This window comes from Psittacula echo, assembly GCF_963264785.1.
Source record: "Psittacula echo genome assembly, chromosome: 2".
NCBI classification, from domain to species: domain Eukaryota; kingdom Metazoa; phylum Chordata; class Aves; order Psittaciformes; family Psittacidae; genus Psittacula; species Psittacula echo.
Genome location: NC_137737.1, coordinates 61,269,423 through 61,341,511, shown reverse-complemented (window position 1 = coordinate 61,341,511; position 72,089 = coordinate 61,269,423). Strand labels below are relative to the sequence as shown.

Sequence of the window (72,089 nt, the reverse complement as noted above, 5' to 3'; positions counted from 1 at the left end):
GCACTAACAGGACCTGAAAGAGATGCATGATGCTCTCCAGGATATAGAAATTATTGTCAGTACTTTCCTTTTTCTTTTTCTTTTTGCTTCTGCAGTTAAGAATAATTCAGGTCTTAAGCAATTCCTTACACTTCATGAAACTGTTGTGCCGCAGCATCTAGAAAGCTATTCTTGTAGGTGAAATTTCAGAACTTGAACATTTCCATGTCCAAAAGCACTTGCTGAAAAGCAAAGGGTGACAGGAAAAACTTTAAAAAAATTATCATATATAAAATAAAAACTTTAATCTGCTCTACCCAGATTCCCATGTCACATTTCAAATACTGAACCTGCAAATAAATTCGTTGTTTTAATCATAAGATAGAAAATATACAATCAATTAATTGTTGGAATCAAAATCTATACTTACTCTTACTTGGGGAATTTTTATTTTTGTCCCCACAATACTAAATTTGGATGAATATCAGATACCAGTGTTTTACACTGGTTTCTGATGCTTAAATTATCAATCAAAGTAGGATAACTCTTCCATCAGTTTTCCTGTCAGTGGAAAATCTGGTTGTGTCTCCCTCCTAGAATTACAGAATAGTTAGGGTTGAAAAGGACCTTAAGATCATCTAGTTCCAACCTCCCTGCCATAGGCAGGGACACCTCCCACTAAACCTTGTCACCCAAGGCTCTGTCCAACCCAGCCTTGAACATCACCAGGGATGGAGCATTCCCAACTTCCTTGGGCAACCCACTCCAGTGCCTCAACACCCTCACAGTAAAGAACTTCTTCCTTATATCTAACCTAAACTTCCTCTGTTTAAGTTTTAACCCATTACCCCTTGTCATATCACTACCCTAGTAAGGAGTCCCTCTCCAGCATTCTTATAGGCCCCCTTCAGATACTGGAAGGCTGCTATGAGGTCTCCACGCAGCCTTCTCTTCTCCAGGCTGAACAGCCCCAACTTTCTCAGCCTATCTTCATCTGAGAGGAGCTCCAGCCCCCTGATCATCCTTGTGGCCCTCCTCTGGACTTGTTCCAACAGTTCTATGTCCTTTTATGTTGAGGACACCAGAACTGCACACAATACTCCAAGTGAGGTCTCACGATAGCAGAGTAGAGGGGCAGGATCACCTCCTTCGACCTGCTGGTCATGCTCCTTTTGATGCAGCCCAGGATACAGTTGGCTTTCTGGGCTGCGAGCACACACTGCTGGCTCGTGTTAAGTTTCTCATCAACCAATACCCCCACGTCCTTCTCCACGGGACTGCTCTGAATCTCTTCTCTGTCCAATCTGTATCTGTGCCTGGGATTGCCCCGATCCAGGGGTAGGACCTTGCCCTTGACATGGTTAAACTTCATCAGGTTGGCATGAGCCCACCTCACAAGCGTGTCAAGGTCCCTCTGGATGGCATTCCTTTCCTCCAGTGTATCAACTGAACCACACAGCTTGGTGTCATAAAGTTATAGAATAGAGCACACTTGTTGAGGTCACACTCAATCCCACTGTCCATGTCACCGACAAAGATGTTGAACAAGACCAGTTCCAATACCGATCCCTGAGGGACACCACTCGTTACTGTTTTCTTCATTATTGAAAGTCTCAATCAGTTAACCAAAACCATTACACTTTGTCTGAAACTAGCGAGCAAAAATTTTCTAGACAAATTAAGATCTGCACATACAGTTGCCTTGTTCTTCCACTGGGCAATGTGGAAGCACCATGAAATAGAAAGAGTATTGTCAGGACTAGGGCCATTGCAGACTAGGCAAAATTCTCAAAAGTGAGAATTACAGGTAGCCCTAGTGTTTTCTTCTACCTTGTGCATAAAGTGACTCTGGAGAGAGCATGGCTACAATGGCTTTTAATTGTTTTCGGCTGTTAAACAAGAATAACACACAGATACATATAAGACATCTGGGTCATATCTCAGAAGTAGGTATTCAGGATCCCAATAAACTTCTAGTTTCATTTAAATAAGAGGAGAATCTAAATTACCTTTTTGAAGCTAAATTACCTTTTACCTTCTCTTTCTGCAGGAAATAGATCCTGTGCTGGCAGAGGAATCACTTGTAGGGGATTCATGCACTTTCTACTCAAAAGGAAACTGTGCCTTCAGTAAACCTTTTATTTTCAATTTAGAAAAATAATAGCAAAAATATTCATACAGTTTAATGAGCACACATCCTGAAGACAGGTCCAGTATCCTGGGAAAAAAAAGCTGTTCCATTGCTTGTCCCCACTGCCCTAAAACATTTCATGTGCACTACCACCATTACATTGGCAACCTCACTGAGATTTGGGAGCAGGGGCTGTACTAAGCTGGCAGAAAAACTAATTCAACAAAACACGTAGTTTCCCAAAGACTTAGCACCTGAAGACTCAGAGCAAGATCAGTCAGGTAGAAGGTAAGGACAGGAACTGACACCCAGGTGCAGCAGATGGGCAAGACATGATAGTCAGCACTTAGTTTGGCCTCAATTGCTGTGAAATCAAAGCCTAGAAATGAGATTTTCTAGCAGTACTATTCTGTCCATGCTCTTTCATGTGAGCTCAGTAAACTGGCAGAGTTATTCTGTCCATTTCTGCTGCACTAGTTTTCTACCAAGTAACTAAGAACATTTGGCTTACTGCATGTAAGTTGAGAACCAGGGTTGGGAACAGGAATTTGCATGGATGTTCAGCCAGAAGCAGCAGGAGAAGCAGGGAAAGATTGCTTGCTTTCTTTATTTTGGTCACTTCTGAATGCCACAAGAAGCTCTTCATTCTATAAAAGTCTTACCCCACATGTGAGACAAAATGAAGAAAACAACACAAAATATATTCAGATTTAAGCAGAATCTTCCAAACTAGTACTCCATCTTGCACTGCGTATTTATGAAATGAATAAATGCAGTAAAATGGGTAACAGATTTTCAGTTGTTTCTTTTGCCCAGTAAATCTACTCACTGTCTTTAACAAGTACACTGTCTTTAACAAGATTTCACCCAGAATTTACTCAAATGACTAGTAGTTTATCACCAGCAGTAAATACTCCATTTTGTATCTTTCTTTCCTTAACTTAATTTGCAGGCACAGTTTACCATGTGTACTCTTTTCCTGTACACAGTGAAATACTGATTCTGGTAGGTATAGTGATCACAGCTGATCTGTAGTTTGACCTTACCCCTAATTATACTTCCAATTTCAGAGAGTTTTAGTTATGACTTGCCTACTGGATTAGCATTAACTGCTGTGAAATCAATTTGTTAATTTAAAAATGGCATTTATATTTAAAAATCAGAGTATTGTGGGTTTGATGCTGGAGATTTAGGTAAATTTTATTCCTTTAACAGTCATATCTCTTTCTATGACAGAATTCTGACAGCTTTAAGCCAGTAGTAAAATGCTCAAAAGTGAGATCCATGAAAGCATGTGTACTAAGTATGAAGCTATCCAGGCCTGAGAATCTAGGCCACAGAGGCTTTTATAGCCTGGGGTATGGGAAACCTACTATGATTGATTCAGTTCAGACAAAGATGCAGTAAAGATTCAGACTTCTCTGCAGTAAAGTTAAAATTGATTTTGCTACCACCCAAAGGATGAAGACACACATAAAAGTTAAGCTTGCTATAAGAAAGACTGTAAGAAATACAAGGGATAGAAACACAACAGGATAGAGAACTGGGCTGAGAGGGTCAGTAGAGGGATGGAGGAATCGTCCAACAATTGGTGCTTCTGACAGTCGCTTCTTTCCTCAGTCAACAGTAGCACCAGCCAACCCTTCCCTCAATAGTAGCACCCAGACTGCCAGAGACAAAGCAGACAGTGAGGTCTCGGTGTTCTCTTCCAGTCCACTCCCTGTGGGTACCTTGGTATCTAAAGTAGACCCTGAAATCGGGGACTTGAACCTCGGTGATCCCAGCCCATGATGTTGGCTGTTCTTTGATGTTTTTCAGCTATCTCTTAACCAGAACCACGCTCGAACTGAAAAGCTTCAGGAAGAGACAATTTTGTGTATTTAACCAACCAACCAAACAAACAGAAAAATAACCCAACAAAACCCAAAACTAAACCAACCCCCAAAAAACCCAAAAGCCAAAAAAAAAAAAAAAACCCCAAAAAAAGCAGAACTTCTAAAAAAAGTATTTTTGCAAATGATAATTTGAAAAAGTGACTGATTTTTAACAAAAAATGTTGAGCTGAAATGCTTCTGACCAGTTGTCTTTGTGGTAATAATAAAGTTTAATAATAAAAGCAGTATCTGTCTCAGGAATGTGACTATTTGCAGAGAGGACAGAAGATGTGGGAAGCCTGAGAGCCTGAGAAAGTTTTCTAAAGGTCAAACTTCACCTCCCCAGAAAACAGTCCTTCTCAAAAAGGTAATGAGTACCTCATTCAGGCTGAATGCTAAAGAAAATTATCAGGTTTTCTCAGCTCTTTTTATATTTTAAACTTTGTTGTAAGTCCCACTTTGTTTTAGTCTAAATTAGAAGTTGTGCCCAACTAACGTGCTTTGTTGATTTTGAAAGAGATTGATTTCATGGGTCACACCTTCACAGTTCACTATCACAGTATGTAGTCTATGACAGAAAAAAGAAAGATCTCTAAGAAATCCAGTAAGTTATAGCAGATGGATGTGCTCCTATTAAAGGCTGTTCTTCCCAAGCTCACACTCCGGCACAGGAGCAAAGCAGAGTGTGAGCACTGCTTGCCTGCAGATAAAGTTTCTTTCACTAGAGCTAATGCCTCACATTTCCTTGACATGAATATTAAAGGTATAGGAATTTACTTACCATTATGCAGATATAAATACTGGCTCCTTTGCATAAACACAATATGTGCAGCTATACTAAATATGGCAACAGTGCACTGAGTACAGCAGTTTTATTTCCTTGCTCAGTATAATGTATTACCCATGTATAAATCATACACATTCAGTATACATATCTATAATAAAACGCATAATTTATTACAATAACCATATATTGTATTATGCTATGTCATGTAATTAATAATTAAGTTAACCATATTAAATAGTTATACATATGCAGTCATACCTGTGTATACTATGTATTAATTAAAGGCATTTGCAATCAGAAAAATCCAGGCCTGTAAGTCAGAATTATTCATTCAAGAAATGCAATGATTAAATCACAGGCATGTGAGATAGAAGAAAAGTGATTCTTATAGATTAGTGCTTCCTGTTCATCTCCAGAATCAATATGTTATAGCTGAAGTTCTGATAGAGCATCCAGTTATTCTGTCACTTCTTAGTGGCTTGATGTTTTTTTCTGGATCTGAATTTCTAGGACAAACCTCAACAGGAGAACCAGATACTGCTTCTTAACTCAGTAGCAATCTTTATATTCTAAAGGAATCTGAGCACAAATCTACTTTTAAAGTTTTGCAAGAAGAAAATCCTCGTAAACAGATTGATGCTATTATTCAATAGCTATTCAGCGTTTTAGCAGATTAGACTAGATAAGCTAGAGCTCAAGAATGAGAGAGCTCTCAATGCCTTATATCAGACCTTGTTCCTTTGCAAAGCGTTGAACTAGGAAAGTTAACATGGGGTATGGCAGTAATAGCTTGAAAGTCTGGGAAAACACGTAGAGACAACTCTACCTAAAGACAACATTGGGGTTTTATTACTTGTGTGCCCACACGTTCAGAATCTTCACTGTTTGGCATGAGAGAGGGTGACGAGGCATTTCCAAACAGGCTTCATCTCCATGCACGAATAAAAACTTCCAAGGAACATAGTACCATCAAGCAGGTGTGTGAACAGGACACTGGCCAAGAAATCATGCTGTGACTACTGCCATCTTGACTATGACATCACTGGTTACTAAGCAGATTTGAGTCTTCTGACAAGCCTAATGTAGCTATCATGGCGGTCAGGTCAAGATTTTCTCTCTACTGTTGCATTCTTGTCCCTCAGAGCTGTTTTTGTAATACCCCAGAAGTATTTGAAAGCATGGCTATTACAGAGATATGAAGGTTGATCTTAAGGGCACCCACACGAATGCTGCTTTGATACACTTTAGATAAAGCTTAAATAAATTGCTGAAAGCTATTTAACAGCCCACAGCAAGGCAGGAATCAAGTATTCTAAAAGTAGGAAAGATCTGGCTCAAGCATGTCAGGCACATTTTCTTAATTTCTTTTTGTGAAAATCCTTAGTATTATGTTGAACAGATCTGGAAAAAAAAAATCACGCAATAAGCTCTGTACAAACATCCAAACTAAGTGTCCACATTTTATTTCAGTAACTAAAAAAACCCAACAATGCAACATACTTAATCACTTCAGTAAATGCTTGCTGAGCGCTCCAGCCTCCCAGTTAACAGATGTGGATGATTAAAAAGAGGAAAACAACAGAGCATCCATACACACTACATACTACGCTATTACTAACTAAAGAAAAACACTGACTTTAATGGTAGAAGAACAAACCTAACTTAGGGAAGAAAAAATTTGTATTTACAGTCTAAAGAACTATGTTTTCCACCGAGTGAACCCCACAGGCATCTTCAGAGAAGTGAAACCTGGCTCACCTCCAATTTATGAATCTAATTGCCTTCAGAAAGTTCTCAAATTCAGCCAAGCATGTGGAGAAGGCTTTACACTGGACAAGAGTCCAAGTATTTGAACTATTGCAACAGCTGCAAAGCAGGTTTGCAGGCAATCCCATGCTATCCAAATTCTATTTTGTCTCAAAATATAGAAACAGCACTAAGTACTTTGAAGGTGGCATTACCCCATTTAGCTTTAAGGGGCACATGCCATCAGCCAGGTGCCTGGGCTTTGAGTGCATCAAGGCCACCTTAATGACTTTGAGCAGCCTTGTATGGAACCTCCACCCATACCTTCTGCCCATAAGCCCAGGATGACTATCATAACCCCAGTCTAGGGTATTACTCTGCCTGAATTGTGCTGTAGGTGTGCCTGTTTGAAGTCCTGGCGCTTGAATGAGGTTTGAACCTATGCTTTTATGCAGCTTGTCTACTGGGTGGGCCCATTGGATGTGCATTGTACCCTTGTTCTCAGTCCTGTTTCTGGCCCCATTTTCTGCTGTCTGTGGGTGGAGCCTGGATCTGATGGGTTTCTTTACTCTGTTGGGGGTCTCCAATAGACTCTGTCCTCACCACCCTGCGTTGTGTGCTATGTTCGAAGTCTGTGGGATTGCACCCTCCTTGGTAACAGTTCTTGTGCTGTGATTACCATCTACTCCCAGCTCAATTTGCCCCTGAAAGAAGAACTATATTCTATTCCCTGTTTTTTTCCAAGAGCCAATAGGCTGACAATTGCTCATGTAGTGTATCATGTAGGTCTGTATTCAATACAGGAGTAACTAGGGGACATGTGTTCTTTCTCAGTATGTCTGCTCTGAGATAGGTGTAATTCTTTTGAAAATTGAGGGGAAAGGTTTCCTTGACAGAGTTCTTTGTCTCTTATCTCTTCCCTTGCTCTCTGTTGTCTCTCTCTGGGTTCATATGCAAGCACAAATATGCCTTTTTGATTTCATGAAGTGCCTGGGACAGAGAAAGGTTATACAGAATCTTCTTTGTTTCAGATGCAGAAACTAATGTATCCAGGGACCAAGTGATTTGTTGGCATGATGCAGCTAAAAACTGGCTGCATCTCACGAGGAACAGAACTCGCTAAAGTAGGGGCGCTCAGAAGTTCCCAAACTGTGCTGTATGACCTGTATGCTGACTTCCAGGAAGAGCACAGCTGTGGTTCTGCCTACTTATCTGCTGCTTTCTTGCTTTTCTACAATGCACACATTGATACCTTCACATAGGCAGGCATTAGCAAACACTGACAAGATAGGTGCTGATGCCTTCACGGTGAGATAGAAGTAGCTAGAGGCACAATTTTCTGGTCCACACAGACTGGAGTAGTACCAATACTGCCCCATGTACCTTCACCCTTGAATGAAACCCACTAAGATGAAGGAAAGAAACTACCCCAAAATAGCCTCTAGTGGAAGTTATTGTCCAAAGGGGTACAGGGATAGAGTATAGAGGTTATTGGATACAGGGGAAAGTGAATTTTGTGTTCATGTGAAACTCATGAGATGTTTATAGGAAAGGAACAAAGGTGGGAAAAGTCAGGGACCAATATGGATTGGGGAGGACCAAGTGTGGCAAAATAGAGGGAAACATGGATAAGAGGTCACATGTGTAAATAGGTGGCTGCACGGTATGCTTGTCTCATTGAGCTATCACTGTACTTTTTCCTAACTTATTACATCCTGTTCCTAGCCATTTTCTCTGTGGATGTGCTTGATTATGTGTTTGAATACTAACAAACTTCAAAACAAACACTATTTCCATCTGTCATGATCTGTGGGGATCAGCTGTTTTAATAGTTCTATTGGGCATATATGCTCAGTCTTGCTGTGGCAGGCCTTGGGAACCTGGAGCTGCAGCAGGTTTGCATCTGACAGGCTAAGACAGCAGGAATCCCCCCACTTTCTGAGGCCTGCTGAAGTTAGTTGTCTTCTAGCATCCTCCTGAGAAAAAGATAGGAAAAATATCCTGGGGGGGGATGGAGGGTGGGGTATTGGGGTATTGAGTTTGGGGGCTGGGGGTGGGTTTTTTGGGGATTTTTTTCTGTTCCAAGCCAGAGACTGTTGCTCATCTTCTCATTTTTTCAAACAAAGCATTAGCAGAAAGCTAATTCTTCTGGGACAAGTTTACCAATTCTGCTTCTAGTTCATAGTTTCTTCAGAAAAGAGTAACCCCTGATGTGGATAATGAAATTCAGATTTCTGGTGTAAAAAGCTTCAGAATATCTGCATCTGATTCTTGGTTTCCTTGCTAAAGGAGCCATCAGTTGACACAAATCTTTTATTCTGTTTTAGAGTTAGATTACATTTCCCAAAGGTTCAGTGATTTAGCTATATGAAAACTTGCCATAACTTACAGTTCAGTTTCAGAAGCACTGCTCTGTATTATATTTAATATGCAATCTACAAATAAGAATTGGATGTTAGAACCATAAATTGGCAGCAGGTTAAAGCTGAAAAGAAGGCTTACAGAAAAGCAAATGCTGTTTTGGTTCCCATGGCACCATCCCAATATTTGTTTTATATTCCTGAGAGAAAAGAGGAAAGCAGAACAAATGTAAAACCTCCCACACAAATTCTCAAAGTAATAATATTATTCACCCTAAGATTCCAGCCTTGCTGTCAGGCTGCTTTTTTCTGTCAAGTTTCTAAATGCTTTTATTGAGGAAAGATAATAATAATAATTATCCAAAATTTAAGTCAGAGAGCTTTTATTCAAACAGATTAACTGTATACTCTTATTGAAAAGTCTTGTACAGTAATTCATCTAATTTGCACAGTATGATTGCAGCAATCAGAGACTCATCTATATGCTTGTGTAAATGATTTATTTGCTTAATCATCACCTTTATGGGAAAATTCTTGCTTTGCCTCAGTATTTATTCATACAAATGATCTCAGTATTTATTTCCACAAACAAATACTTGTGCAGATTTTTTGTTCTGCACCTTCCAATGATGTACTTCTGATCTGTTCCCTTACCCTTTGTCTTATCAGTCCTTGTCGCGGAATGGACTCAGTCGGAGATCAATGTGATCAGACAAAGCCATTTATTCTAGAAAACTAACTCTTTATATACTATTTCTTAAAGTTGTTTGCACTAACTTGGCACATTGTGATTGGATACATATCTGTGAGGCCCTCAACAACTAACATATAATTGGTTAAGCACAGGTGTGAGAACCTGACCTTCAAAGTTTTCCAACAGTCCTCAATTTAGCAACTCAGTAAATTCCAGCTCCTTCTTATCTTGCTGGGATTCTCACTCCCAGTGCCTCGCTCCCATCCTGCTTCACCTTTTGCTGTCCCTTAGTTCATGTCGAACTCCACGTAGGCACTTGCTGATCTGGGCACATGGCCGTTCCTTGCCAGCAAATCATCCACAAGTCCTGGTGTCTGCTTTAAGTAATTCCTTGGGCTGAGCGAGAACCTTCCTAGAATGCTCAAGAAATTATCTTTTTATTTCTTGTTGCTTGATGGTTTTAAGATTTCAGTTCAGCCATGTTTACACACCTGTGAGGAGAGGAAACGTTACCAAAGTTCCTTTCATCATATTTTATTTATAAATATGTTTTCAAGGCTGTGGACCTTTGTTTTCCTAGAAACTAATTATTAAATTGGCACTTAAAAGGTGGTACCATTAGTAAACACTAAAAAAAGGCCATACAGCTTATCTAATAGTGTCAGAAGGGATGTTCAGTGAGGTAGTTCAAGAAACAGAAAGCAACAAACCCAATACAATTAAGTCAATAGTCAGAAACACACTTTAGCTTCTCTGTGCACAGATGTTTATTTCACCAGATCTGATTGTCTCTAGTAGCAACCTATAGCCAGTTCTTTGCAGTCTGAGGAAGATGAGTCCACAGACTCTACCTGAATATGTCAGCCGAAGGGTAAACCTTCACTACATTAATATATTCATTAATTCAGGCGTTGTGTGAGTATTTGCCAAAGCAATACGAAGTTAGTTTTTAGGAGTATTTAATGTATATTTACAGACTAAACAGAGTCTAAACGCAAGGCTACAGAAAACCCCCAGCTTTATATCAGTGATTGCCAGAATTAAGTTCAGTTTCAAAGTATGTTCTATATTTCATTCAGCCAGTAGAATTGATAAGATAATCTTACAGCCATCAGATCCAGGCCCTGCTTTCTTAGACAAATTTTGTCCCCTACACAGCTTTTTTCTGAGTGGGAAACATTTGCTGGGACACTGCTCCCCTTTAGATGCATTTACACTTACGGTGGCTGTGCAGCAAGCGTGCTGAAAATACCAGCGTTTAGAGTGAGTTTAATTAAAATGTTTGACAAAGCAATCTGGTTACTTCACAGAAATGTTGTCCTTCCAAGGTTAGTTTTTACTCTGAAAAGGAAAAAAATTTCTGGAATCAAAATCTCTTACTGGACATCTGTAGAGATTGCCAGCACAAGAGGTTGCCAATGAACACCTTGCTCAGGTGCTCTACCTCTACCAGCAAAACTGAGAAAAGCCTAAGCACCTTCAAGTGGCCACCTCTTTTGGTAGTCCAACTGAGAGAGTCGAAGTATGGTGCTGTATAAATGAGCTATTAATGGCTCTTCTTTCCTTTTTGTGATTCTGTTTTCTTAGTGACCGTGACTGAAAAGCTGCAGCGGACAAGTGCAGGGAAGCTTCAATCTACCCCTGGCTTTCAAATCTTTTCTATTGACCAAGTCTGATCCCAAAGCCTTCTGAAATCAAAAGAAGACCTAACACTTATAGTGACATCAAGGGCACTTACAGTGACATTAAGGGTCTTTCAAACAGGCTAAAGAATCAAACAATAGTTTGCTTCAAAGGTCATTCCATACAACCCCGCTGCAATGAGCAGGGACAACACTCTCATGACCAATGATCTATTAAAAAAAAAAAAAAAAAAAAAAGAAAGAAAAAATCCTACTCTTTGAAGTATGTAAGGAAATGGATTATATATATATAATTTTTTTTTTGGTAGCCAGTAAGTCTCTAACAGAATGAAATACACATAAAGGCAAGAGCTACTGTATCTGGTGCATTTGTATCTATTTGGAATTGTTAGCTCAGTTTTACATTGAAACATGGCAAGCTCCTGTCTATATGCAAAGACATCAGAAAAAAAGGGATTCTGCAGTTCTGTTCACTGCAAATGGTAAAAATCAGACAGGCCTATAAGCGAGTGGCTTAGATTTGTGTTTTGCCCTGCTTTACACATGGTTCCAAAGCTGTGGTGCTCACATCATGGTTTGACATGAGGCACACATATTTGCAGACGGGTTTAAGATGATGCTGAGCTCTATTCAAGCAAGAAATTGCCAGCACACAGTCCTTCAAGCAGAATTTGCTGTGACAGCCCTGAACCAGAGTGAAAAACACAGCATGTGCCTCCAGGTCCTTTTGAATGGAAGCACAGCTGTGTAGTTTTAGGATAAGGGCCTTCCCTGGTAGCAGTGATTTTTTGACTGCTTCACATCCAGATTGCTAAGTACTGAGTACCAGCCTAGCGTTATTCCTAGAAGATTGCCAACTGGAGTAAGGCAACAGCCTTATTTAATGATTAATGATTACGTTAGATGGATTAATTTGAAGATCACTCTATCAGCAAAAATCCTTAAAGACATTTCCATGACAGCTTTTTTGTTTCTTCTTCCAAGAGTTCTACAAATCATCAGCATAAATGAGGAGATGACAAACTGCCGAAAGAAATAAGAACGGTTGGCTGGGGATGGAAAATTAAAGCATGTTTGCAATCAGAGAATATGCAGCACCATGCTGTTTCTTGAGACTACATAAAATAGAATTCTTGAGCAAATTACTATACAAATATTTCTACAGTTCTAGTGACTACAGCTTATTTCTATACCACAACAAAACAAATCTGGGGGAAAGAAAGGCTGCTTGGAAAAGAGTGTACTCCAGTCTAGCCTGCTGCATATTGTTGTGTACATTTTGATCTGCCTCAAAGGATAGTGCAGATTATGCAATAGTTAAATAGAAAACAAAGAAGTCAGAAAAAAAATCAAGTGTAATTTAAAAAGGATGCAAACAACCAAACCCACGTAGTTTCCTACACAAATTTAGGAATTCTAGGAAATCATATGGAGTAACTGGAATGCCTGCTTTTAAGTGAGGATGTTGGTAAGTAGACATCTCAAGAATGAAGGAAAAATATCAGTGGGAGGATATAGTATCAGAACAAAATATGCTGGAAAGGCTACTCAAAGAGCCCATAATAGAAGAAACAGTATAGCTGATCTGATTCAGAAAGTTGCCATCTAAGTTTCCACCTGTACTGTGACACAGATTGTCTCACAACTATGACATGAACTGTAACATAGCTGAGACAGGAGCTTATGTTTGGCACCACTTCATAAATGGCAGTTCTTTGCAAACAGCAGCAAACAGCAGCTCTTTTCAAAGGGCAGCGCTTTGTGAACTGCAGCTCTCCTGAATGCCAGCAAACAGCAGCTCTTTGTGAACAGCAGCTGTTCATGAACAGCAACTCTTTAGTAGAAAGCAAGACTAAGTCTGAGGGGTTGTTTTGTTTTGTTTTCTGGCTAACACCAGCTCATCCATGCAAGATGTAAATGCCTTCAAGATAAGAAACAACAACAACAACAAAATGGTTAAGAAGTGTACTGGAATAATCTACCTTACTTTGTGTCACTCTCACCGCTTTTCTGTGGGTGTTTGTTTTTTTTGTTGTCGCTGTTGTTGATGGGCTGGACTTTGAAATGACTTTCTGAAATTTTATGCCATTTAGAAAAATCTAAACTTTGGATTTGACCCCTGTTCAGATGCTTTTTGCTTATTTTCAGCCTTTCATTATAAGCTGAACTTTAAACTACTTGGCTACTTTGAGACCAGCAGCAACAAAAAGGACACTCTCTCCTATGGCACTGTTTGTGGTCCTTGCCTGAGTCATGCTATTGTTTATAAGCATGGTAGGTCAAACCAGCAACTGGTTATCAGGAAACATGGTCTATCCAACCTCTGCTTACTATGTTAGTGCCTCAAGAACCTAAGCAGAAGTAGAAAACAGACTGCATTTTGCTTTTCAGTTTAATTTGATCTGCAGCAATGTAAAAGGTATTTTGCTATGACTACTAGCATTGTACTCAAGTTTGAACATTCCACTGGAAACACTATTTCCCCTACAAACTCATATAGAGATGGTAAAAAGTTGGAAATATCTTCCCAGAGAGTTTATCTTGGCAGCAGCACAGAGGAGACGCTATATGGCAGCCTGACTAGTGTAAGACAACGCATGGTAATGACAATCTGTGCTAGAAATTCTGTAAAGAAATCGTACCACCAGGCATCCTAATCCCTGTCTTTCTGTGGAAGCAGACAAAAGCAGCACAGACCACTCTGATGCCCTGAATGACTTAGCAGGCAAATGAAATATAAGCAAAAATAGACAAGTCTATTCTTTAAACACACTCTTGGAGGACAGATGAATTTAAAATCATAAGAAAGAAAATTGGGTCAACTAAAAGACAAGCAACTTGTCCAGAAATGCATTCAGAGGATGTCAGGGCAAAGATACAAGTAGCGGATTTCTTTACATGGCACAGAATATATGATAAAAACAAAAGGAAGGATTATGATTTACATGAAATTTTTATTAATAAAATGAGAGAATTATTCCAAAGTATATGTTTGTACTTCTTAATTGACAGAACACCACAGCTTTATATGCAATGCGTTTATTTACTCAAGTCTAGCCTGAAGACTTCACTGGACCCTCAATCATTGTTCTAACAAAGGCTCATTATGCATGAAATACAGCTTCATCTAGCTTGAAGTTGAGCAAAAAAAAGCTTTTGTAATTAACTTCTTAAATGATATTAATTATCCTTCATTTAAACTCTGAGCTGATCCTTAGCGATATCAATGTACCATCATTAAAATTTGTAGACAAAGCTATTTTATTTCAGACCCAGTAGTTTTGGCATACATCCCCAGAGGTCTGATGTAAAACGCATCAACATCCTCATTCTTTGTCAAATTACCTGAGACTTAGCAGGCCACATCAACTTTTCCACACTTACAAATACATATACAACATACAAATAAATTAAATCAACACAAATCCTCTTCTGACTTCTAGAAACTTACTTTAAAATCATCATATTGTTCTCAGTGCCTGGCCTTGGCTTTCCTACCCTGGGTTCTCAACCCTTTCTAAACTAAAACTATAACACTGCATTGACAATGAGCCATGAAAGTAGGATCATTTGAAATTAATTGTGCATTTCCACAGGTTATAGACTCATACAATCATACAATGGTTAGGGTTGGAAGGGACCTTAAAAATCATCTGGTTACAACACCCCTGCCATGGGCAGGGACACCTTCCACTAGACCAGGTTGCTCAAAACCCTGTCCAACCTGGCCTTGAACACTGCCAGGGATGAGGCAGCCACAACTTCTCTGAGCAACCAGTTCCAGGGCCTCACCACCCTCATAATGATTTTTTTCCCTAATATCTAATACAAATCTACCCTCTTTCAGCTTAAAATCATTCCCCCTTGTCCTATCACTACCTACCCTTGTCAAAAGCCTCTCTCCAGCTTTACTGCTGTCCCCTTTAGGCACTGGCAGCTGCTCTAAGGTATCTCCTGAGCCTTCTCCTTTCTAGGTTGAACAAGCACAGCTCTCTCAGCCTGTCTTTATTGAAGTGCTCCTGCCCTCAGAGCATCTTCGTGACCCTCTTCTGAACACGCTCCAACTGTTCCATGTCCTTCTTATGTTGGGGGCCCCAGAGCTGGATGCAGGACTGCAAGGGGGTGTCTCAGGAGAGTGGAGGGGGAGAATCCCCCCCCTCGACCTGCTGGTCACGCTGCTGGTGATGCAGCCCAGGATACGGTGGCTTCTGGGCTGCCAGTGCACATTGCCCGATCATGGTAAGCTTCTTGTCAATGAACTCCCCTTGCCTTCAATTACTTCTCAGGGCTGCTCTCAATCCAGTCTCCACTGAGGCTGTGTTTGTGCTTGGAATTGCCCCAGCCCAGGTGCAGGACCTTGCATCTGAGGTCCAGTTTCAGATAGTTGTTTAACCTTTAAGATTAATTTTAAGAAAATCATTGTCTTTGCATATTTTCCAGTGAATAAATCGGGTAATAAAAGTCCTCCCTCTTCAAACTCCTCTCCCTCAGTTTTGAAAATCATGTCATAGGATCTGGATCAGAAATGAACACTTTCAGCTGCTTTGAAAAATGTTAGTCACAGAAATATCTTAAAATAAGCAGTGCTCAGCTTGGCAAAGGGTCTATGTTTTCTTTTTGCAAGGAATAAAAACTTGATTCATTTTACTATTTCAGGATTACTTAGCTGTTATAAAATTCTACATTCCACTCACTATGCTGAGAAAGTCTTTGCTTTCACCAGGCTCAGACTTTCATCATCTATGCTTATAGTGACCTAGATCCCACCCAGCAGATGAAATGGTTAAACTACAGTACAAAACAACTTCTGCCATAGCTTGGGAAGTTCACTTTTTGTCCTTTGGATCAAATTCTGCTACTGTTTATTTTTTATTTGGCAAAACATTTTATGTCTCAGAACCTCTCTTTCAGCAAGCCTAAGCAAAGGAATTCTATGGCATTACATTATAATACAGCTAATACTATATTTTGAAGAGGGATTTTCACTGCATTTTCACTGCATCAAGGTATCTTGTTCATTAGGGCTTTTGAGACTTTCAGTCAGCATTCCCATTCCCACATGACTTGCTAAAACTTCAGGATTCATGCTTGCCATCTAGCGGCTTTGAACAGAATTAGAAACTATCAGTTAAAGGGCTTTTTGTGCTAAAAGACAGCTGTTTCAATTTATGGTTAAGTTTGAAAATAAAAAAATTGCTCTGGAATTGTACGTGGGAAAGACGTTTATTCCCTCCATATAACCATTAACTGAACAAGAGCAGAAAAGAGAGGATTAATTAACGGCCACTGAATCTCCTCTGAAGAGAACAGCCATGGTTATTGCATTTGAACATGAACACTTGCATTGACTGCGAGAGGTTACTATGAGGACTCTTCATATCCAGTGTGTCCTTCCATACAGCAGTCCTGGAAATTCATAAGGCAACCCAAGCAGAGCACAAGCATTCTTTGTCTGCCTTCAGTAAAATAAAATTGTTACCTCTTTGCAAAAAAAAAAAAAAAAACCAAACCAACAAACAAACAAACAAACCCAAACAAAACAAAACAGCAAAAAGCTAACATTTCATGGGAGCTCATATGACCGTCTTTTTCTGTTCTGCAGAAAATGTGCATACTTCAGAGTAGATGGTCATTAAAAGCAAGATAGAAACAGTTCAGTCTAGAACCTGCCAAGCATCCTCTCCCAGGCCTAATTCCTAGGTTATAGAAAGGCTCCACACAACGAGAAAACAGAAATAAGCTTTCCTCATTGTATGAGTTTTCTTTGTGGAATTGCCACCTAAAATAAATCACTTATCAGAATTACTTAACTAGGATCTTGATAAAATATTTTACTATTGCCAGCCATTGAACAAATCCATGTATTAACAAAATCACAAATATTAAAAACAGTGTCTAAATTCTGCCAAATTCTCAGAATACTAGTGTGTCCTAGTTTTAGTAAGAAATACTTAGAGTATCTATGAAATGCTAAGAAAAAGGCAAACTACATGGCTGGGGAAAATTATGTCATCTCAGATCAAGGAATGAAGAGGGCAGGTGTAAACAGGAAGAACTGGTCTTCACAGTTTTTTATAGCCTTGATATAATCAATGGGTCTACAGAAAGACCAAACAAGCAGTGCTAGTAAAGTCTGCTTTCGAAGCAGAGGAAATTTATCTACCCTCAATGAAACACACACAAAACCTGGCAATATGTGCAGCCTCTACAGTTCTTAAAGAACTTCAAATCCAGACAAGAAAATAATTTCATGCTTGTGCATTACCATGGAAGTACTCCAATATCTATTATATGGATTAAGACAGGCACATAATAATGTGCACCTGTAATGAGCGCTTATTTTAAGTCTTTAGATGTCTTTATTTTAAAAGCCACAAATCCACTATGGCTGTATAAAATTTTGCCTCTCAGTAGACTTTCTACATCTGGCTTTTATGGAAGTTCCTTATATGTGCCAGTATTTACAAAACAGTGATTGTGGGAAAAACAGAGAACACATCTGCAAATTACTGAATTTGGTACAATCTTCTCCCACTGGCCACCTTCATTTATTGAGGGGGAGGGGGAATGGGTTGGGGTGATGGATAGTGAAAAATATTTTTTTTTTTAATTAATATAATGAACAGACACTTAGGCAGGCTTAACAAAGAGGCTCTCTTTACATAGATGCCATAACAAAAATGTACTAGCACTTGACAAGTTCTGTGCAATTTTTTAAAGCACAGTTTCTAGTGTTCATCAATAAAAGTAGGTCATGACAAAATCATCTCATGAATGTATAGTATAACACTGATTTAAAAGATACAAATAAGGAATTAAGAAAATGGACTATCATAAAATATTTCCAATACCACTAGCTAGCATGTATTAACTGGATATCATTATCTTAAATTCACTATTTTATCTTCATTTAAGAAAAAATAACCTTCTAATCTGTAAACCCTCCTAACATTTCATTCTTTTATCTGACTGCAGGTAAAATACTTGCAAATACAAAAGAAAAAGAAGAGTCGGCAGTTTTGTAACCAATGTTACGTAGGGTATGTATTTTACCATGCAGAAGTTGACTCTGCTCCTTTTAGGAACTGGATGCATGCATTTCCTGGCTTTTGCACTGCAAAATATTTTTCTCCATAGACTATTTGTTACTTCTATGTCATGTTTATAAAATAAAACCAGATTTCATGCATTTTAAATAAACTTTCTTACACGTTGTACTCTTCAGCAGGAAAACATGGTCCACTGGTCACGTTGGTCCATTTCACAAAGAAGTGGTATTACAAAATACAATTAAGTGATCTCTTGATTCAAAACTTCTGAATCTAATGAAATTTTAAAAGTAACAGTTGATAATAAATTTCAAGATAGAGAGTTGCCACTATAAAGGGTCTGGGCCATCACCAAGAACTTCAAATGCTTCCCAGTTTCATGCTTGTGATTTCAGAAGCAATAACAAAGAGTTATGGCAGAAGTATCAGATCTAAAACCTGAACATTTATTGCTGTCAAAAGTATAAAAAAACCCAGAAATATAAAAACTGATGCATGGATAGAAAGTTAATGATTAAGAAACAAGGAACAGAAGTCTGCCCAATTCTAATAACTGCAAAAGATGAAAACTGACTTTTAGCAAGAATTTTGTTTTACATCTCCTTACTGGCATTTGAAATAAAGCTTTTGAAAAATATGCTGTAAAATTTCTTAATTGTTTATTAATGAAAGTTTTGAAAAATGAGAGCAGAAGAGCAGACATTCCAGGGTTTTTAGGGTGTTTACAAACAGATGCATAGCAGTCACACAGATTGTATTTTTCAGTGTTAACAATACAGACAACTATAAAACAGGAGAGTATCACACACAGTCTGCAAGTTTGCTTCTTTCTTCAAATTGTTTGTCTACTGCAAGTGAAAGAGCCTGAAGAAATGTTGTCATTGTAACACTGGGGGACTGAAAATAAGAGAACATCTTGTTAGACACACTACTGCAATAGGCATACATAGTATTTTACACACAAATCAGTTTTTAAGAGAAATATTTGACTTCCATGTAACAAAATCTTCAAAATGCTACAAAACATAAAACTCTAGGTTTATTTTAAACCAGCTAACACAGCAAAGTCAAAGTCAAGCTATGCAAAGTCAATTGCTATTACTGTGGATTTGCTTAAAAACAGGTTTTAATAAATTAATATAATTTATAAAGTGGCAGAGGGTTTTGTTCCAGCAAGACATTATCAGAGAAACAATATCAATGTTCTGTCTCAACATTTAATTAAAAGAGAATGACCTGTCCAACAGCAATCCCACACGTCTTCTTCAACTTCATTTTAGATTAAGGGAAGCACAAAATTCTTTCAGTCCACAAAGCTGCAGCAACAGTGCAATTTAGCTTAAAAGGGGGGTGTAGGCCAAATCTTTTACTTCATACAGTGTCCAAATGTCTTCCCACTTGTTCAAAACCAAACTAAAATATAATTAACATAAGAAACTTACTTGAATATAAAGTGCATGTGCCAGGAAAGGAAGTTTTCTCAGGACCCGGCCACTAAGACCTTCACTTCTTCTATAGTAAAACAGAAACAAGTACTGCTTAAATGCTAAATATCCACTCTTAAAAGAATTGTGTTCTGTGTTTCTCACAGAAGTTGCTCTAAAATACTCAAATCAAAATTCAGCAGGTCACTTTCATCCTATGGGAGGCTATACAGTACAGAAAAGCAAGCAAGGGTACAGAAATAACAGTCACATTTGCCTGCCGATGCTTATATCATGCCCTTCACGTCACTGTGCCATATTTCATTAATTTGGGGAAATGTCTACACTGAAATGGTATGTAGACATACCCTGGAAGGACTTTAAAATTTTGTTTTGAAGGCTGCACCTCCCAGCTACCGATTATCTCCTTCTTCCCACCAGTTACACACTGCTCCCTTTACCTCACCTATGTAATATATGTTTCCGTCTCCTCCAAATACCTCTCTATGTAGAACCCAAACTCCTATGCCTGAGAAAACTTTATTGCATTTACTCTGCTCCTTACTGGTTAAGATTGCATAGAGCAGAAGGAAAACAAACTTTCCTGACTTTATGAATGTTATTTTATTTTGTACCACAGAAACCAGCACCTTGGAAAAATATATTGCTTGATATTGCAAGTATAATTATTATTGTTTCAAGAATTGTTATGCTGAAGTGAAAGACTATTTTGCTCTACTAGCATACTCAGCAAATCACAACACTGTCCATTTGCTCTTCACTCCTTTTCGCCTTTGCTTCTGTCCACTTACATCTCAATGCTAAAAACCGACTTAGTAGATTGCAGCAAAGCATTCTAAGACACTTTCTTAGCAAGAAATAAGGCCAATGCTATTTATGCTAAACTGCATTACAATTCACCATATCCACTGAAACCCAAGGCATCTTACTAATCCAGCCAGCAATTTGTCAAGAGGACTTCAAAGGGCACATCAGAAACCAGAGGAATACTAAGCCAAGCTAGATCTGAGACTAAGAAATGTTGGAAAATCCTGATTACTTCTAATTTTTGTCCCCTCACAGGTTTTGCGGTAAGTTTACCAGAAAAAAATGGAGATGTGTGGAGATGTTTCAGAACTCTAGCCATATTCAAGTACTTTAATACATCATTCTGCAAATCATATTATATATTACAAAAAAGAAAAAGTAGAATTTCAGAATCTTACCTTGAGATTTCTTTTAGTACAAGGCTTAACCTTGACACGTTATTTTCTACAAAGCCTATCATCTCTAGCTCTCTGAGTGTCAGGAGCTGCTGTCGAGGATATATTATTTGACACTAGAAAGAAGAATTATACACTGCTGTATGAAAAAACTTAAATACATTCAAAATTAACTTGTACAGTAAGAGTGGAAATAAAGAGAAGGAATTAATTTTGTGCATTTTTGTTATTTAGGAAATATGATTAAAATGTCAAATGTATTAAAATAGGACATTTCAGAGTCTTGCTTTCAAAATATTACCTTCATCAGTTCTTCCAAGCAAGAAAGATATATTCTAAATATTGCTGCAGTGGATGGAGGTCCAATGTATTGCTTTATGTCAGCCCTGTCTACAAAGGCCATGTCAATTTTCTCCGTAATATTTGAAGTAGTCAGGATAACTACATTGGGATACCTTCAAGATAGAAGCAGACTTTCAGGTCACATGTACAACAATTATCTCCTTCTCAGCCACTACTTACTACACTACTTCTGAAGCTCTTGGCCAGTGATCACCAATCTATTCTTTCAACTATTTCTCAAGTGCGCAGAGTTTCTCAAGTGTACATAATTTTCTTTAACCCTATCTTGGAAGTGTTATACATTAACTATCTAGAACCTACTGGCATAGTTTCTGACCCATCTCCTTGCTCAAAGAAATACTGAAAGAATATTCTTAACAATAGCTATTTTTAGATGAAGCCTGTGAACTTCTATGTGTGATGAAGCCACTTACCTTTCATTAGCAACAAGATGGGGTCAAATATGTGGCACCTTTCTTTCTATGAACAGAGCCAAGCAAAAAGGGGAGGAAAGTGGTAGGAATAAAACTGAAGATGGTAGTCTGCACTAAATCCAGCACTCAAAGCAGACCAAGCATCATTAATGATTGCTTCTAAGCCACGTGTTGTGCAAGTCTGCTTTAAATTGACATCCAGAAGCTCTAAATAATGAATGAATCCTCCAATGGTCTTATTCTTCTCTCCAAGGAGATATCATGGCTATCTGGCCTGTATCTCTCCCTAGCTTTAAAGGAAGCATACCATCTGATTTGATTGCTCAGTCAGTTACACGCAAAATATTCTGTTGGGTTATTCCTATTTCTTTTCACAGTTAGCATGATTAACAAAGAATAGTTCATTAACCAATTTGGTTTAGTATTCTAAATAGGAATTAAGATTTAGCAGGAATCAAATACCTTTTCCTGTTGCAATAATGAGTTTACCTTTTAATCTGATCTAATTGTGTCAGCACAGCATTCACCACACGAATAGCATCTGAAGGCTCTGTGCCTGCCTTGAAAGCACTACGTGCTGCCGTGAGGCTTTCCACCTACAAAAAAACCAAACCAACCAACAGAGAACCAAAAAAATATAAAAATTAAAAAAAAAAAAAAAAAAAAAATTTTGCCCAAATTACCCCCCCACCTTCCCCATCCCAAACCCCAAAAACAAAACACAAAGGATTGCACATTTGGACTGCTGGCAGCAAGCAAATAATCCAATGTACCTTCAGATCCTTATATCTGGTATCTAAAACTTCACCTTCCAAATTTTTGTTAAGTAGGAATTTACAAGGAAAGAGAAAGGAATGTCAAGGAAGTAAAGTATAGTGAGTGAAATTCCTGACTGGAGAATGGAAGCTGTTTATCATATTAATTATATTTTGCAGGCAAAGGGCGAACAAGACACACAGAATAAGGAAGACACTGAATTTAGAATTAGCTTCCCCGTAGGAACTCCAATATAACAAAGCTAATAAGGTACATATTTACTAAGGTGCTTACATATGCAAGCCAGAAGAAAACTACAATGAACTGAACCATGATAATGCTTTTTAGAGCTTTACGATATGTGTAAGAGCACAGTTAATACAAACCTAGGCTACTCAGAAGTTGAAAACGATACCCATAAACATACAGCAGCAAAGGAAGTTCCACCAAGAAAGTTTTAGATTCATTTTCAGGTGGAATTTGCCTGCTAAATCGTAATTTTTTTTCCTCACAAATCGCTGAAGTCTGCATCAGTCAAATTTAAAATTCACTTGATTGCACAAAGTTATGTAACTTACAAAAAATCATAAGTATGCTTTTATTAATCTTTAAAAGTGATCATTCTTAGAGGTTCCTCCCATCTATTTGCTTTCTGCTAAATTTTACGTACATCAATGCTATTAGAATCATACCTCATCAATCAGTACAAATACAAGAGCATCTTTGTCATCAATTAACTCTTGAATCTTCTGGAACATCTTGGTTACAAGCTTGCCACTCTAGAAAGAAACCATATGCATATGTTTAACTATTTCCTTATCACACAACTTTTCAAGCCTTACCGTATTTAAAAATTGAATTACCTGGGTTTTTAAAGTAACTTTCCAATATAGCTTCTATTTAAGTGTTCTCAAATACATTAATTCTTCTGAGTAATCTTTGGTATGCATACTTATTTTATTAAACAGGCTCAACAGAAACAGTGTAATTTCTAAGTCTACTTAATTAGCTGCATCAATACATACCTCAGAAAACCATTTAGAGAAAAGGCTATGGCTGTTTATCTCAATTAGCTGTCCATATCTATATCTAAAGTATGAAAGGAAAAAGAAGTATCAACTCTACTGTACATAAAAGTCAGTGATATCATTAACTTCCATATATCTCACTCTCCCCGTTTCAATCCTGGAATTCTGTGAGTTAGTCCCTAAACTACTTACCTTTCAAAACATAATACCTGTTTCAAGTTTGTAATTTCCAGAAACGTGTCTCACTAGAATTTTTTTTATATTAAATTACTATCAGGATTCCTTCATTAGAACAGGTGCTATTTAAATATAGTTCAAGTAACAGTTACCATGCTAATGGTCTCATTCTTCTGTTCATTTAAGGCCTTCTTCAGAATAGCAAGAACACGTATAAAAGCAAGATGCCCACTTAGCTCTGCATGGATAACCTTAGAACAAAATACCTCAGCCAGACATTATGTCAACCATGTTTATCACAAATTCAGCTTGGCCTACAGTCAGATCCACTCCAATATTTACATATTATATTACACCTAGCATTTTATGTAGCTTTTAAAAAATATATGTATATAATTTTGTTAAGCTGCTATGAAGTTTAAGGTTAACCTATTACTCGTCTGATATACAGACTGACCTCTGCAGACTGTGGCATTCAGACAACCCAAGTTCAAAATAAACTGGTCACAGAAATGACTACCTATTAAAACCAGGCTTTCTTGAACATGAAAATACAAATAGCAGGCTCAATAGTCTGTGATTCTTTGCCCTTTAATATTAATTGATGTACAAGATGAGCACAAACAAATTACTATATCACCACTGGAACTTTTTTTCACATACCTGGGCATAAACAGACATCTTAAAATATATTAAGATATACTAACCAGTCTCTATCAGAATCAATTTTATTTATAGTTCACCTGGCTAGCAAAGAACTATGAACATTAGCATATGGCACCACTTACTTAATAGCAAGTATTAAATATCTTTGGGCTACTGCAAAAGAACAACTAACAATAGTAAACTAAGTGAATAAAATTCCAAAAATTATCACCTGTATGACAGCCGAATTGTCAGCTTCTGAGCCAATGCTTTACAAAGAGAGGTTTTCCCAGTTCCAGGAGGGCCTGGTTTGAAATCAAATCCATAAATTACACAGAATCTGCATTAGATTGTTAATTACATGTAACATCATTATAACTACTTTATTTCACTATAGCAGTAATTGTAGAATAAAACCACAATGATTGTGAACACCAGCGCAGTTTTAGAAGATGGCTTACTCAGCTGCAGTCCTAGAGCTGACCTTTGAATTTATATAATTTTCAATTATTAGTATACTTAGTGTAATAGGTTGTATGCAGGCACCATAAAGTTAAAATACAAAACAGCCACAGAAGTCAGAAGTATCACCCTAGCATGGCTTATGATTAACAGTAATCTCAAAAATCAGTGCTATGCTCATATCTTCCTGAAACATACTTTTCTAACATGCAAACCAGAAACACATCATGCCTAGTTTGACCTTGCCTAGAAATGTCTACACTGGGGCAACACAGAGAATCTTAGGAAGTATGCTGTCGGACAAACCTTTCTGGTCTGTTTTGACACACTATTGAAGACCCACACAGACCATCTCCAAATAGACAAGTACAAGCATAGCTAAACATAGAACGAATGCATGGAAGATGATGTGTGGGTGCTAAACAAACTGATAACATCAACCAGAAGACAGTACTTTCATTCAAAACCAATACTGTCATTTTAGCATAAATATATTTTGCACTAGTTGAGGATTTCCCAGCATTAACTTCTCTGCGATTGCAATAATGAACTCATTACAAAAATTAAATAAATCCTAAATATATTAATAGTCTGAAAGAAGTAATTTTCAAAAAAAAAAAAATATCCTGCAGCTTCTAAACTGATAGTTATAACTTTAATATAATCAATATTCATAACAAACATTTTCACTATGACCTTTTTATTCAAAAAATTGTCAAGACTTGCTATTGATTAATCAACAGCAAGCTGCATTTTGCAAGAAAACTGGTCCACTTGATGTTAATCTCATTTATGGTATAACCTACACAGTAAAATAGGACTGACTGAAGATTATGGCTTCACTGAAACAGTAATAACTAAATTTGCGAGTACTGCCTTCATATTTGGCAATAGAACACAGTGTTAATAATGTAAGACTGATTTCCCAGTTTCCTCAAAAGTTTTCATAAAGCCATAACTAACAGATTTTTAATACTGCAATAGAACCGTAAGAAATATATGGCTCCTAATGCTCTCAGTAGCTGCATTACCTTTTGCACGTCATAAAAAAACCCAGCATCACTTAAAAATAAAAATTAAGAAAAAATAAAAATCAAAACCAACTACTGTAACTGCATTGTAAATTCTAGAATTTAAATTCCTGCAAAACATAGTACATGTGAACACTGATTTGATTCTGACATTAAATTTCATCTAAATCTGTGTAAGAGAGAACACTTCTCTGCTGCTTTTGCATCATCTAAATTCACTATACAGAAGTGCAATACAAGTTTTACCAGAAAGAAAGTATAAACAGATGGCAAATTAATCTACTTAAGACAGACAATTTTTACCGTGCAGCAAAACAACTCTGTTCCATGATATCAGGTTGCTGTCAACATTTTTGTCAGAAAATAGTAGTGTTGTCGTCACATAATCAAGTAACTACAGAGGAGAAAGAGACACACACAAATTAGAGACATATTAAAAAATACAATTACAATTAGAAGCAATCTGCTAACTACATCTACTATATACTCAAAGACCAAAAAAAAATAGGCTTATGTCATTTAGTCATAAGTAAATTTTCTTTCACAAATACTGAAAACTAATTTCCTTCCTGCTCTCAGAAAAAAAAAGCATAGCATGTACTGAACCCAGTTTCACTGGGAAACTGAGATTTTTGCAAAGCTGACTTCACAGTAGTACATATTGATATGTTTTAGATATGATGTTCAATCTCAAAACATCAGCTCTGACTTTTAAGTGTTTTTCAAATAAGTATGTAACTATCAAAAATTACATAAAGTTTTTTTGAGCTGGTGATTTCCAAATAACTTCTTCACGGGATGCAGCAAACTTCAGACAGGCTACATTTCAACTCTTCTCCTCAAGCAATTTTAATCGTTATTCATTTTCAACTTACATGTGATTTTACTTCAGTTTCATAGATGAGACTTTCCCAAAGGCCATGGAATTCGGCTGCAAAAGCAATACATTATATACCTGATTAAGATAAATCAACCTGGGAACTTGTAATCTATCACTGCAGCACAAAACAGTTTTTAAATTATTCTTAACTAAAAGTAAGTATTAAGAACAAATATATGAGAACAGTTAAAATATTTGGGTAAAAAATGAGTAATTTTTTCTCCAAATGCAAACACTACTTTCTAGCAGACAAATTCAGGAGTTTCACAACTTCTGTTTCCTCAAATAATTGTGAGGGAAAATTAATCTTTTTCATTTCTTAACACGAAAGGAAAAATATTATTCTTTCTACCCACAATAGGGGATGGACCTACATTTCCCCAAGATACAGAGATATGAAAAGTTGGGGTGGGAGGAGGGTTCTAAGCCCAATTTTATCATTCTTTTTTTTTTCTTTTTTTTGACATCAACATGTAGAGGACAAAAAAAAAAGGAAAAAAAAAGTTGTGATTTGGGTATCAATCATTTCTTGCTGCTGGTTTCTAACTTTCAGGGAAGAATAAATAAAGACTAAACAATTATAAACCACAATAGCATAGGAATAATGTCAAAGTATCAGATTGAATACTTCCAGAATGGATAGTTAGGCATATTTTTACAACATGCAGAAGAGCAAGAAATGTCTCAGAACAGCTCTCTTTGAGCTTAAGCTCAGATTTGTACTTCCTCTCCCAGTTGCAGAATACAACCTCCCCAACCACAAGACAGTAATAGACAGGCTATGCTCTATTGGAGAACAAAGCCTTCTAGCCTTTCCAAGATTTTTTTTCATTGTAAGTGCTCTATACCTTCCAGAAATACCATATAGGTACCTGCTGGTAGCACCCAGTGATTAGCCGCAATGATATCCTCGTTCTCTTCTTCCAGATTTTCAGAGCTTGGTCCTTCTTCATTCAGATGAAAAATATGAAGAGAAAGACTGCCTTTGCTCAAATCAATAGGCTAGAATAGACATAGAAAGAATTTTAATACATGGTATTTATCATTCAAACCTAATGATAACATGAAAAAGTTACAGCTTTGGTCCATCCAGCTTTGAAGCCTACTACTTCTATTTCAGATCTTAGTTAGAGGTGTAAATCCAAAAACTTAGCCACCTTTTCCCGGTTATACCAGTTTGGCTATTAAAGATACTACAGCATCCTAGAAACCTTGTTTTGCTTATGCCCTTTAGCTATCAGTAGTCTACCTACAATCAGTTCACAGGCGTATGAACAGAGCTGTATGTTCTTGACTGTGAATACCTGTCTGTCTTTCAGTTTCAGATCCGTATCCACAATTGACACAGACTGCACATTGTTGTTAAGGAAACCATCATCAAATTCTGTCCACTTGTAATCACCAAACACAATGTTATGTCTGTTCAACAGCTTCAACACACTCATCCGGATATCTTCTTTCTTGGCCGCACTAACAAGAAAGAGCATTATTTATGGCATTGACATTTATAAGGAAGTATGAAGTAACATAAAAGTGATTTATTTCATAAATGGAAAAAAGCTTCCATCTCAAAAAAAAAGGAAACAGGATCCATACAACCTCTCCCCCCAACCCCCAAAACAAACCACCCTGACTGTTTCAAATAGGAAAAGCAGAAAAACTCATAGCCAAACCACTCGATTGAACTTTATACACTACTTGGAAGCTCTATTATGCTTTCAAGTCTAAGGACAGCTGGTATTTCAGGATCGGGACATGCTATATGGAGAATTCCAGCAGAAGAGGCAAAAACTACAGAAAAAAGGAGCACCATTTTAAGATTTCAGAAAGGCTTTAACTTAATTTTGCAATTTTGGTGATACATTCCCCGCGTGGATTCACAGATCCTTGTCTTTTAATTCTGACAAAATGAGAGCAGTGGATATTTTACACCTTGACTTTAGCAACATATTCAATACACTCTCCTAAAGTATCCAGATAGCCAAACTGGTAAGCTAAGGATTGGATAACGAGACAACGTGACTGAACTGTCCAGCTCAAAAGGCTGTGATTACAAGTACAAAGACTAAGCAGACCTGCCAGCACGTCAGTTGGGAAAGGTGGGGCGGTGCTAATAAAAATGGGACCCATAGTTTTTAGATCTTCATTTACACCATGGACAACGGGAATGAAAGCAACTGCAGCAAGTTTATGGATAACATCAAAGCAGGGAAAACTCTGAGTATACTAGACAGCAGGGCTACCTATCAGAGGGCAGAGGTTGAAGATATGGTTTGACAACAATCTATTAAAGCTCAACAAAAGTAAACATGAAACCCTGTTCCTCCATCTACTACTCAGTAAACAGTACAGACCAGAGTCCAACTAGATAAAAAGCAGCTTTGCAGAAAAAGGACCAAGGGGTACTTGGGGAACAAGTTGGCAATGAGTCATGTGCTCCTACAATAAGAGGCAACCTTATTTTAGGCTGAGCACAAATGTTAGGACAAGAGATTCTTTCTACTAGCCACTTGTGAGACCACATCTGAAATGCGTGGTTTTAGACTCTGCTGTATAAGCACAAGTCCAGAATATGACTTGATTAGGAGACTAGATCACATGACACACAAGCAGAATCCGAGAAATGGGTTTGTTCAATCTTAGGAAGAGACACCTGTGTGGAAACTTATGGGAGAGTATAGAGAAGGCAGAGCAGAGTGCTGTGCACAGCACAGGGTCAAAATGCAACAGGACACAAGCTCCAACAATTGAAGTTCCGACTGGAAACCTGTTTGATTTCTGAAGAACTTCCACATGTATTTGAATGTTGTCACACACATTTGGGAGCGCTTGCTTCAATTCCCCAACAACTTCATCCATTTTTTCAGTCCTGGGGGAAAGCAATACCAAAGAGCACGCTTTCAGCAACCGTTATATGACAACGGCACCATCAGTCCTTCCCGGCACGGGAAACGCCGAGCCCCGTCTCCATGCACGCCGCCCAGCGGGGCAACCGACATTTCCCTTCCTCCCTCCGGAAACCGCGACGCCAGGCAGCGGGGACTAGCGGCCCGCTCCTTCCCTCACGGACCTTCACGGTGGGGACAGAAAATCACCTCACGCCAGACACGGCCTCAAGAACGGCACGCTGCAACTGGAAAAATCAGGCCCGACCGGGGAGCGGAGGGACCGGGCAGCTCCTCTGTTCCCTCAGCACTCTGTCTGCAGAGAGGACTGCGCCTCCTCCGTGCAGAGAGCGGAAAAAAGCCCGTAAAGATCGAAGAGAACCTGAGCCGAAAGCACACCACTACCACCCTTTCGTAAAAGGCGGGCTCCCGAGGGGCAGTCCGGCCCTCCCCCATGACCTGGATCTTCCTCTGCGGCAGGCGGAAGGAGTTCTTTTGCCCTGAGTACTTCCGGTGCGGGGCTGGGGGGAGGCCGTCCCTGGGGCGGGGGTTCGGCCATGGGAAAGAAGCACAAGAAACACAAAGCAGAGAAAGCGGAATGGCGCTCTGCTTCCGCCACCGCGTACAGCGGTAAGAACCGGGAGCTGTACGGTGGGGGGCGGAGAGGTCTGTCTTTATGTTCGGGGACGCGTCTACTGCCGGCAGGACCTGGCATCTCTTCGTGGGCTGGGCTGCACCGGAGCGTCGTGAGGGAAGAGGTCTTGTCTGAGTACGTGAGGCGCGGAGGGTCAGGCCGCTGATGTTGTCCAGTAGTCGGGGTCTTAAGGAAGCAGGGCGGTCGCGCGGGGCGGCAGTGAAGGGAAATGGCGTGTTGTGGGGCTCCTAGCAGACCGGGAGAGGGAGAAGTGAAGTGGGTGGTGGTCTGAAGGAGGTGGGTTGTTGCTGTGTCTACGCGAAGGTGGCTCGAGAGGGGGATGGGGGTTGCGGAGCGAGCGCTGGGGCGCTGGTGTGGTGGGTTTTGAGACCAGGCGCCTTCGTGGTTCGTATGACTCTTGATGGATTCCGGTTGCTGCACTAGTTGAGTGATGCTTGGTTTCACTTTACTCTGATAAGGATCTTGAGATGTTTTCCGGGAAATCCGATGGGTTAGTTCCTTAGTGTTCCGAGTTTGTGGAAGATCATGATGTAAGATGTGCTGAACAACTGTTTCTTAATTTGGATTTGATAGCCGTATGTATTATTTTTCTTTCCAAATGCATTGCATATGTTTTCAGCCTTCAGCAAACTTATTGTAAAGAACATTTCTAGAGGAAGCATCAGTAATTACTTTGTGCTGTCATTTCTGTGTGCATTTATGAAATGTTTTACTTTTTCTTCATTTAGATTATGTGGATAAGCCTTTGGAAAAACCCTTAAAGCTGGTGCTTAAAGTTGGAGGAAGTGAAGTGACTGAACTTTCTGGGTCAGGGCATGATTCTAGTTACTATGATGACCGATCAGATCATGAGCGAGAACGACATAAAGAAAAGAAGAAGAAAAAAAAAAAGAAGTCTGAGAAGGAAAAGGAAAAGCATCTGGATGATGAGGAAAGAAGAAAGAGAAAGGTAAACTGTGATTTTTTAGAATTCAGGCTTGCAGCTCTTCTTCATGCTTGCTTATGAGATCTAAAATCTGGCTCAGAGTACCTTTTGATTCATTTGTTGCAAGAAACTTATTGTTGGCAAATGTAGAAAAGCTCTGTGTACGTGTTGGCATATTTCTCCTATTTGGACGAGATGTTCCTGTGATGATTTCTTGAATGAAGTAAAAGTTTTTTTCTTGTAACTGCTTGGGGTTTTTTATTCATTTGCTTTGTCTGTAGGTATGAGTACTTCTTGATTGCAGCCAGGTCAGAAACATGTTTTACTACCCTTCGAGGAGGGTGTTTTCAGTTTTTCAAATAAATGTAGGTTGCATTTCTGTTTCTGAGATATACCAAGTTATAGAACATTGGAATTGATATGTTTACTTAAAGCAGCTTTCTGAAATTTGATCTGTTGACTACTGTGGTACAATAGTCTTGTTGGCTCTTGTTTAGAATAACCTGCATGCTAGGCTTTGTGGTTTTCTTAGTAGCAACTGGTGTGGTCACCTTTTTGTGTCTGTATTGAACCTTTAGAAGTAGAAATTGAAATCAGCAAGGCAGTGTTGGTGGTACAGTTACCTGTACAATTTCATATTAATAGTATTTCTTCTGTGTACTAATGATTCTTTGATATATCTGCTTTTTTAATTATCTTCAGTCCTATAGTTTTCTTCGTCTTGTAAGATAGTTTTTTGGCACTACTTTGTATATGTGTATGGCTAAACTCTGACATTCTGAGTTGATTTGTTAGGCTTGAACTACTTGAAAGTGATATAACTCTGTTGGATCATTCAGAAGTTCTTGAATACAGGGCAGATAGTGCAAAATTTTCTTTCTACAGACGTTTTTCAGATGTTTCATCTAAGAGTATGGCACTTGAAATGTAGCAAAACAACTGGCTTAAATGCAAGATCTTGCAGCATCAAATTAATTATTTGTTTTGCCTTTGCTAAATTGGGGTGGAGGGGGCAAGTTTGGTTTTTTTTTTTTCTTCCAGAATTGCATTATTAATGCATGTAAAAGAAACTAACAGATAGGTAAGTAACGAAACTGTAGTCTAAGCATGCTTAATAGAAGTATGCTTTTCTGAGCATGAATAATGACTTGTAAGATTATAAGAATGACTCAGGCATGCGTTTGCTTTGAAGTTCAAGAAGAGATCATTAGTTCCTACCACTGTTACAGGGGATTTCTTATGGTTATTTTCCAGGCTTCCTAAATCATCATGTACTTTATTGATTCCCATTTAATGCACGAGACAACCAAAGTACACTGATCATAGCAGAGCTACAGACTGATCTTTAGTGAATAGGAAATTGTACTTCCTTTACCCTCTGATATAGCTTATCATCATGCAATTTTACATAGAATATATGTATTTTACATGTAAATAGCTTCAGAGTGTAACATTCTTTTTAGTAAAAGAACAGTAACAAATGACAGAACAATAATATATTAAATACAAAGCAAAAGGTGAACAGAATTAGTTTTCATTAGAGAAGAAAATTGAAAAAGTGACAGTGAAAATGTATGCACTCTTATTTAAGCCATATTATGGCTCAGATGTAGAATGAGTGTTCCAAATGAAAAATCACTCTCTTACCTTTTGGTGTGCAGGATTGTACATTCCAAGTATATACGTCTAAAATCTGTCTTCTTCCTGCTACGCTAGGAAGAGAAAAAGAGGAAAAGGGAGAAAGAACAGTGTGACACTGAAGGAGAAACTGATGACTTTGATCCTGGGAAAAAAGTGGAGGTTGAACCTCCTCCAGATCGTCCTGTCAGAGCTTGCAGAACTCAGCCAGGTGAGCAGTGAGAAAAATTAAATCATCCTGTGTGTTTTTAAAAGCAGCACAGCATAGCTGTTGTCAAAGATTCCAAAATGTAAAATGTCCATGAGGATCTGCAAAAATCTAGAGCCTTTTTTTTTTTCCAACATTAAGAGCTTTCAGCTATCTGGAAAGTCAATATTCCTCTTGGTGCTTCTGGGTTTTAGTAGGTTTATTTTCATGTAACTAAACTTGCCACTGGCTTCTGCTAATTGGCAGAATAAAGCTAGTATACAAGTATTACTGTGTCTAGTGTCCCCTTAATTTCTTCAGTACGTAACATTTCCTCAGCATTTACAGAACAGTGGTCAGAATGTCTGAAACCAAGTTTTCATAGAATCATAGAATGGCTTAGGTTGGAAAGGCCCTTAAAGATCATCCAGTTCCAACCCCCTTGTCATGGGCAGGAATAGCTTCCACTTGACCAGGTTGCTCAAAGCGCCATCCAACCTGGCTGTGAACACTTACGTGAACCACAGCTTCTCCTGTGTCTTACCACCCTTACAGTGAATAATTTTTTCCTATATCTAATCTAAATCACCCGTTTGTCAGCTTAAAGACAGTCCTCCTTGTCTTGTCCCTACCTGCCCTCGCCAAAAGGCCTTGCCCAGATTTGTTGTCAGCCCTCTTTAGGCACTGGAAGCTGCTCCAAAGTCTCCCCGGAGACTTCTCCAGGCTGAACAAGCCCAACTCTCTCAGCTTGTCTCCATAGGAGAAGTGCTGGATTCTCTTGAGCAGATCCATGTTCTTGTGTTGAGGGCCCCAGAGCTGAACGCATTATTCCAAGTAGGGTCTCACCAGAGTGGTGAGGAGGAGAATCCCCTCCCTTAACCTGCTGGTCACGCTGCTGGTGACCAGCAGCCCAGGACACGATTGGGTTCTGGGCTGCAAGTGCTCACTGCCAGGTCTTGGTGAGCTTATTCTCAACAAACCCCCCCCAGGTCTTTCTCCTCAGGACTGCTCTCAATCCAGTCTCCACTGAGCCTGTATTTGTGCTTGGAATTACCTCAGCCCATGTGCAGAACCTTACACTTGACCTTGTTGAGCTTTGTGAGGTTTGCAGGGGGCCCACCTTCTTAGCCTGTTCAGGTCCCTCTGGATGGCATCCCTTCCCTCCAGCATGTCTGCTGCACCACAGAACTCAGCGTTGTCCTCAGACTTGCTGTCCATGTTGCCAGCAAAGATGTTAAAACAGCACTGGTCATAATACCAGCCTCTGCGGCACACCACCCTTCACTAGTTCCGCTTGGACATTGAGCCATTGACCACAACTGTTTGAGTGGGACCATCTGGCCAGTTCCTTATCCACTGAGTGTTACATCCATCAAATCCATGCCTCTCCAACTTAAGAGACAATCATGTCATGTGGAACAGTGTCAAATGCCCTGCCCAGATCCATGTTAGATGACATCAGTCGCTCTTCCTTTATCCACCAGTGCTGTGACCCTATCATAGAAGGCCACCAGATTTGTCAGGCATGATTTGCCCTTAGTGAGGTTGACTGTCACCAATCACCCTCTTACTGTCCACGTGCCTTAGCATAGTTTCCCGGAAGATCTATTCCATGATCTTGCCAGGCACCAAGGTGAGACTGACCGGCCTATAGTTCTCTGGGTCTTCCTTTTCCCCTTTTTCCTGGAAAAGCAACTTAGTAGCAAAAATCTATGTCTTTAGGAGTGTTGTAAGTCTTGTGTTTGGACACTGCGCATTGACTGGCCAGGTAATTTACTGGAGAAATTTTTATTTATGTCTGCACGTTAGATTGAGGAATGGTGTCCATCAGCTGTCAAGGTGACCTAATAGGGGTAACTGAAATTTTCTGGTCAGAACCAGAAAGGTCAAACCTTTATGTCTCTGAGAAGTCTGGAGCCTGACAAGCTAAAAACTCATCTCTGTATTCACAAGGCTTCTGTTTTCAGCTGGAAAATTCCATTCAAAAGCATATAAATTACCTTACCTGTTCTGGTTAAGAAGGCAAATATATTTCCATTAGCATGAGAAAAGCTGAAGTTTCCATTCTAGATTTTATCATGCTGCTGCTTTATTTTTTCAAACTTCCCATTAAAGCCAGTCTCTAAAGTATGTTAATGGAATAGGTAATTAACTTGTAGTGTTTACTGTTTGATCTGTATGAAAGTGAAATGGTAATCAGTATTTCTCTTGACAGCAATCTGTCACTCTTCTTTTTGACTGAAAAGATTCAGAAAAGCTAATTGCATGGGTGTTATGGTAAAGAAACCATTAAAATTGCATGGATAACATGCTGTAAGAATGTGAATTTCCCAACTGCGGTATTTGAGCAACCATGTTTTACGTTCCCTTTTTTTTTCCTGGTAAAACACAGAACACCTTACTTTCACCTTAATACGTTTTCTTACAACTACTAGACTTAGCATCTGATTTAATATGTGCCAGTTTCTACTGGGATTTAAACTCAGTAGGTAGTAAAGGAGAAGAAATAGTTACTGCATGCTTTGAAATCCATGTCTCATTGATCTTCAGATCAGTACAAGCTGTACTTGTAGTTAAGATTTTCTCTCTGGTATTTATATTTTTAAATAAGCGCATATACCTGTTATTCTGTTTCATTGCACTTTTCTGTGTTTCTGTCTCAAACTGCAGCTGAAAATGAGAGCACACCAATCCAGCAATTACTAGAACACTTCCTTCGCCAGCTTCAAAGGTATTAAGCGTTTTGTATCTACAGCTGTGTCACTGATGTCTAATGCATAATTATATCTATTACCTTACAACTTCTTATCCTGGTTTTCTGTTTGAAAATAGTGTTTACAGACTGGCAGTAATATGTTTGGTAATTTTGCAGTCATATCAAACCTGGCAGTTTTTAAAGATTAGTTGAGGAAAATTATTACCGTGTATGCAATTCTAGCTTTTGCAGGAAAGTGTTTTGAGCAGAGGATATGTTGCCATTATAAATTTATTAAATATTAATGGCTTACTTTAGGGATTTAAAAACAGTTACGAATTTTAATAGTTTAAAAGATTGAACTCTTCTTATGAAATTTTGTTATTCTGTATCTTCTGTCAGATACCAAAGCAAGTTTATACCTGCTTACTTGATAAAGCTGGAAAAGCCTTTTATTTTGTTTTCCATAAAATGTCAACCCTGTAAGTTTAAAAAAAATAATAATAATTTTTTATTATATAGCAATAAGATAATTTGAAAATTAGCTAATCTGAAGATATACTAATTTGAAAATAGGAAACACAGTAGTTATTTTTAGAGGACCTCATTAACAAGAAGAATCAAAGAGTTTATTACTCGGTGAAGACAAAAGGCTCATTTGAGACACTGAAAGCATGCAAGAAACAATTCAAGAACTAGCTGAGTCTAATTCAATAAAAGTCTACATATGTGTAAATTTTTTTCCTGTATCAGGAAAATTTTCAAATATGCCTAGGTCTTACAAGAGTGCTTTTACTGTGTGAGTTGGTTGTTTTTTTTTTTTGGGGGGTGGGGTTTTTTTGGGTTGGGTTTTTTTTTTTAAGTAGTACTGTTCTTTTTGTACCATTAATGCAGTATAAAAACAATGATAATTTTTTTTGCTGATCTAAATCTAAATGTATTGTTTTTGTTTTTAGGAAAGATCCTCATGGGTTTTTTGCTTTTCCAGTCACGGATGCCATTGCTCCTGGATATTCTATGATAATAAAGCACCCCATGGATTTTGGTACAATGAAGGAAAAAATTGCAGCAAATGAATACAAATCAGTCACTGAATTCAAGGTAAATTCATAGAGACTTAGTTATTTCAGAGATCTTTAGTAAGAAACTGAAGATTCTTCTTAGCTGTAGCAGCCTTTCTTACATTCATTATTTTAATGTCAATTTTTTCAGAGCTGAGCACTTTATAAAAATAATTGTGTGTGTTAGAATGGGGTTTGTGCTTTATTTTTCCCTGAGGAAGCTCTATATTGGTGAGAATCTAATACAGTCTACTACAAATCACTGTAAAAAATCAAGGACGTGCTCTAAGGTTCTATAGATTTCATTAAAGAAACTGGAGCTCTTTGTTTTGGTGTTTGCTGTAATTTTTGGAATGGGGGTAGTGTTTTGGTTCAGTTTTGTTGTTTATTTGGTTTGGGTTTTTTTTTTATTTAGACCTGATTAGAGTGATTAAATGTCAAGTTTGACTTGTCTGCAGGAAAGCTGGATATACTGAACATTTTATGTAAGATTCAATAATAACTACGTATTTTTTATCTTTAACCATCCTGTTTTCCATATAAGCTTATTTGGAATGGTCTTTTGGCAGAAACTTACCTGGCAGGTTTATTGGCAACTTGCCTTGGCTATTTTGTGTATTGCTATTGCTGTAAAGCTTTATCAGATGCATTGTGGTTTTACAGACAGTGCAGTAAGAAATCTCTGATGGTATTGCAAGCTGCTGGAAGGAAAAGAGAGGTTTGTAACTGATTCATGGAGTTCCGTTTGCTGCCTTCACTGTTACTGCTTTCTAGAGTGGTGTTGATATAGCAATAGACTTGGCAGAGAGCATTGGCTTGCTTATCAGGGATAATTTCTTCTTTTGAAAGGTCCAGTGAGGTGAGCAAATAATGGCTTATATTTCCTATGGGTGCATTGATTATTCTGTTTTGTTATGTATGCTTTATTTTTCAAAAAAAGTATAGGGATTTACAGGAAATAGTAAAGAAAGATTCATAATAGTGTTGCCACTAGCAGTGCCTTCAGGTGTGTAAATTCTAATGGCATTCTGGATTGCTGTATTCATCAGCTTAAAAAGGGATTGTGAATGAGAGCTCTGTGGCTCTATTTAGTTACAGATACGGTTGCAGTATTGATACTGGGGAGATAGCAACCTAAAAAAATGAAAATCACAGCCTTTAGACTGACAAGTTCTGTTCCTTTGAAGGACTTGATTTCTGCTGATATTCTGAGGAGCAATGAAATGGTTGATAGAAGTCTGTCTACCCTACAGTGACAAAGAGATATATGTATACCTAGTTATGCTTTTGCCTTTATAATTCTACATAATACAGAAATGAAGTTTATGGATTTTTAACCTCTAAAACGAAGCCTGCTCAAAGGGTTATCTTTCATTTATAGTACATGTATTGTAACTAGCTGAGCCTAGTCACAAGCCAATAAATAATCTGTCTAAGAGTAGGATGCACAAGAACCATTTGCTGTATTTAGAAGAGGGGAAATTGCTGCAGAAAACTCATCAGTTTTGCTGCCAAAAAGTGGTCTGCTTCAAAGTTGGGCATGCAAAAGACTGTCTTTTTCTGCAGCATTTCGAAGGCCACCACTAGATTTATAGCTCACATGGGCTTCTTTATCTGGTGCTTGGTTCATAGTTTCCTCCTCCATGTCACCTTCTCAATTTCTGTTTTTGTGATGGTCTCATTAGGCAAAGGCAGATGGCTTAAATGCCATAAAAAGTCGGAGACTGCCAATTTAAACTACGTTCACCTGCTTGCTTAGTTTGGGCTTGATGACAACTACTAAACGATTGGGAAAGCACTGCTCTGACATCCCTGTGTGGAAACAGGAAATAAACCAATTTTGGGGTGGGTTTTTTTTTTTTTTTTTTACAGAATCTGGTCAGAAGTGCAGTACGGCAAGGTTATTTTTTGTGAATGTTGAGTGCCAAAAAATGTATGTAGAAATATGTCTTATGTCCAACCACAATAGTAACCTTAAAATATCTTTGTCTCAGCAAATCTATTCACTGGTCTGAAAACTGAGTGGGTTAACTTACCAAAAAGTATATCATTCTGTTTGCATACACTTTTGCACATAATCAGTTCATTTTCAAATATAACTGACACCTGCACAAAAAAAACCATTTGCATTTGTCTACAGAATGAATGAAAACTGAATGCTTGAACAATCATTGTTTAAATATTGAAAAATTAAGAGAGAAAAATATATTCTTAAATCAGTCACTAGTTGAATTTGTTAGGATCCAGTTTGTGAACTGCCTGGAAAGACCACTGTGTGATTCTTGGCTGTTGATTTGCCAACTTCAGAATTTTTCAGAGGCGTATAATAATGTCTTTTTAATTCAGTGTTTCATAGAGCTTCTAATAATTTTTTCTATGCTTTACAAATGAGTAGCATGTGACTAGAAAAAAAAAGCACCCAAATTGTTTGGTTCTGTTTACAGTGGAGTGTGTTGTCCTTTTGTTTTGGGACCTTGCATCAATAAAAATTACTTGACATTAAGTCTGATGGATAACCATTCAAAGGAGAAGGCAAAATCAGGCTTGGCTGTTCTTATGCTTTGCAGCTTTCTTTTTTTGTTGCTTTCGTTTTAGTGCAAGTGACTGAAAAAGCGGTCAAATTAATAGAAATAAGATTTTATGTAAGATGCAAAGTATCTTTCTGGTGTCTTTGTATGATTCAGAAGATGGCAAAACTACCAAAAATGTACTTACCTTGGTGCCTCAGCCCTTTTATGAATTTCTCCACTGTCCATTTGTGTAAGGAAGAAATGTTACATTTGTCAGGGAAAAGTAAAGTATTCTTTATTAAAACTGAAAAGCTAATTCCAAACAAAACTTGAAGAAGCAAAAAGGGCTCAAACCTTTGCAATTTTGTGTTACCTTTAGGCTTGTGTTTAATCCATGAGCCTTCTGCTGAAATATTATTTTGTTCTTCACAGAGCTGCCATGATGAACAGTATCTTCCTTTACAAAAAGAGTTTGAAATTATAACAGTTCTTTTGTTTTGTGTTTTACAGGCAGATTTTAAACTGATGTGTGATAATGCAATGACTTACAACAGACCAGATACTGTTTACTACAAACTAGCCAAGAAGATACTGCATACAGGCTTTAAGATGATGAGCAAAGTAAGAGACCTATTAAAAACAAAAAGCAGAAACTCTATGCAGGTTTTTTTGCTGTACTTAAAAGGATTGATTAATTACAAAGATAAATGTTATTTCATCTATCTGTGATAAGTTATAGCAGTGCCTGTTAGGGCTGCTGTATTTAAAGGGCTTGATAGCATTCTTGTTACAACCACACGCGTATTTCTCAACTTTATCGGCACCAGTGAAGTCTATAGGGAGTTTTTTCTGCTGGCTTCAGTGGAAGCGATTAGGATCCATGTATATAAACCTCAAGTGTTAAATACTGTTTCTGGCTGAAATTTTAAAACCAAAATCTCATTTACATTTTATTTCTGTATAAACAGAAACCTTTTTTGAAGATGGTGGGTGTAGGGGAGGTTTCAGGGGGTTTACAGATGTGTGCAAATGCTTTTTACTCAAATACAGTTGTTGGCTTGTAAAATGAAGTTATTTTGATGAGCTGCTCTGTGTGTGTGTTTGTGTGTGTGTGCATGTATTGCAGTTATGGTAAGTTTTGTGTAAAATAGGCAGTTGTCTTTGCATATGCAGTTTTTTTTGTTTTTGTTTCTCTCTTGATAGTTGGGCTGCAGAAATTCTGATGCCATGCTACCATGACCAAATCATGTTGCATCGCCATTGGAAACGAGGCATTAAGAACAAAATAAGGCCATGGCCATTCCCATCCCATCCCATTATCATAGCATCTTGGCTATGAGGGAAAGGTTAAGTCCCTGCCGCTCTGTCCTTTCTGATTCTAGGAACGGCTGTTAGCTTTGAAGCGCAGCATGTCGTTTATGCAGGACATGGATTTTTCTCAGCAGGCAGCTCTTTTGGGTGATGAAGACACAGCAGTTGAGGAACCTGTCCCTGAAGTTGTTCCTGTACAAGCAGAGACTACCAAGAAATCCAAAAAGCAAAATAAAGAAGTTATTAGGTAAAGGTTTTAATGGGCATGCTTACTGGCTTGTTTCAGCTTTTGTAGTACTAGACAGCAGCAAAGAATTGAGGAAAATAAATTACTTTCAGCCTTTCTCTTTGTGATCTTTAGGATAAATGGGCAATTTTATTTTATTTTAATAGAGTGATTCCCAACTTGAAACAACCAATTCAAAGAATGACTACATATTCTTTTAAACACAGTTGAGATACATATATATATATAGAGAGAGAGAGAGAAATACAGATATTTTCATCTTTCTTTATATTAAATGAGTAGTTTCTTTTTGTAAAGGTTTGAAATTCCTTTTTTGAACATAGCCATAAATTCATTCTGCATTTTTATATCATGTCTCTCCTACCCTCTCCCCTCCCCCCCCCTTTTTTTTTTTTCACTTAAAATGATGGACTGTATCAAAATCAAGATCTTTCTGGGAGGGCACAGTGGCTGTCAATCAGTAAATTGTTTTATTTAACTTCTTTTTTTTGGCAGGATATAGAGATACAGGAGGTTGTTTTTAGAGCATATGATATGTTCCAAATGAAATCTTATTAAGCTTCTTTGTATGCTAATGCAATAGCTATCTTCCAGCTGATAGGCACCCCCATGTCACAAAGTTGTGTTTTTTACAGCTAAAATCTAATTTAAAGGATTTGGTTTTCTATTTTTGAGATTTTAGCAGAAGCTGTAATTTGGAAGAACATCATGTTGCTCAGTGTTCTTGCATAGACTTTCTAGGATAGACGTTGAATTTAAATGGTAGGGCATTATATCAACTGGAATTTTATGAAAATTAAACTGTGGCAGAGCAAGTCATGGCTTAAATTATCTGATCACGTATTCTGCAGGCTTCTTAAAAGTTTGATTTTTCTAACTGACTTGAGCTTTTAAGCACTTGTATTTTGGCATCAGTAGGATATTCTTTTTAATGTACAATAAGAGCTTTGGGAGGGGAGAATTGAACCTAATATCAGATATTTTTGCCTTCCTATTTCCCAGTTAAAAATGGAAAAATGGCTGAAGTCAATGTTTGCAAAGTGCTAAAGCAGTTTAGACCTATATACTGTGATCTAAAAAAGTGACTTGATCACTTGGACATCCTAAGTAGTTTTTTAAAATTTTGTCCAGGATGTTGCAATCTTCTGAACATTATTTCACAAATCTTGTTTAAGTATTCTGTAGAGTGTGATAGGAAGTGCCAGTTTGTTGAGGAGTTTCCTGCTGTGTACACCTTTTCTTAAAGTTTCAATGAAACAAATCTTATTAACACATTTGTCTCATAATGGTATGATCCTGTGATCTTTTTATTGTCTTTAATAGCAAAACTTCCTTGTGTATCAGATCTGAATATCTATACAGAGAGAAATTCTTAGCTAAGCAAATGGAAGAAGATAACCCAGGAGAGAGAAATGGATTTGGTGTGAGGAGATGCTCTACCCAGTACCTAAGGTGTTTGGCCCTAGTGTCTAATGTCCATATAATGCCCTGAAAAATTTTGATGTACAAAGTTTATTTTAAATATATAATATACTGAAGACTGCCATGTCCTATGATATCTTCACACTTTCCCTTACAGTACTACCTTTCTCTGATATTTATATAATAGCTAAGATATGTCCTGTTCCATCTTAGGTATGCTTATTTGTTACATTTTTATTATTTGGGTGTTTTAATGAAAAGGGATCTATTGAAACATACATGTTAATTTCTGTCATTTCAATGAGAAGAAATGGTGTGATTGAAACTGAGTAGAAATACTAATTGCCAATATTAATAAACATAGGAATTAAAGAACTCCCTGCTAGACTGGGAGCAGTGTCCTACAAGCAACTAACTGATATAATCCTCAAAATACAGCTTTTATTTATTTATTTATTTATTTTTTCCCCTCAGGTTAGAGTACACAGTATCCATTCCCTCATTACATAATTTCTGCATCTTTCTAGTTGGAATTTATGAAAATAGTATATTTGTGCATGTGGGAGACTAAGGGGCGCATACAGCATTCACTTTGTATTAATGTAATTTTATTCCAAATCTCTTTTGTAATACTTGCTTTATTTTCTTCAAGGTACAGAAACTAAATTTTTGAAGTTCCATAGTTTGGTAGTTCTCAGCTTCTGCTGCAATACTTCAATTTCATAATATAATTCCACTTAAATTCTAAAGTAGACTGACACTGGGAGAGGGGCGGGATGGATTGTTCTATTTAGCAAACCCAAAATTCAGCCCTTTGTTTTGTTTTAGCTTTTAATTTCTACAGCTACTCCTTTCTTTTTCTTAGTTGCATATTTGAACCTGAGGGAAATGCGTGCAGCCTGACAGATAGCACTGCTGAAGAACATGTCCTGGCACTAGTGGAACATGCAGCAGATGAAGCTCGGGATAGGATCAATCGATACCTACCCAACAGCAAGGTCTATTGCACAGCAAAGTTCACAGTTCCATTTTGTGTCTGACTATTGAATGCTTTGTTTCATCTTGGAAAACAGGCTTTAGTATTGTATTTTCTAAGACTGTAACATCTAGGATGTATGCTCTGTGAGGAACACCAGTATCGCTATTATCTATCATTTAGTTCCCACTGAAGACCGATTTTAGGGTGTCCTAAAAGGATTTTGAGTTGTATATTGTGCACTGAACATATTTAGACGTTCTCTTGCAGAAAATAGTGAAATGTTGCTCAGTCTTGAATCTGTCTTCCTTAATTACAGCCCTTAGCATTGAAAGTGATTAGAATAGCATCACATTCTTCTTATTGTTGCAAACTCAGAAAAAGCAAATTTTGGCATAGTTTGAAGCTTTGAAACTCAGGAATTTTAAGTGTTAAATTGCACTTTTCAATGAGAAGTCCAGAACCTCTTGTAGTTTCATGTAGCTGTAGTCACCTATAGCATGTTCTTGTGTGACTACAAATTACAGGCATCCTTCAGTGACTAGGAGAAGATAGTTTGTCCATGTTGGAGTTTTTGACAGTGCTAGCTACAGGTTTCATCATCTTGAATGTGATTGTTACTGTTCCATGTCTGGTTTTGTGCTGTTCCAAGAGTTAGAAAAGCTCAGTGATACTGTTAGTGCAGTTTTCTCAGCACGTTCTTTTTATGGGCTGTTTTTCTTAGCTATGTGATAATGGTGGATTCCTTCACTACTTCATGCTAGGGTTGGAGTGAATGCTACAGGCGTTTGCTACAGGCTTATGCTGAGGTACATTTACTCTGCACTGTGTGTAGTCTTTATTCTTTGTCCTCATTTCTCATTCTGTGACATACTCCATTGACCACTGCAGTCAAAAAAATAATCAGGAGGTTGCTACATCCTGTGTTTTCCACCTATTTTTATAACAACTGTTGCAGAAGAAACATTTGCATTGAAGCATTAGTGGTAACAGTTGTCTTCAAACTTAAATGTCTTTTTCTTGGATAATGGCCCTTATTATGCAGTGCCCTTAGGCTCAACTGGATTAGGAAGTAAAACCTCAACAGCAGGAGAAGATTTAGTTTTTTCAGTATATTTCTGTTTCTTTGGATAATTAGAAGACTTGCTAGGATTGAACGCAATTTCAAACCTCCAAATTAAGAGTGTCTTTTTAAAAACCCTTTAAAGCAATACCAATCTTCTGCTAATTGCTGACTTCACTGAAGAGGCCTTTCATGATGATACAGTCAGTTTTGCAGTGCTTGAGAATTGTTCTAGGTGTGCAGCTCTTGTCTAGGCTAGACAATCCACTACAAATCCCACTGAATCTAGGTAACACTGATATGTTCTTAGAATTCACCTGTTATGAACTTTTGCCATCACTTGAAGGTATTGTTCTTGTCTATTCTCTTTCCAGCGTTTGTCACCTCTATTTTTATTATATGCCAACATTAGCTTTGGCCTTAAGTGTGGTCAGTTTCTGGCATCAGCTTAGTTTGTTGCATCAGTTCAAGCAGTTTACAGACCCCGGTCTGTTCTAATGTCTTTCATGTTTCTGGCTGTCTTTTTAGCAGTTTGTGTGTGTGCTCTGATAGGTTTGTCACCTGTTTAAGAATTGGATAAATTTATAAAAATACTTCTAATTATAGAAAGTTGTGGCTGAGGTATGAAAACAGGCAGTTTGGTCTAGATTTGAAAAATAAACAATGAGGTAGATTGTGGATAGGATTTACAGATCTGCTTCTAAAAAGAAAGTGTGTTGTAGGCTTGGCAGTCAGAAAGGTTGGCTCCATACTAATTATAATGGAATTGATTTTGTCTTGGGTGCAAACTTTAGATCTGATTTAGGAAAATGAATAAGGAAATGTATATGTGATGTACAAACTGTTACCTCTGAGTCTTCTGTTCTGTGAAGCATTTGCCAGGCAGTGATAAATAGTTTAATTTTCTGTGTTAAAAGGAGTACCAGAGTGCAGGATCTGAATATGGCTAAAAATGTGTTTTGTAGTTTTCTGTATAAGTAAACACTTCCTTCTTTGGATTCGGACTGTTTTGAATGATTGCTTCAACATCTTTGTGGTTCTATTTGCAGATTGGTTATCTAAAAAAAAATGGAGATGGAACTTTATTATTTAATGTAGTAAATTCATCTGATCCAGAAGCAGAAGGTAAATGCCAGAATTTTTCACGCAGACATTTCTAATATTTAATGTTTTAGCAGATTTTGGTGTCTTAACTTTACACACAGATCCTGTGTAGTACAGATGAGTTTAAAAAAACCCAACAACCAACCAAACAAAAAGAACTCCCCAAACCATTTTCCACAACAGCTATATTTAGTATCTCCAATATAAGGTGTTTCTCTGCCTTTCAAATTTTCACTCCTCAGATGCTCTGTTTTACTCATGCTAACAGTAAGGAGGTAAAATAATACCTATTTATAAGCAGTTATACATTGCTACAACTTCATAGAGAGCTTGAAAGACAGGCTTTTTCTTTGGGTACCTGGTAGTGTTAAAATCTAATAGACAAAAGGTGGGTGAAAGTTCTGTAATCCTATGTAAATGTGCAATGCACAGATGCAAATTCAGAATAATTTTTCTTATTTCATAATTCAAACTGTTAGCTAAATTTCAGTTTAAAGTTAATTGGGTTTTGCTCAATTGTTTTTCTTTAGTTCCCTGATCTTTTCTGTGGGTTTTTGTTTGTGTTAGTACTATACTTAATTTATACTGTCTTATGCTTTTCTCAAAATGCAGAAGTTTTAAAGTTTAATGTTGGAAATGTCATAGTCTTTATGCTGCTGTGTCGTGTTGATTTTAGCACCTCCTTCTCTGCACCTTTTGAGATTGGAATTCATTCACAGCTCACCTCTTGTTGCCCTGGTGAATGCAGGAACCCTTTCGACTAGTTGCGTATCTATTGATTTTTTGACTGGGGGATACAAACCTCTGTCTACATTCCTTTTCATTTGGTAGTAAATTTTTTCTGGAATGAAAGTGAACATTTAGCTGCCATCATGCCCTTACCTATTTCTGGAAGGAAAAAAAAAAAGAAGAGTGATTTAGTACCTTTGAAATCATGCCACTGAAAATTTAGACAGTGTTGGTAAAGGGAGCAGAGGAAGCTTTCACTGTGTGCTGTAAAGAACTGTCCTGCTAACTTAATGTTTCCGTGCTTCAGAATCTTTTTTGATCGTATAGTTAATACAAGTTAAACTGAATTTACAACTAGTAGTATAATCTGATTTTAATTTTTAAATCCTAGTTAAGTTCTGCTGGTACACTTGCTTTCTGTTGTTCAGTAATTGATCATAACTACCATTGGATTCTATAACAGCCAGTGAGATTTAAAATAACTGGAAGTGTCCTAAATGATACTGGGGTTTTTTTGAGCTTAAAAGGATATTCCAAATTATTTGAGCCATTTTAAGTAAGCAGGTCTCAAAGCTTCAGAAGCAAGAAATATTGCTATAGCCATAATGGTAATTATCTTAACAAGGTTCTTTATGTGGTGTCTGGGTTTCTATAGACAAACTACTGCTTAGTCAACATAAGAAGTTGATTGTATCACTTCATAATATCTGGATCTTGAATGTTTGTGAATCAACAAGTAAAAGAATTTCAGATGCTGGTGTATACTTTAGAAGTGAAATAACCGAGTAAGTCATAGATCTTGTGAATAAGAGATGGAAATATATTTACAGCATGTATTTGAAATTTAAATGGAGAGCTTGAATTACACTACCTATCCTTAATGTACAGGTTGAAAGACATTTAGGCTTTATGGTAACAACAGCTTTTTGAAATGGCAAAATCTCAATTTTCACTATAAATTTTATGCATGAAATGCTTTTCTAAAAATAATCATCCTCTTTTAAATTATTAGAGGAAGAGACTCACCCAGTGGATCTGAGTTCACTGTCAAGCAAATTATTACCTGGCTTCACTACGCTGGGCTTTAAAGATGAACGAAGAAATAAAGGTAAATGCTAAAGAACATGTTTGAACTTCGTGTTAATTAAATGTTTGCATTATTTCCTGATATAAAACAATTTCAGATTATGCCTGTCTCCAAGTGAAAGTTCACTTGGTTGTTTCTATAATATATAATTATTCCATTTACAGCAGAATGCAGTTTTAATTGAATTGTCTTTTTTGCTTATTCAGCGTAACTTAATTAGGAGTTTATGGATTAATGTTTTGTCTTTGTGTTAAAACCACATTAAAAGCTTTCCAGTAATGGTACTCCATTTTCTCTGGAGGAAGTATTTTTTCCTGAGCAACTGTGCTTAGATTTGAGATGAAAAAAAAATCCTTTGGTTATTTGCATTTTTGTATCATATGACAAGGATTTCACAAACTCATGGTATTACTGGGATTTTTAATGGTTTCTCATGCTTTCCAGAAACTGACTGGCAAGCAACAATGAAGTAGGCACATGCAAAATGTAGAAATGTAAAGGGGGCAGGAAAATTAATCTTTTTTGTGGGAGTGAGGTGATTGGCTTAGTTCTTTATTTTGCAGTAGTATAAGTACATTTATTTATATGGTTAAAATAGTCATGCTGATTCTAGAGTCAGGAAATGCCCTTGTGATACTGCTCTTGATTTCAGTCAGAGGGAAAAATGCACTGCACTTTCTGTTTCAGAAAACAAAATATTCCCTCCACTCCGTGATCTTTTACACTTGTAATAATCATTTGTCATCTTTCTTCTACCTGTCTAGTAACTTTTCTTACAAGTGCTAATACAGCACCTTCTATGCAAAACAACTCTATATTTCATGATTTGAAATCAGATGAAATGGAGCTCTTGTACTCAGCATATGGTGATGAAACAGGGATACAGTGTGCCTTAAGGTAAGCGCTTCCTTTTATGAGGCCTAACTTCTCGTAGACATTCTATGAAAAGCATTTGGGCCTAAATCTTAACTAGGAGCCTCCAAATCCTGATTTTGTTTGTTTGTTGGTTGGTTGGTTTGTGGTTTTTTGTTTTCTTTGGGGTTTTTTGTGGGGTTTTTTGGGGATTTTTTTTGTTTTGGGGGTTTTTTGGTTGGTTTGTTGGGGGTTTTTTTGTCCCCTAAAACTGATATAAAAAATAAGTCACTATAAAACTTGAGGCTACCTTGTTGGAGTTTGGTTTGAGTTTGGGGTTGGTCTTTAGGGAGGAGGAGGTTGTCTTACGTTTTTTTATTGGTGGCTTTGCGGGGGGTGGTATTTGAGTGGGTTTCTGTTTCATTTGCATTTTTAAGTTACCCTATTTTGTTTGCAAGGCTGTTATGAATCTTATTACTAGGATCTTTGACTACAGGATATTATAGGTGCTAAAAATTCAGTGTTTTGCTTTAAACCCTGCAATAAGTAGGCTTAGATATGCAAGTAATAGATTTCACTGGCTTTAAACCAGTGATAATTTCAAGGCATTTCTAAACAGTTAAAGCTACTTGCAAAGGAAAATACCAATTTTCATTAAATTGCTTCTCTTAAAGGAAAAGAATCACAAGCTTGCTTGTTTGCTTTGTGAGGTTTTTTGTTTGGTTGTGTTTTATTGGTGGTTTTTTTTTTAATCCACTACCAATGAAAGTTCCAAGTGAAAACTTGCTCAGAGTTGTAAAAACCAAGTTTGCGTGTACTTTTCCTTCCATTAAAAAAAAAAAGGTGGGGGGAAGGAAAAAGAACCCTACCTTATCTTAAAGGCCTTAATGGCTTTTCCCAAAAAAAAATTCAAAAGAACAAAGAAAATGTAGGTAAGTAGTTAAGGAAAACCGTGTTATATGTTGAAATTTTTTTTTCTTTTTTTAAATTAAAGTAATAAACATGTTCTGTAATGCTTGTATCTCCATTTCTACCAGCTTACAAGAATTTGTGAAGGATGCTGGAAATTACAGCAAGAAAATAGTAGATGATCTTCTGGACCAGATCACTAGTGGAGATCATTCCAAAACTATTTATCAGCTAAAGCAGGTGTGTCCTTGATGCAGAGAAATGTCATGAGTTCCTCAAAACAAGAATGGACCTACTTCTCTTTTTTAATATTGTATGACATACTTTGTTATCCACTGTCAATTTCAACATTGCAGACTTAGCTGTTCATCTGTTGTGAACCAAATTAGGAACCGAATTAATCAGCAGAGAAGTAATCTTTTTCTTTTCTCTAGCTGGATCATTTCTCCAGTGTGGTTCGCTGTGTGACAGCAGAAAGGAAAATGCAAGGGTTGCAATATAGCAGGGGGAAGAAAGGGCCTACCAACTGAATGCTGTTTGGGAAGCCCTGTCACTCAATGTCATGACTTAACATATCTGCTTCTGAGTTACAGTACAATGCTTTTGCTAAGGATTTTTTTTTTTTTCTTAATTTAAATGCAAAATATTCCGTGTGGAAGGATTAATTATTTGGAATGTTGATATAATGTTGGAGAATAGATGAATATCACTATACAGGTATCTATTACTCAACAGTACTGACTTTTATATTCATGTGTTGTGTCTGAAGGAAAGCTTATTTCCGAAAGCACTTTACCAATGAAATTCATACTAAGACTGGAGATTTTTCTCAGAAGTATATGTAATTCTGGTGGGAACATTTGCATTCCCAAGACAAAGCAGACTACCAGAAATTGCAAAATCTTGTTTCATGTTACCTTCACCCTGAAAACCAGTCTAGTTTGAAATAGTTGTCTGCTGTTTAAAATGATGACATTCTGCATGATTCAGGTATGAAGAAAGGGAGGTGGAACGGGAGGATGGGAGGCACTTGGGCTTCCTGATGTGGTAGAAATGAGATTATGCTAAATCTATGCAGACTTAGAAGGAGAATAGGGGAGATTATGATTGGGGAAAAAGGAGACAATAGAACATAAAATACAGAGGATCCTTCAAAATTTTATGTGTATTTTTTCCAGTACCTACTGGAAAAAGATCCTATATGAAACAGGAGGAAATGTAAAGGATTAGTTTTTAAAAAAAAAAAAGAGAAATTCAAAACCAGTATTTTGAACATTGTTCAATATTTAATTTAGCTTTAAATTCCCTTTTTTACCACCTTCTTCTATTAATATAGTTCCAAATGCGAATTTCTGAATACCTTTCAAATGGTCATTGGCTGTTTACGTTTAGAAATGGTGTTCAGTTGTGACATATGCGGATATGTACAGATTTAGTGTAGTTAAATGTGTTTCAGTAGTGCTGTGCCATGATGCTTTATATTTGAATGTTTTCTGCTGCTACATTTGAGTAAGAATGAGTATCTCTGAAGTGCAGTCTTAAGATTTGCAATCTTCTGATTTGGAATCAGAAGTTATGTAAGTAACAGTTAAGATACTGCACTTGAATATGAAGTTCATGGGTAGAAGAAATAGTGTAAGGAGACTCAAAGATTACTTAAAATGCATAAACATATATTTCAAAACAATAACTGTTAAACTGTAATTGCATTACAGATACGTCAAGAAGTTAGTTGTCTGTAGCCTCAATTTGTGTGGGAAGTTTGAATATAAATATACTTGAAATTGTACAAGAGAGAGGTCTCTCCCTTATGTTGAATAAAACAGTATTTCTTTCTTTCCAGAGGCGAAACATCCCAGTAAAACCACTGGATGAAGTTAAAGTAAGTTATGCTGATACTCAGTGTGGTTTGGTTGGTTTTGGGTTTTTTTTATTGGAAGAAATGTCTAGGCATTTGAAGTAGAGAAAGTGATGTTCTCTGGGTTTCCGACAGTCAAATTCCAAATTTTTTTTAATGTGCATCTGTTCTGTATAATACTGCAGGAAAAGATTGACAGTGGAGTTTATCATAAAGAAGGGACTGTTAGGTTAGTCCTAAAGAGGCTGCCTTAGTTAGCTCTAAATTGCTTACATGAATGTATATGGTCACCCATTAGAGAAAGCTAGTCATTTTTGTTGCTTTTTTTAAAGGTTTCATGCAAACATCACAAAATAGTGATAGTGTTCCATTGTAGCCTGGGATCTAATAATGGTAAATCAGTAAATTACACAAACTAAGAGTATTCTTGGGAAACATAAGTATAAGCTATGAAATGCTAACATCTAAAATATGATTTGGTTCTCTAGGTTCTGCCAGTTCTCATAAAAGAAGAACACAAGTTGCGTAATACCTGTCCAGATTCTTCCAAACAGATTATGGTAAAGTGCTTTATGTGTTTAAAACAAAAAAAATAAATATATTGACACATTCTTTTTGTCTAGAATGAGCTTTCAGTACTTAAAATGGATTCTCTGACACTCAGTCTATTTCAGTTAGTGACTTTGTCCTGTTGTTCGGTATTCTCTAGTTTAATTCAGCATGCATAACTATCTCAGAGGCAGAAAGATCAATTAGTAATCTGAAAGATACTTAATATTCTGAATATTTGAGGTTCAACCTGCTATAAAATTTTTTAAAACCTCCATTTTGCCATATCCATTGAAAATGTGTGGTAGAAAGTAGGGGTAAATAATGCATATCTTCTGCTTTCGCAGCTACTAATCAATCTTTTTTAAGTGGTTTTGTCTTGCAAATTATTTGTGACAACAGAAAATTTGTGCTGTATTCCACAGCAAGTCACATAAAAATCATACAGATTACATTATAACGACTAATAAAATTTATAGTTTTATAAATATTCCTTATTTTTTGTGGAAAGGTTTGTATTTCTCTAGAAGGTGACTGATTAAGTTAATTCATGAAAGTGCTGTATTTCATTTTTCATATTCCTAAAAAATAATACCTGGTTGTATATTTACCTGCATGTTTTAGTCTTCCTTCTAGAATAGACAACCTCAGAATTTTGTTTAGAATATGTTTTGAAGCTTAACACCTTTTACACTGATTATATAGTAGTATTGCAACAAGCATGGAAAAAAAATGCAATTTTTGTTGTAGTGCAGGCTGTATTTCATTATCCAAATGTATTAAATACTTGAGAGACCAGCTCCAGCTGGTGTATAGGAGGCCCGCCTTACTGGTTTTGTTAGTCACATACTAAAAATTTCAATAAATCCACTATAGCATTGAGAAGGTGAGGGAAAAAGGGTATCTGGAAGTGGCTCATGGCGATACTGATAATGCTTCCCTCTGCCAGAGTTCTGACAATGGGACAGGAAAGAATTGAACAGGTAATTGAGTTCCAGAGGACTTGGTAATGTCGGTTTCAACAGTCCTGGATGTTGAGATGAATGATCCCTTGACTGTACAGATCCCTTGCCATTCATATGACTGGACTGTCCTGGAGCCATCTGTGAGCTGCCTGTGAGTTGCAGGTTAGCCAAGATGGTTATAGATGCTCCAGACTCAAGTGCTTGGTGCACATTTTTGAGAGTATGGATTCATGCATGTACCTTAAACACTAAAAGTTATTATGACAGCTTATCACTATTGCTAGTGTTTCTGTTTCTTGTATTTTAAAAGGTTGGAGAATCTGCTGGAGACAGTAACACTTCTGACTTGGACTTTCTGTCTATGAAACCATACTCAGATGTATCTCTTGATATTTCTATGTTAAGTTCATTAGGTAAGTAAATATACAAGCCATCAATTGCAGTTTCATTGTACTATTTAGGCAAAATAACAGCTGAATTCGCTAAGCATGAAAATGTGTTCAGAAAGTTGAAATAAGTCTACATTTGACATATGTAAAAGTCTATAGGTAACATAGGTAGACATAGGTAAAAGGCTGGTACAAGGTAAATGAAACATTGGCCTGTTTTTCCTTTGAGACATCTGTGTGCTAACCAGGCTTTTTTGTATTACTGAAGAAATCAGAGTATTTGTACCTCACAATTTTCATAGTTCTGCTTGGTTTTATGTGTTCATAAATTTTAAGGGTTGGTGTGGAGCTTTGTTTCAGAAATGTTACTGCCTTGTATGCTGGTTTTTGAAATAACCTGGGCAGTAAGTAAGTGTGTGAAGCTCAATCATATCACCACCTGGAATGTCCCAAAAGGAAAATCAGAAGAAATTTCAGGCATTAGGAAGACTTTAGCTTCAAATAAGACTGTTGTATGAAAGCGTTAGGATATTGCTTGAAATTAACATCTTTGAGAGGTATCCTTCTTTAAATACTGCACAAAGCAATGTTCCCATTTCTGCAGTCTGCCAAGCTGGCCAAATGTCTTCAAAAATGCTGTCACAAAAAAATAGCATCGCTCATGGTTTAAGATACTTCTAATTCAGAATGTGAAAGTTGCCAAACTATACTAGGAGTCAGTTCAGTTTCAGCCATTTCCTATGGTGCTCTCCTTCAGTCTCCAATACCAACTGCTTTCTAACATGTATTTCTTGAAACTGAAAACAGATCTGCAGCTGTTGCCTTTTAGAAGTGTGAAGGAAAATGCGAGATTAAGATCATGTGTAATGTTTATTTTAGATTTTTTTTTTTAATAATGACTTGATAATTTAAGAGTCAATATGCATGTGCTGATTATGGGTTTTGGTTGGTAACTGGTGGCCATTAGGGAAAGTGAAGAAGGAGCTTGATCATGACGATAACCATTTACATCTGGATGAAACAACTAAGCTGCTGCAGGACCTTCATGAGGCTCAGGCTGAGAGAGTGGGATCCCGGCCATCATCCAATTTGAGTTCCCTCTCCAATACCTCTGAAAGAGACCAACATCATCTTGGTAAAGTTACCTTTGTCATAGAAGTCGCAGTACTACTGCTGTAATTGAAACTTGTTAAAATTTATATTTTAATTTACATAAATCTTTGTATGAAACTACTCTGATAAAATAGTGTGTTAACTACAGGATTATGTTTTAATTTTTAAATATGTAAGGCAAAGGCAACTAAGAAGATATGCTTTTGACCTGTGGAATTAAGGGCACTAACTGTAGTTACTTGTATTTTTATTAGGCATGATTGAAGTAATTGTGAAGTAAATCGATGCTGACCAGCAAATCCCTATATGCACTTGCATTTTATGCTCTTAGAAATACTAAGGAGTATTAATGTTTCCTTGACATGGTTGTGTGCAGCAAAGAACAGGTGGGATTCTACAATAGCCTTTCATTATCAGCTATAAAGTTCAATGATAAACCAGGATGGTAGCTTAACATACCACTTAACAATTTGTTGCTGTCTCTGTGAAGGTAAGACATGTTGGTGGGATGATACTCGATGAAATTTTTTTATACTTTTTTTTTTTTTTTAGCTCAGATTAGTAGAATTATGACTGCTTTTCCCAAAAAAGGTCTAAATTAGTGAAGAATCTTGTCATTTTTTTTTTCTTTGAAAATCTCCTCTTTATGTACTGTTTAGATGTCTGTCTTGCTTTAAAACTGTGAAAGGAACATACGAACTAACCATGCTGTTTATATGCATAAATGCCTCTCCATTAATTTTCTGTACTTCTAAAAGTTTTTCTTTTATTTCGCATGTTCTACAGGAAGCCCCTCTCATCTGAGTGTTGGAGAGCAGCAAGACATGGTTCATGATCCCTATGAATTTCTTCAGTCTCCAGAAACCTCAAATGCCACTACTAACTAATCTGACATGTAATATATATATTTTGTATTTTAATTGTATTATGTTTTTATAAAGTTTTTGTCCATGGCAGAAACCTCAATTTTGTTCCTCTTTTCTATGAGGATTCCTGTATAATATTATCATGTATGCTGGATTAGACAAACCAAAACAAACTACGTAGTGTGTCACGTTGTTAGCAATGTACCAAGACCTGCTTTTGGTTTGTTTGTTGAAGGAGATTGTTGTGCACCGGTGTGTGTGTCTTAGCTGAAAACCAGCAAATAATGTGTTAGAAAAATTTGTATTTCAAAGAAATTAAAAAGTGATAATTTTCCCAGTATAATGGCAGCAGTCATTAAATGTTTCTAGTAAAATTATTTACCAGTTCTGTTCAGGTTCTAACTTGAACATCTTCAAGGAGGACTATTTTATTCTAGCAGTGACAGAGCTGCATGAATTGTGATCATTATTATATTTCCCATCTCCTATTGCTAAGGATCTGTACAAGTTGTTTCTGTTTCCACGTATTTAAATCTTTTTTTAATCACTCGAGAGGAGAGTAACAGTGCTTGGTAGTTGCATTAAAATGCTCACTATGAGAATTCTACCCTGGTTCTAAAAACAAGATGGATGTTTTTGCGGTCCCTTGTGTCTTAAAACAAAGAAAATATAATCCTTTTATTTTTTAATTTGATTCGTATATTGGCTGAAAAAGAATTCTGGGTAAGGTGTGCTTTTCAGTAATTTTAACAATACTTTTATAATTCAGTATTGATGAAACTGGGGGTTTTGTACCCTTGATACATGCAAGCTGGACAAATTTATGGATTTACAATATTTTGTAAATATTAATAAAAATACTAATCCACTTTTTATTTTTGCAGATACCTTGTTCTTGCCAAGATAAAATTCATTTCCTTATCTTTCCTAAATCTGAAAAAGTAGGAGGTCTTGGTCTGAATTTTTGTGCTGCCTTGAGAGATAAATTTCATTATGACACATAGGTGTAAGCAAAATTAACTGTGAATTTCTAGGAACCAACAGGGAAGTCTGTCAGGTAACTGGTATCGAAGTCTTGATAAAGGCTAAACAGGAAGATCTCAAACTAGTTATTTGTGGTCTGGACTGTTTCCCTCCCATTCTGAGATGCGTCTTTCCAGCTCCTTCCCCACCCCACTTAAGCAATGTGATTTGTGTTTAGCTGTTAGATGTCATTTTATGTTAAATCAGCTGGTTTCTGGTGATACGGTGATTCTGGTGGGTGCCTGTTCCTCTCTATATGTTAGTTGACTGCTCTTTCTATTGCAGCAAATCATTTGTGGGATTTCCACCTGAACTGGATCAAAAACTTTTGAGTTTCAAACATTCTTCTTTGCTTTTCTCCTAGTCAGTCAGTTTCATAATTAAAGGAGCAGTGGTGCCCACCTAAAGGCTGGAAGTAAAGGATCAGGAGACAGGAGGGAGCTCTTGAAATTATCATTGGCAATGATAGCAAAGCCTTCATGAGTTATCTTGATTGTGAAGGATTTAATACCGATTCTCCTCTAGGAGCAAAGCTCTGCGGCATCTTTCTCTGCCGCATTGTTGTGTCTTGTCTTAATAATGAGCAGAAACACAGATTTTGATAAGATACTTTGATAAATCAGGTAAGTATCTTACCTATGCCAGCCTTCTTTGATGAAAGTATCTTGGGTTTGCTGTTCATGCTGAGGGGAAAAGTTTTGGTCATGTATAAAGTTTGCATGTATAAAATTCTGCTATTTATCTGTTAACAGGTTTAAATGTCGGAGTGTATTTTTAATCGTAAGTCTGCAAGCACTTTGATTTTTTTGGTTTTTTTTTTTTTTTTTAGCTATTTTATTTACGTATAGAATACTGGCATATTCTGATCTAGAAAAGTTGGGATCGCACAACACAAATGGGCAGGAGATCTGCCAGAGGTCATAGCAGAGCCAAGATACTCATCACATGAAGTATTGAGGAATAATTACTTTTGAGTGTATAGAAAGCATATTCCACAGTGCACATGTGTAATTCTGTGGGGAAGGATTTTTTTTTTTTTTTTTTTTTAATTAAACTTGGACCAAAGATTTTATATAAAACAATTTGTGGGATGTTTTTGGAGAGTCAAATCAAAAGTAAATTCTACTGGAATTCTACTAGTATATTACTTTGTGTAGAAATGGAGATCAGGTTTAACCTTTACATTGAGTTTACTATTCGGACACCACATCCATCCCAAAGAAATGCCAAACCTTCACCGTTATGCTACTGCAGTACTGTACTGTACACTTCACCAAGATCTGGTTGCGCCCATGAATTCCTTACTGTTTCAAGAGGGTCACTTGGCCGCAGACTTAAGCTGTAGTAACTATGTATCCATGGCTACCACTTGCAGGTACACAATATAGCAATCAATATATTACATCACTAGTAGAAGCAGCCTGTGCCAACTTTAAAGGGCTGGGTTGATTCACAAGACATGAATCAATGGGCACATGAAATCAACAATTAGTATCTTTTGAAACCAAGAAGACTATATTTTACAAGCAGATTATTTTGATCGCACCTTTGTGTTTTGTATTTTAAAATTAATTGTGGATTTGCAGTAACCTCTGTGGAAAATATTTTGAGTATGTAAAATAAACCTGGTTGTTTCTTCTGATACAGATTGTAAAATCACAGTCATATCGTGTAAACATGCTCTGCCTCTTCAGCCTCTGGATAGCTGAATATATTTTAATTACGGGTTACTTCTTTGGTTTTAACTATTTTCATACAAAATAAGAAAGAAGAGTTTCAACTTTCTATTAGAAAATGTCCTGAAGAAAAATCTTACTCCTTGTATATCACATTTATTGCAAAAGTGTATTCATGGTAGCTAAACAGGAAAAACAAAAAAAAATAAATCCAGTTGTATGTTCAAAGGGTGCTATATATATATTCTATTCAGTATTTTTTGCGATTACAAGAAACAGTAATGCATTGTCCAGTTCTGGGCTCTCCAATATGGGTGAGATATGCAGTTACTGGGGCAATTCTAGCACAGGATGTCAAGGATGATGAGGGAAGTGGGAGCATCTCATAGGAGGAGAGGCTGAGAGAGCTGGGACTCTTCAGCCTGGAGGAGGCTCAGGAGTGATCTTATCAATGTGTGCAACTATCTGACAGGGAGGGAGTTAAGAAGAGTTGAATCTTAATGAAGTGAATACAAATTCACCAAAGTCAGAAATGCACAGGGGTTTAACATGGCCTTCTAAAACTTTATTCTACAGATACCTGGGCCATGCTATTTCTCACCCTCCTCACAATGTGAGAATATTTTCACATTTCTTAAAGAAGTTAAATAGCAATTTTTCTTTTTTTTTTTTTTCCTGCCCTTCATAGAAAAAGCAACAATTCTTTGCACACAGTAAATTGTGCCTGCCATTTCAGTGCTGATACAGGACAGAGATCCACGGGCAGCGGAGGCACAAGGATTATTGATATGCTAGAAACCACAGAAGTGCCTGACAACAGTTACACAGGAATTGAGGCTTCTCCTCCAAAAAGGGTGTCAGGATCAATAGCCCAGCTGAAGTGCATCTACACCAAAGTCCACAGCATGGGCAACAAACCCATGGGCAGCTGGAAGCCATTGTGCAGCAGGAACACTATGACATCGCAAAAAGATGGTGGTTTGATTCACGCAACTGGAATGCTGCAATGGATGGGTAGAAACTCTTCAGAAGGGATGAGCGAGGAAAAAGAGACAGTGGGGTAGCTCTATATGTTAGGAACCTAGGCACATACAAGTCTATGGGATCCACTCAGGTAGGAGAGAGCTGACGAAGTCTTCTCTAAGCCACTTTCCATCACTTAGCAGCAGCCCTGGCTAACTGGGGAGATCCCAGTTGACTGGAGATTAGCAAAGACAATGCTCATCTACAAGAAGAGTTAGAATGAGGATCCATGGAGATACTGGCTTGTCAGTCTGACCCTAGAAAAGCTTTAAGAAGCAATTCTACCAGTCCTGTTGCTACTTACTTGAAGCAGAAAAAAAATTCCTAAGCCATGTCTCATTTGCTCTTTATGTCTATGCAGGTTGTAAATTCATGTTAAAATACATTTAAAAGCTTAGAAATAATCATTATTGACCTGTAAGCTTATGATTCTTTACAGTCATTAAGATTTTGAGAAATCATTACGTAGTCTGTTATTTTATTTAACATATACCTACCTCTGTTTAACTGTAATCCCACATAGACTAGAAATGGATGGAGTTTGAAGTTTATCTGGTAGACATTTCATGTTTAGATAATTTGGAAGAGAACTGTATTTTTTATGGCAACACATTTAAATCTGTAATACATGACAAGCATATAATCTAGCTAGGTGGCACCATACATCAACCTACTTTATGTGAGTTACCATCAGTTTGAATTCATGTTTCTGATGCTGCTATTGAAAGAGAGATGTGTTTCTCAGGATTTTTTTTAAAACCAAGCCAGAGTTTCTATAACAAATTGAGAAAATTGAGTGCATTTGTTCTAAATGCACCAAATGACTTTAAGGCAACACTGAAGATTGATTTGCAATTTATTTTGTCTTCTAATAACTGCTATATCAAAAATTGTATTGAAGCAAGGATGTGAGCAATGGTAAAAAAAATCAGCTTTGTTCTGTTCTTCCACAAGATAGGAATATGTCAGTGAAAATGGATATTTGTTTACATAACTGTGATTTCTTTTTGTCTGACAGCTATCATCAATATGCTTTAGCATAGCCATCTTCAGTGGCAGCAAAAGGAATGTTGAGAATGCATTGCACACATCTGCAAACATCTTTGTAAACAGTGATTCAGCATGAATCAACTTTCCTCCACTGTCTGTTTTGAGGTGCATAAGTATAGGTACAGAATGTACATGAAAATGTTAGGAATAAAGAAAAAACACATTAAAAGCACACACTTTTTTTTTTTTAAGGCATGTTTTTCTTTGCAGACAAGATGCAGACAAGACCTGAACAGCTGACCAGCAGCAATAATCTGATTTCTCCACCCTACATTCCAGAGTGAATTGTTGGTCTTTACCATGCCACTCCTTTTTGAGTTTGTTGCTTTGCTGCTTTTTATTTACCTGGCTACTGAAGGATTTGGAGTCTATGTACAATTACTGCCATATGGATGGAAATATGCTGGGGTTTCTGTTTTGTTGTTTGGGGTTTTTTTCTAACCTTCTACCATCCTGTTTGAGATCTTTTTTATTATAAATGCTAACTGATAGGCGTCCAAATAGGGGACAGGAGTTAAAAAAAAAAAAACCCACCTGCCTCACTAATAATGCTACAAGTGAGGGCTGGGGCACCTCCAAAGGGATGGCATTTTATTCCCAGTGAGTTTAAGCCCACACTTGAATGTTGTAGAACTAGTTTTATGTAGATTATCTGGGTTTATGTTGGTCCCATCTTGCAGGAGGATATGTGTGTACATAACTGTGTGTGCACATTAGTTACTAATGTTTTGAATGATACTTTAAGTAGGTGGTGGCTAGAAGAAAAGAGGCATGAGGCAGGAGAGGGAGAAGAGCCACAGCTGTTTGGAGGCCAGGAGACAATGCATTTCAGTTGAAGTATTTTTCCTAGACTAATCAAAAAAGACCAGATGTCTTAATCACAGAAAGTACCCTCTTACAGAGAAATGTCAGTCTTTGAATCAGTAAAAGAGGCTTTTTTTTTTTTTTTTTTTTAAATCATGAGTCTTTCAGGTATTAGAAAAATAATATGCTAGGAAGAAAGCATCTCTACGTGAATTTAAAAAGCGTTTTTCACTGTGCACACTTTCACTAACTATAACCCCGCTAGTACAGCAGGAAGAAATGAACTCTAAATGGCTATTGTGCCATTACTTTACTTCAGGTGAGATGTCGTCTTGCTCACCAAGAGTCTGCAAGAAACCAGGGCATAGTGATGTTCTTCCTCCACATATCTGATAAAGGAAACAAATATGCAAACCAAATCTGCATGCGTGTCCATGACTACCCATTTTGTCCTGGTTTTGGCTGGGATAGAGTTAATTTTCTTCCTAGTAGCTGGTGCAGTGCTGTGTTTTGGCTTTAGTCTGAGAACAATGCTGATAACACACTGGTGTTTTAGTTGTTGCTAAGTAGCACTTAACTCTGATCAAGGCCTTTTCAGTCTGCCATGCTCTGCCAGTGAGGGGGTGCACAAGAAGTCAGGAGGAAGCAGGGACAGGACACCTGACCCCAACTAGCCAAAGGGGTATTCCATACCCACAGCACATCATGCCCAGTATAGAAACTGGGAGGGAGTTTTTAGAAGGGACTGATGGCTGCTTGGGTAGGTCTGGGTATCAGTGAACAATTGAGTTGTGCATCACTGCCATGTGTTGTTTTGTTTGTTTGGTTTTTTATTGGGTGCTCCCCCACCCTTTTAGTTTTATCTCTCTATCCTTGTTATTTCCCTTTTCATTATTAGTATTATATTGTACTTTAATTATTAAGCTGTTCTTACCTCAGCTCATGGATTTTCCTTTTTTTTTCCCAGTTCTTCTCCCCATCCTGCAGAGGGAGTGAGCGAGTGACAGCTGGGGTTAAACCACAACATAGGTCCAGGTCTCTACTCACAGACATCCAGGTATCCTAGTGTAATACTATAAACAGGCTGTTCTGGGCTGCCATTATGTGATTGGAAAGTATTCAGTGCTGCTTTTCAGGAGTAATGTATGATTCTTTATACTTTGGCTCACAACAAATTTGAAAAGACTGGAGACTATTCTTGCAGGGAAAAAAGAACCCTGGAAGCAGCCTTATGAAAAGCAGAATGACCAGCTCTCTATTTGCTTACGAGGCACTCTGTCCATTACAGGATTAAACATCAATGAATCTGTAGTGGATTTATGAACTAACACTAATTTTATTTTTTAGAAGTGTCAACTTGGATAACATGAACCACCTTGTAATCTGATTGCTTGGTCTTTGGTAATTCAGTACATTACGGAGCATGGCCTGAAGTTCTGCATTATGGTCAAATGAGACTTGTACATGGAAGACGAAGAAATGTTTAACAGCATAATGAGAAAGAAAACACTGATAGGCGGTGGTATTTCATCCACTTTTTAATGTTCAAAACATAGATAGTTGCTAGGAAATGCTAGGGTGTCAATGGAGCACTCCTATGACAGCACCGTAATTCTTGTTGAAACAGAGGTTGACTAGTCAGCACAGCTGCAGGTCTTATGCCTAAGTTTCTTTGCAATGTGTGTAAGAAAATAGTCTATTAATTGTGTCCCTTCTTTTTTGAAAAAGAAAGAAAAGTTTAACATACACTGGAAGAAAAGCAGGATGCTGATGAATGCCATGTCTTTATATCTGAGTAATTAACAGCCTTGCTGAAACTCTGATGTGCTTGCAGTCCTGTATTTTCAATCATATTCATCCCCTGTATTATTATTTGAGGACTTGTACTTTAAAAATGTCGTGTCCCACAACCATTTGATTAGTCTTTATGTTGAGAAGAGCTGTAGCTACAATACCATGTATCGAGTAGGCTATGCTTTATAAGTTCTAGTGAAAGAAGCTAAATTCATTATATATTAATGTATGCTTTGTATTGAAAATGTCAGACTAATCTACAGTTATGATGGATGTGAATTACTTGGGTGTGAAACATGTTAGTACAAGTACAGTTGCATTCACAGTGCAGGAGAGATCTAGGAAAGGAAGACTGAGATCTGTAAACCCAGTAGGATGCTGCATTTCTTGCTCAGGAATTGTTGAAAGAGATGGCACATCAGGTTGTACATTCAGAAGTCATTTCACTCTCTGTATGGAGGAGGAGATAGGTCTGAGCTAGGAAGACTAACTGTTGTGATTTTGTGTATTAAAAATATTGGTTTTTACACACCGAAGCTGTAGAATATAGTAAGGTTTGATTCTAACACTAATAAAGGTATAAAAGGAAATGCAGCCAAAATAGGCATTTGTTACCTATTTGACAATGTGTTTTTATGTTCTAGCTGACAGAAGGATTTAAATATAAGAAATATTGAAAATTATTTTTTCTTCTTTAAATTTTTGCCTTTTTTTAGGCAAAGTCCTAAAACTGCTGTACTTCTGCGTTGTTCCTTTCTGAATGAGATTTTTTTTCACCAGCTTAGCTGCTGTTCTGTTTCTGATGAAGAATAACTTTGCCTAAACATAATAGGAAATAATTGCATTTGGGCACACAATGAGACTTCCTGGACTGCTGAAGAAAACACACCTTCCCATTGTCCATTTGTTGTGTCAGTGAGCAGTCATTCTCTTCAAAGTATTGGTAATTGCTGTCATGGTAACAAAACAAAACCATGGTGTGGCGGCTATTTTCAGCATTGCACATGTGATGTCTCATCTGACTGTAAAACACGTAAGTTTTTAACCAGGATAAGAGGTGTCCTCCAGTTTAAACCCGGTATAGGTAAATAATGTTTTCTGAATGATGGTCCAGGTGTGGGCTTTATTTGAAGTATTTTTGTTCCGTTGGGGTTCTTTTAGGCAGATGGGTAGCAGGCTAGATGGTGGGATGGGAATGACAGCCCAACCAGTGCAAAAAAATCAACTTGTTCCTCATAGCACCAGTCCTGAACACTTCTGCAACTAACTGGGTGGGGCTGGCACTGAAATTCTGAGGGCTCTGGCAATAGCCAATGTAGCCCTTGTGTTCTTCAGCACAAAACAAAGTGATAAACTAATACAGGAGTTTCATGGAAAGCAGCGGTCACACTGCAACATGTGGAAAAATGGTTCCTCAGATGACTGTAACAAAACAGCCAAGAAACAGTGGGAAGGAAGATGAGATAAGCTGATGGGGAGATAACAACTTTCTGAAGAATGGGGGCAAACTATGAATGAAGATTTGGACAACTTCTGTGTGTGACCTTTTTCTTGGGCTTCTGCAATAAAAATTTAATGGTAATATGCTTCCCCCCCCCCCCCCCCCCAATGACTGGTAAGACTTCAAACAATCACCTTCTAGCATCCAGTTCTGAGGAAGGCAGTTCATGTATTTGCAGACATTAGAGAACGTTTCATTGTAAATTATTGCCTTAGGATGTAATTCTGAGTTGGGGAAGACAATGGAACTTGAGGTTTTTAGACTGAAGATTTGCATCCTGTTCTGAGGAAGGCATGCTGACCTTGTCACGTTTGGATTTGATTCAAGGAACGAGGCTTCAAAGAGGTGAAAGAAAGGAGATTGTAATAGCGTTTGACTAGTTACTAATACTGTTTATTAGGTTTTTAATTCACACGGTTCTGTGGCATGCTGCAGGCTACATAAGTTCTGAGGAAACACAGAGCGTAATATTTATCTTTCAGTCAATAATTATTAAAAAAATCTGAAAAAAAATTTTTTTCACTTCATAATACTGGAATACATTCTTGCCAGTTGAGAGAGAAAGGTACAAAACGAACACAGGTTTTGCACAGGATGAATATTAGCTATGCTACCTGATATTTTTCCTCTTCCTTTATGATACTGAAGCTCTTACCACTAAAACAAACATTTTAAGTCATATGATAAAAAACTGTTAGAAGAGGTACATACTCGATCGGTTTGTTTTCCTTTGAGTGACTGTTGTTAAAATACTTGATGCCTTCTTAACTTGTTACACAAGTCACTGGTCTACTTTTTCTTCATCACCTTACTTTCTCACCTTGCTGCTACAATTGATGCAGTCATGCAAAATGTGCTAAGAAAAACTTGAATAATCCTGTTCCAGTCTTTGACAGAAATAAACATATACATGTCATCCAGAATCAACATTGTTATCTCTGAAAAGTTGACGTGTAAATCATTAGATTAATGAAACAAACAAGTTCTGGCTTTTAGGGACAGGATTGTGGTTTTCAGACTTTTGTGTGTGTGTGTGTGCATGTGTGTGTTTTAGTGGCTTGGTCATAGTAAGAATTGCTAGTTGTTCCTATGTGTACTGGCATTATACATTTTAAATTCCACATATTTTACTAGAATTTATAAACTCATTCTTTATATGAGAGACAAAATATTCTGCTTTTAAATGTTTAGATGTGCCTTTCTTAAAATAATCTTGCAGTTTCAAGGAACAAAGTTGATTAAAGCACTCTCTTTATCAGTGTTATAGATCCTATGACCTTTATTTAAAGTCTGCTACAGTGTCTGAATGTACCTTTTTCTGTTTGCCTTGAAACTTGCTCAAATTTAGTCTTAGTTTTGTCATACTTGTTAAACTAAAGCCAGATTCCAAAGTATTACCTGCATTGAGTATATTTTTCACCTTCCTATAGTTAACTAGAGAGTATTTGCTAACTTCCTTCCCTGTATTATAAGGACTTAGTAAGAGAGAGCCTGCTGCTTACTTTACCCGTTGCTACTGAGGCAAGTACTTTGATTTCTGTTTGGTTTAGAATAATGTTAACTCATCATTGGGTTTTGGAATTAACTGTTCTGAAAATCAGGAACTACATAACTGACTTTGAAGCATGAAAAAAAAGTGATCTGGTGGAATTGCTTCTTTCCAGGTGGATTCTGAATTCCAAACATTGTCTTTTATCCCTGTAGTCCTTGAAATGGGAATAGGCTTGGTATTTCTAATCCAGCACGGTTGCCTGTTTACTCTGCTGAGCAAAGCTCAGTACCTTGTGAAAACACATGGACTAGCTCTGCCCATGCTGGGTTTGCATTCCAGGAGTTCACAGTCATACTACCCTAGTCTTGTACATATCCTGTCAAGAAAGATAATGGGGTTTACTTAACAAGGTATGAAATATATTGAACAGGCCTATGTTATGATGCACCTCATTCACTAGTTGAGCATTTTTGTTGCACTATACAAATATTTGTTCTGTCTTATTTTCTGGAAGATATATGAAAATATAATACTGCTAATAATACTAATATTGCTACTAATAATCATAGTCCTGGAGGTGTGCAAATCTTCAGGTATAATTTCTTTAGATGTCTTTAGATCTTATCTTTAGTATGGTTGCAGAAGAAATATGAAGTTCAAACTTCTAAGTTTAGGTAAGCTGAGATTTGAATGGATGTAATATAACAAAGCTAAAACTGCTTGTACTTTCATGTGTATATTTGGTTTATATAAGAAAAAATTTGAAAATATGCTATATTCTATTCTGTTACTGTGCATGCTGTCAGATCTAAAAATTTCACATGGAACAGATGAGAGGTGATGGGCACAAATTACTCCTGGGGAGATTCTGACTGGACACAAAAAGAAAATGTTTCACAATGAGAAAAATCAGTTACTGGAATAATCTCTCAAGGAAGTGGTGAATTCCCCAACATTGGACACTGTTAAGATTCAGATGGACAGGGTTCTGGGACATCTTGTCTAGGTCATGCTTTGCCTAGAAAGGTTGGACCAGATAATCCTTTTCCAGCCTGGTACTCTATGATTCTTATCTTCTGGTCATTGAACTGCAATGTGAAACCTGTCTCATTGAACTCATGCAATACAGGTTAAAGTGCTTCTGTCATAAAACACACGAAAACTTGTAATATCATTCCTGATGAATGAAATTACAGCATAATTTTTAGAGGATTAACATTTCATTGCTTCTTTTAAAACAAAGTTAAAATCCTCTGAATCATGACAATGAATGAATTAACGGGCTAATTTGTATCCACTGTCTTTCTTAACCAGTAATATGTAGCTTCAGTTTTGAATTATTTGCACCTTAAGGGTTTTGGGGGTTTTTTTTAGGGTGTTTCCTTTGTTTTAGGGCTTGGCCAATTTTAATAAAACATAAATATTTATAGTGGCCTTTGAATTGTTGACTGACTCAAGCAATATCTTAGCAACTGAGATAACATAGGAGATTATCTGTAGCATACTGTTCTTATATACTGCTTTGCTTCCAGAAATGCTGGGAAAGGCTTCAGAACAAATACCCCCCTAGCCCATTCTGGTGTACAGGGCCTACAACATTGTTGAAGTTTACTGCTAAACAAACTGGCTAACAGTGACCTATGATGCTTTTCAGGAATATTTCTGTTGTAATTCAGTATGGTCTTGTAACTTGATTTAAAAATTAATCAGTAAAGTTATAACATTGTGGCTGTGGTGAACACAGAAATGTTTATTGGTATTTGTACCAAATCATAATGCTTAGACATAATTTTCCATCAGTCTAAGTTGGCATATCATCATGGACTTCTTGTTACGTGAAGCCCTGCAGAGGTTTGTGTAGGGGGTTTCCCTGGGGAAAACACCTTGCAAACATCAGGGAAATTAAAATCCCCCACGACAACCACGTCCTGTGACTGTGAGGCCGCTCTCAGCTGCCTGTAGAAGGCCTCATCAACTTCCTCACCCTGATCTGGTGGCCTGTAACAGACACCCACAACAGTATCACCCCTGCCAGCCTGCCCCTTAATTCTCACCCACAGACTCTCAACTTGCTTGTCCCCTGTCCCTGGACAGAACTCAGTACATTGCAGCTGCTCTCGCACATAAAGAGCAACCCCACCACCCCGCCTGGCTGGCCTGTCTTTCCTGAAAAGGACATAGCCCTCCATGACTATATTCCAGTCATGTGAGCTGTCCCACCACGTCTCTGTAATTGCCACCAGATCATAATCTCCTGACTTAACACAGGTCTCTAACTCCTCCTGCTTATTTCCCATGCTGCACGCATTGGTGTATAGGCATTTCAAGGAGGGAGCTGAGCTCACCAATTTCACCCTAGGATTATAGGAGGTCTCCCAGTCTTCATCAATTCTAGAGTGCTGCCCCACTGGGGCAAGCCCAGTTACAACCCCATCCCCCTTCGAATCTAGTTTAAAGCTCTCCAAATGAGCCCTGCTAATTCATGCCCCAGCATCCTTTTGCCTCTGTGAGTTAAACCTTTCCCATGTGCCATCATTCTTCATTGGGAATACATAAAGAAAAACTGGAGTATGAGCAAAAATAAATTCTTGTAGAATGGCAGTTTCACTGCCCAAGAGGCAAGATGAACCAGTCTGGTAAATTTCTCATGAGAGAACTTCTTGTCCTCATAGCCACCTTGTTACAGGGAGATAATCACTTCCCTAGTCCTGCTGGCCACACTATTTTCAATACAAGGCAGGATGATGTTGGCCTTCTTGGCCACCTGGGCACACTGCTGGCTCATTTTGACCTGTTGACGAACACCCTCAGGTCCTTTTCCGCCAAGCAACTTTCCAACCGCTCTTCCGGAATCCTGTAGCACTTTGCCTTATTGAACCTTATACCATCAGCCACAGCCCATCAATCCAGCCTCTCCACATCCCTCTGTAGAGCCTTCCTACCCTCAGGCAGAACAACAATCCCGCCCACCTTGGTGTCTTCTGCAAACTTACTGAGGGTGCACTCAATCTCATCATCCAGATCACTGATAAAGATATTAAACAGAACTGTCCCAGTACTGAGCCCTGGGGAACACCACTTGTGGTTGGCTGCTGACAGGATTTAACTCCATTCACCACAACCCTTTGGGTCTGACCATCCAACCATTTTTTTACCCAGCAAAGAACATGCCAGTCCAAGTCATGAGCAGCTAGTTTCTCCAGAAGAATGCTGTGGGAAAAAGGTGTCAATGGCTTTACTAAAGTCTGGACAAACAACATTCACAGGCTTTCCCTTATCCACTAAGTGAGTTATCTGGTAATAGAAGGAAATTAAGTTAGTCAAGCATGACCTGCATTTCATAAACCCATACTGACTGAGCGTCATCATTCCATTGTCCTGTACATGCCATGTGATGGAACTCAAGATGATCTACTACATGAGCTTTTCTGGCAGCAAGGTCAGACTGATGGCCCTGTAGTACCCCGGATGCTAATTCCAGCCATCTTTGTAGATGAGCATCACATTTGCTAACCTCAAATCAACTGGGACTGCTGATAAATGATAGAAAATGGCTTGGCAAGTACTTCTGTGAGCTCTCTCAGTACCTCTGGGTGGATCCCATCCAGCCCCATAGACTTGCGTGTGTCCAGGTTCCTAACATATAGAGCTACCCCACTATCTCCTTCCTTGCCTATCCCTTCTGAAGAGTTTTTACCCATCCATTGCAGCACTCCAGTTGTGTGAGTCAACCCACCATCTTTCCAGGATAGCAACTCTGTCATAGTGTTCCTGCTGCACGATGGCTTCCAGCTGCCCATGGGTTTGTTGCCCATGCTGCGGGCATTGGTGTAGATCCATTTCAATTGGGCTATTGATCCTGACACCTTTTTTAGGGGAGAAGCCCTCATTCCTGTGTGACTGTTCTCAGGCGCTTTTGTGGTTTCTAGCGCATGAATAACCCTTATGTCTTTGCTGCCCCGTGGATCTCTGTCCTGTGCCTCCACTGAGATGACAGGTACAATTTCCCATGTGCAAGGAATTGTTGCTCTTTTTATGGAAAAAAAAAAAAAAAGATACTTTGCCATTTAACTTCTTTGCTTTTAAGAAACCTGAAAGTGTTCTCACATTGTGAGGAGAGAGGGCTAGAAATAGCATGTCCTAGGTATTTGTAGAATCAAGTTTTGGAAGGCCATGTTAAACTCTGGTGCATTTCTGACCTTGATGCATTTGTACTCACTCCATTAAGGCTTTTGCCAAGCTTGGGTATCTGTGTTGACATGATTCCTTTGTGTGCATAACATTATTTTCTTTGGAATTTAATGTTCAGCATAAATTTGTTACTGCTGTTTCAAAAGAAGAAGCTGCCACATTTACATCTTTAGACTAGGCAATATGAGATGGAATACCAAGTACTATAGGAGAGATGCACTTGTATACAATACATCCTTGTATATCATATTTATTGCTAAAGTGTATTTGTGGTAGCTAAACAGAAAAAAAAAAATCCATTTTTATGTTCAAAGGGTACTATATCTATTGTTTTGTTATGTTGTTACGTTATTTTACATTTCAGTATTTTTGGGGGATTACAAGAAACAGTAATGCTGTGTCCAGTTTCAGGCTCCCCAGTAAATGTGAGATATGCACTTACTGGAGCAATTCTAGGCACAGGATGTCAAGTATGATGAGGGAATTGGAGCATCTCTCATAGAGGAGAGGCTGAGAGAGCTGGAACTCTTCAGCCTGGAGAAGAGGAAGCTCAGGAGTGATCTCATCTGTATGTGCAAGTATCTGACAGGAGTGAGTTAAGAAGAGAAATAAAATTCTTCAAACTACAGATCTATATCTTGAAAATTGCAGCTGTAGGCTGTCATATATTGGCCTTCTTTCCCATGTCATTTTGCTGCTCTTCTGCCAGATCGCTAGTTATATTCTCAGCAATTACTCTCTTTAGTGCTTTTTTTGTTATTTTATCTTTTCCTTGTTTACTTTTAAAACTTCTTAAAGAACTCTGAAATCCTATGGTTTTGTATGCTCCAAATTAGGAAAAAATATTCTATTGGAAAATATGCAACAAGGTATATGGGGAAACTGAAGAAGCATTGATTATATGTCCCCAAAATAGAGAATTTCACTGGATGACTATTAGATTCTAGGATTTGACATCAAGTTCTGTTTTGATCGCAAACAGAATCATATTAATTGAATTTATTCAGTTCCTGATCTATGAACATGAAGAAAAGCATCAGTTTAGACCATGCTTATTTTTTTAAAGTGAGAGGCAGGGGAGGTGGAGAGAGAGGATGAAGAGGAAGATACAAAATAACTTATTCAACATGAGGTTCATATATGTTGACTCCCACACACTTGTATAAAAAGTCAGCTTAGGGTTTTTTTTTCCCTTTAAACTATTGCTACAGGGAAAACTCACAGAGCATAGAGAAAAAAGCAATCTGTATTTTCTTTTTTCTTTCCTTAAACTGATGCAGCATTTTGAAACTAACCTAGTAGGAAACATGTGCATGATCTCATAATAACTTCATAATCATTACACAAAATAATAAAGCAATGAATATTTTTAATAAGACTAGAAACCTTAATTGCTTTGAGGTTTTGGTTTGTTTTTTTTTTTCCGTTGCTATCGTGATTCTGAGAAAACTCTAAATCAACAACTGAAGTAACTTCCTGTCATGGAAGCAATCAAAAAATCAGAACAAAAGCCTCCTACAGGCTGGACATGATGTCCTGGATTGTTAACATTCAGCATTTTTGTCTTAGTGAATTAGCAATCTTCCCCTGTTCTAGTGCCTAGATTGCTTCAGCTTCTTCTCTGAGGGTGAGAGAACAGGGGAGTGTATTTTCTGTGTTAAAAATCAGGCTTGAAACTATCAAACTACACCTGTATCTTTAGTTAAATACCCTCTATAAAGGGTTAGAGGAACATGGAAAATCATCTCGGTATTAGCATAAATGTTAGAAAAATGTAAATTCATCTTCAGAGAATTTGAAGCTAGACATATCATTCACTGTTTTAAGTCACACTAGTCTGCTGTCTTTTTCCCCCCTGTTGCTGTGATGCTGAAACAGTCTGACAGGTGGCTGCCTTGATGCAGAACACTGGAGTTGTGGGCAGCAATGCTTTGGAAGATGGTTGCCTAAGTAATTGTAGAGCAGTGGCAAAAGGGAAAGATGTAAAATCTACACCAAAAAAAAAGCATTCTTGCATCCAGACAAAAGAGTGAGACAAAATTCAGAAAAGTGTGTTCATAATTTAAATTAAGACTCATGTTACTCTACGTAGGGAAAAAAAAAAGAAAAAAAAAAAAAAAAAAAGAAAGAAGAGGAATAAAAAAAAAGGTATGATTTGTGGTTTTCCAGAAAGATTTCGATGGCCTTTCCATGACCCTTTCAGCCTAAAGAAATCATTTTATGATTATGGCTCAATATTCAGCTGGAGACCGGTAACGAGCGGTGTCCCTCAGGGATCGGTGTTGGGACCGGTCTTGTTCAACATCTTTGTCGGTGACATGGACAGTGGGATTGAGTGCGCCCTCAGCAAGTTTGCCGATGACACCGAGCTGTGTGGTTCGGTTGATACGCCGGAGGGAAGGGATGCCATCCAGAGGGACCTCGACACGCTTGTGAGGTGGGCTGATGCCAACCTTATGAAGTTTAACCATGCCAAGTGCAAGGTCCTACACCTGGATCAGAGCAATCCCAGGCACAAATACAGGTTGGGCAGAGAAGAGATTCAGAGCAGCCCTGCAGAGAAGGACTTGGGGGTGTTGGTTGATGAGAAAATGAACGAGTCAGCTTCAGTGTGCACTCACAGCCCAGAAAGCCAACTGTATCCTGGGCTGCATCAAAAGGAGCGTGACCAGCAGGTCGAAGGAGGTGATCCTGCCCCTCTACTCTGCTCTTGTGAGACCTCACTTGCAGTATTGTGTGCAGTTCTGGTGCCCTCAACAGAAAAAGGACATGGAACTGTTGGAACAAGTCCAGAGGAGGGCCACGAGGATGATCAGGGGACTGGAGCACCTCCCGTATGAAGACAGGCTGAGAAAGTTGGGGCTGTTCAGCCTG

The 72,089-nt window shown here is 37.7% G+C and overlaps 2 protein-coding genes across 4 annotated transcripts; one reads left to right on the top strand and one right to left on the bottom strand.

Moving 5' to 3' along the window:
* Positions 1-19,064: 19,064 nt before the first annotated feature.
* TRIP13 (thyroid hormone receptor interactor 13) lies at positions 19,065-29,948 on the bottom strand (the record flags this gene model as incomplete). Its single annotated transcript, XM_080611128.1, has 13 exons — positions 29,433-29,948; positions 27,970-28,135; positions 27,538-27,667; positions 26,661-26,716; positions 26,089-26,179; positions 24,525-24,597; positions 23,468-23,531; positions 23,135-23,221; positions 22,176-22,282; positions 21,212-21,365; positions 20,914-21,026; positions 19,706-19,775; positions 19,065-19,160 (listed from the first exon to the last, which is right to left on the bottom strand). Exons 1-13 carry the CDS (start codon positions 29,522-29,524, stop codon positions 19,065-19,067), a joined length of 1,299 nt encoding a protein of 432 aa, XP_080467254.1. The 5' UTR covers positions 29,525-29,948.
* Positions 29,949-30,073: 125 nt separating this feature from the next.
* Positions 30,074-57,463, top strand: BRD9 (bromodomain containing 9). Of its 3 annotated transcripts, XM_080611057.1 has the most exons (18): positions 30,074-30,180; positions 30,934-31,154; positions 32,847-32,979; positions 35,626-35,686; positions 36,607-36,751; positions 39,732-39,842; positions 40,604-40,779; positions 42,103-42,231; positions 43,067-43,199; positions 45,290-45,365; positions 47,086-47,181; positions 47,925-48,057; positions 49,050-49,161; positions 50,765-50,803; positions 51,268-51,339; positions 52,604-52,706; positions 53,650-53,817; positions 54,582-57,463. In XM_080611057.1, the coding sequence occupies exons 1-18, from the start codon at positions 30,108-30,110 to the stop codon at positions 54,680-54,682; spliced, it is 2,082 nt and encodes a 693-aa protein (XP_080467183.1). In that variant the 5' UTR covers positions 30,074-30,107; the 3' UTR covers positions 54,683-57,463. The 3 variants fall into 3 exon arrangements, with proteins under 3 accessions (XP_080467183.1, XP_080467182.1, XP_080467181.1); XM_080611056.1 differs by lacking the exon at positions 42,103-42,231 and having other exon boundaries at positions 40,667-40,779; XM_080611055.1 differs by lacking the exon at positions 42,103-42,231.
* The last annotated feature ends 14,626 nt before the right edge of the window (positions 57,464-72,089 follow it).

What these genes read in the sequence shown, in the direction of transcription:
- BRD9 (XM_080611057.1), top strand. Translation starts at nt 30,108, where the DNA reads ATGGGAAAGAAGCACAAGAAACACAAAGCAGAGAAAGCGGAATGGCGC. An exon ending in TTCCTTCGCCAGCTTCAAAG is followed by an intron (nt 35,687 to 36,606) that starts GTATTAAGCGTT and finishes TTTTGTTTTTAG; the next exon opens with GAAAGATCCTCATGGGTTTT. An exon ending in ATCTGATCCAGAAGCAGAAG is followed by an intron (nt 45,366 to 47,085) that starts GTAAATGCCAGA and finishes TTAAATTATTAG; the next exon opens with AGGAAGAGACTCACCCAGTG.